The following is a 71,596-nucleotide window of genomic DNA, read 5'->3' as shown; positions in this document are numbered from 1 at the left end:
ATAAATAAAATAATCCACACACCGCTTAGGCTGGCATATCAGCCCATTTCAGGCATTCATTGCACACCTTATTACAAATCCATGAGCAGGAGAGCGGGGCTGTTTCTGCTGGCCCTCATCCTGCCATCTGTGGCTCACTGTCCCTCTGAATGTTGGGAGGAAGATTTGAAGTGGGGAGCCTGCTCTGTGCCCCTATAATTCAGAAGACTGCACATGTGATATAGAACCCTATAGAGCAGGCTCTCTGCTTTTGAAGGTCAGGCAGTGGGGATGTCAGAGGATTAGAATGGAAGACACATGCAGCTTGTGGGCAGACATGGCAGGTATGATCCAGCTCCATTTTCCATGCATACATTACAGTCATACTGAAATATACTCAGAGTCACAAAGTGATTTCATGCTCTTTATTCAGCTCATAGTGGTGAGGAGGAATGAATGAATGTCCCCTCACAGTATCTGCTTTATATACATTATTTACACAATGGGCTGCACATGATTGGCTAATTCCGGAATTCTACTGTAAGCCAATCAGGTTGTGGATTCACTTCTATCTGGAGCAGGATTGGGTGGTTCCTGCCAACCAATCATACTGCTGCATTGTTCTAGGACCAATCAGACTGCTGCATTCTGAATCCTATTGTTCTAGGACCAATCAGACTGCTGCATTTTGGATCCTATTGTTCTAGGACCAATCAGACTGCTGCAGTTTGGATCCTATTCAACTCAGTACATAACACATACCTTGGGTTGAATGTGCTTCGGATGAGCGCATTCAAGTTGCGCTCCGTGGCAACCCGGAAGTAACAGAGTGTGTTACTTCCGGGTTTCGCCGCTTGCGCATGCGCAGACGTTCAAAATAACATCACGTGCATGCGCAGAAGCGGCGAAAAGCGACGTGTGCGTGCGCAGACGTGCCATTGCTGGTTACGTTTGCTTCTAGATGCGAACGGGGCTCCGGAATGGATCCCATTCGCATCTAGAGGTACCACTGTATATGCCTGGAGAACCAGCATGTATATATAGCTCTTGTGAGTCCATTTTTTAAATATTATACATGTTTTCATCCTCATATCTTAAACTCTAAAACTTCATCCAAAATCTGTATAGGAGAGAGAGAAACAGGCTTTCTTTCAGTTGGAACTTTCCGGAACTCAGTTCCGGCACCTCTCAGGTAGGCGCCATTGCCATTCTAAGAGAATGAGGGAGGTTTTCATGGTGATTTCCAGCATCTCTCTTTTTTTAAAAAAATAGCACAGGACAGAACATATCCATCAAGCGGTGTGAAGGTAAATTCTCAAGTGCAGACTTTTTTCATTGCAATGCAACCACAACCCTCCTAGATAACGCAACAAAGGCTTCATCATGTGCTATTTTGTGACATTTTGGTGGTCGTCATAAATACATTTTGCCATTTTTTTCAGAATAAAAGTGGTAGTTTTTAACCCTTAGCCATGTGTGGTAATGTAATTTCTCTCTCCCTCTTGGCGAGATTCTGAGAGAAGCTTATTTATCTGGCATGCAGAGGATTTGCAAACAGCACCCCAGGAGATGACATCATCACCCCTGCTGTGAAATAAGTAGTGTTGCTTCAGCCCTGCCCATCCTCGCCACTGGGTGAACCACATCATCTTGTGTATGCCCTTTAGTGAGGCCTGACAAATTTTAAGATGGTATGGTACAGGCTTCTTGGTATGATAATTTTCTCCTGGTTCTCACATGTATGTTTAGTAGGCCACATGTCTGCTAAAGGAAAAGTCAAATCACCTTTAAGGGAACAGCCAGCTATTACCGACTCCAACTTGACTACTCTCTCTGACACAGTTAAGCCCAAGCACTTTCCAAAGTGTAAAGAATTTGGATAAGTGAATGTGACAAGCACTATCAGGTAGCTAGGGTGAACTGCAATGTGAGAACTTCTTGGTCACTTACTTGAAACCTATTTTTCTAATGTCCAAAGCCGCTTTAAGATATTCTTGAAAGTTTATTTATGAGTCTGATCAGCAAAGTGTTCTCACCCTTCCTTAAATGTAATGCATTTAGTATTTTGGAGTAGCATGTTTTTCAGTGTGGGAGTTGTCATGAGGAAAGCAAATGTTTTATGTACGCTAGTTTTGTGGTTGTGCCACTGTGGGACTGTGGTTTCAGTGGTGATTACTAGTTCTCTTCACTGCCTGGCAAGCCTCCTTTACCACTTAAACAAGCAAGCTGATGTTGTGGTAGGGCTAGCAGCCAAAGGATAACGAGTCAAGTCCAATCAATATACAGAAAGCAATTCTGTGTAATTTCTTCTTACCATATTGAGCTATAATTAGTCAGTACACTGGTGAAAGGGATACCTTGCAAAAAAAAATTATGACAACAAGGACAGTACATTTACATGAATATCCTCATTTAACAGCAATAACTCCAGCTTTTATTTATCTTGTTCATTTTCAGTTGACTCAGGTATTTTATCGTTCCAATTTCTTCTTTTTTGTTACTCTCTCTTCTTTGTATGTATATTTACAATGGTGGTCAGTGATGTATATTTATTCCCCCCCCCCCCCGTACTAATTGATTTGTTTCAGCTTTGGTCAGTTGGATAGACATGAATATAACATCGGCTACACAATGAGACCAAAAACCTATGTCCAAGGTACCTGAGGGAGGGCTTGAACCCTTATATTCCAGCTTGATGGACATGGGATGAATAAGTGAACGTCAGGAATTTCTGTCTACATTTCTGTTTCCATCAGCATTCTCAGACATCCCTACCCTCAGCCACTTTCAATGATAACCCTCAAAACCATCACCCACCAAAATTCTTAGGAAAAGTGCCCTCAGATCAAGGCAGAAAAATGGAAGCCTCTTTCTCAGGAGAAGAAAACTTGCAACTAATTGGAAGACGGATTCTGGCATAGCTCTTTCCAACATTAAAACTCTGGAACTTATTTTGACACGATAGTTTGATTTTCCTGGTTCACACACCTTCACCTTTTCTTCTGCTACCTGCTCGTTGGATTAACATCATTTGCTTCATGCAGTTTTATTAGGCACCTTTTGACTACAGGCTGGAAGAAACTGCTTTTCTAGCATTTTAAAGTGAAATGGGGAAAGTATGAAACATCTGGAATTAATGCATTCTGCTGCATTTTAAAAGACCCCCCCCTCCTCACAGATTTGAGAAGGGGAGGGGGAAATGTCAGACACTTTCATCCAGATTACTAAAATATATATTATGTCTTGCTGACAGGTCATTTTTGGAGAACGTTATCATCCCAAGTCAGTGGGTGGGTGGTCCCTTCAGGATTTGAAGGGAGGAAGCACATAGCATTCATAGATTTGTACAGTATAAAGTGGGTTACCACACAGTTCCTGTGGGTACATGGCATGCTAGCTTTTACTGTGTTTGTAACATTTAATAATCCACTCAACATGCACTACATGGCAAAACCAAGGAGGCATTAGTAATTCATCAACTATTCCCTCCCCTCCCCATGTTATACTTCTGTGTAGCAGGGAGCTTTATCAGGGATGGTGATAATGGTCCAAGTAGAACTGCAGAACAGATAAAAATGCACTACAGATAAAAATGCACTACAGCCGCAGAGCCAATCAGGTGCTTGTATTAATACTTTGCACGACAGCAATCTCCCCACCACCTCCCTCCTCACCCTGGGAAGCCACAGTAGCCCCCCCACCCCGCCATGAAGTGAGTGTTGCAGCTCCGCCCCACTTGATGAACTTCTTCTGACCACAGATTATTCCTTAGAAGGTCAACTAGAGCCCTATTCAGGGATGAGCATGCTGGCTTTCTTCTCTGCCACTGTCCCTGTAGCCCTCAAGGATATGGAAGCAGAATTTTCGGAAGTGCAGAGCTCTTTCTAGTCAGGCAGGCTCCCTGTGCAATTTTGAGTTCTAAATTGTTCACGGAGCTGCAGATGTTTGCTTCCACCTCATGAAGGGTGAGAAGAACAGTGTTGGGGGAAGGAGAGCTAGCGTGTTCTTTCCTCCTCTCCCACCATTGATTCTAAGCGCATGGGTGACTGGAATGCCTGTGCAGGACTTGTGTTCTGCATCTATAGTGGCTTCGTTTAGGATGTCGTCATTCCTTTTGAACAAGGCACTTAAACTAGTGGAACAGCATCTTTGATTATCTGCAAACAGTGGGCACATGATGGCCAGAGTTAAGCAGTGTTGAATCCTTCAGATTTGAATGGGATAAAGTGCACCTTTAATTTTCCCTGGATTATGCCATGTCATTTTTAATACAGTGCATTTTATTAACTGACCACATTCTCCTGAGCATGATGTTTGCGTAAATTATGCCTATTTAACATTTGAGCCGCTATTGGGTAATGTGGTGCATTACTGAGAAGCCTGGTTCAGCTGCAACCCTGTGTATGCCCCAGGACTAAAGGTGGATGCAACCATTAAGGTCCCGTCTGTCCCATTTCTGAACAGGGAATTTTAAAAATCCATGCTTGAAACCTAGCAAGCTCTCACTCTGACCTAGAGCAGACCAGCCACTAAAGGAACTCATGCTTAGGCTTTGCTAAAGTCTAGGTATACTCTGCACTCCCAGGCTACTGTGAATCTCAGGGAACCATATCCTTCCTTTCCATTTTCTAAATGTCTTTCTACACATGTATTGTCCAAACCCCAGTCATTGCTACTTCCAGTATCTTAGTGCATGCCCCACTCCAAATATGATGAGTCTGGCAAGCAAAACCTCTTGGCTGATAGAATGATAATACTGCGATGTTGAAATACACCCTTTATCTGCAATTATCTGCATTTAATCTGCGTCTGCTTGAAATTTATTTGTTTTTGATAATTCCCCCAACTGTATATTGGCATTGATGAATTCCAAGTAATACAGTTATACAGTGCAGTGACTGAAAACCATGCTTCTGTGAATACACATGTATGTGTTCACTTGTATGTGTAACGAGAAACATAGGCAAGCCTGGTAACATGGTGCAGTATATCAAATGGTATGTTTGGCCCGTAATTGATTTGCATGTATTCCACAATGCCCTGCATAGACAACCATAGCTTATATATGTTGTGGAGGTTATTGTGCTGTCGTCATCTGCAAAATGTTAGCTATGACATGGTCCTACTGAAAGCAACGGGATGTAGATGGGCCTGTTCCTCTGGTTTCAGTGGACAATTACTCATGACTAATTTTTGCTCAGTTGTGTCCCAAGCAATGGAAAAGGCGAAAAGGAAATATACTTCCTACCATAAGACCATCAATTCATCAGCCCACCATAGATCCAGAACATGGTCTATCACAAGTACAGATAAGGTGCCCTGCGAAGTAGATACGTTTGCTCTGCCAATGCTACTTGTAACTCAATACTTGTCTTATTATTCACATAATGATTCTTCAGAGAATCCGTAAAAAGTCAGAAATGGAGGGGGGAACCTGGCCTAACATTATAAAGCAATTTGCCCAGTACAAGGAAACACTGTTTAGCCAGGTTAGCACTCTTGCCCGTAAGCTGAATTGCAAATGACTAGCAAATAAGATATTAATTAAAATGGAAATTGAATCCATCTTATGGGATTTACGGGAGAAATCTGATTTTCATGAGGTCTCTTCTGAGTGCTCCTTGAGTATAGCTGGAAACAGTGCTTTAATCTTTATATAATCCAACTCAATAATTAAAATATTTTTTCCATAAACTTTAAAATATTAATAAAAACTTAACAAGTCTAGCCAAACTGCTGCTGGGCAATACTAAGGAGCTACTAATGATCATACATAATATATGCTTGCATTTTTGGCTCACTGGCCATTGCAATTTTTTATTCACAACTGCATACAATTACTGAAATTGAGCAATATTCACATGGCATTTCCCATCATTTTGTTAAATGCAATCTGCTGGTTGTGAGAATTTAAATGAGACTTTGAGGGACATTCGAAAGGAATGTGAATAGCATGCTAGCAAATAGGCAAGGAGCTGGGCAATAGATGTTGAATCCAATAGCCAGTATGGTAAGAAGCCTTGGGTGCCAGAGTTCCAATCACTGGGTGCATGAAATCCTTGAATGGGAACACAGTCTCCTTGGGGGCAAGGGTTCCTGATTATACCATTCCGCCTCCAATCCATGCCAATCAATGGAGCAAAAATCCTTCCCTGCCTTTCTTCATGAGTATGGAAATGAAGCTGCAATATATATGGGAAAATATTTGGGGTGGAACATCCTATTCCTTGTAGCGTAGCATAGAACAAGATGTGGAGGTGCTTGTGTATTACTTTCTCCTAGCTCAGAAAGATTGCTTGAATTAGGTCTTGTTCTAAGCCTACCCCACTGTCCTCACAGGGCCATGAGGTACATTGCCTTGAAGAAGCCATGGCTGCTTGAAAGAGGGCAGTTCTATGAATACAAGATTCTAGACGGTGGAGTAATGGCCTATTTTCCTGGTTGCCAAGGATCCTTATCTGAGATTTTGTTGCCCCAGACTTTCAAACTATTCTGTGCATTGAGGGTTTCCTAGATTATTGGAAAAGAACTATGCTACTCATAAGGTGTGCTACTCATAGGCTGCCTTCTCTCCTAGAGGTGTCCAAGTGGGATCCATAAGCTGCTGCCTCTTTCTGCAATAGCTTAGTACAACCATAGCACAGTCTTCTTGGATGTTGGAAACGGGCAATGGGCCTGACCCACTATGCAGCGGGGTGAAGCAACCTGGTTCAAAGGGATGGGCTATATGATGGTCGGAAATGATGCCTTAAGGATGCAGCAAGACTTTACAAAATATTGACCCTAGAAATTATGTGTGTGGAAGGGAACCTTTGGGCTCCTATTCAAGTAGCGAAATGTCTTGGGCCAGCACCAATAGTTAACAGTCCCCATCGTCACACACAAAAGCCAATTGAGTGTTTATAGGTCAAGGAACTGGTGGGGAAGTGAGCCATGGTGTTGTGCCCTGACTCTGACCTACACACATCCAGACTGTGCGCATTTATGCACTTAAGACTGTATGGATCTTAAGATACAGGGGCCGCAATAAATCTGCACAGTCTGCACACATAGAGTTTGCATGCACATAGACTGTTCACACAATTTACTTAAGATACATTGATTGGAGGCAGAGCCATCAAGATCCTGCTTCGTCCCTCCATGCTCACATGAATCCATCAGGGATGAGGAACCATCCAGATGTTTTTGGACTCCAATTCCCTTAGTCTGTGAACACTGGTAATTCCATAATTTTACTATGTGTTGTATGAAGAAGTACTTATTTTTAATTTTGTTTTGCTTTTAACTTGTCCCCTCCTCTTTTTATTGTGTTATTGTTTGGTTTTCAGTTTTTTACATTAATGTAAACCACTGTGATGTATTTTTAAATGATACATCAGGATATAAATATTTTTATAAATAAAATAAAAATCTTCTGAGATTCAACTTCATTGGATGTCCATTAATTTGAGTGTTATGGAGGACGGAGAAAAACTTTTTTCTGTCCATTTTCTCCATGTCATGCATAATTTTATAAATGCCTATCATGTCACATATAACTAACCTTTACTCCAAATGGAAAAAGTCCCCAATGCCGCAAGTTTTCCTCCACCCACTTTATAATTTTGGTTGCCCTTTTCTGAAGTTGCTAGTGAGTGAGGCGTGCTGTCCTTGCATGGGTAACTGAAAGAACAAATCCATAATCTGTGAGAGAAGTCTTGAGACCTGTATAAAATAGTGTCTTCTTACAATGTTAAGTGACGCTGGCTATTATTGGTTACCTTATAGAAGGCTAGGCAGATTGTCAGCATCAGTTCACCACAAGGTCTGACTGCATTCTTGTCACCAGTTTGGCTAGGGCATTTTTTTCTGATTGCAGTTCATCTATATGATGTAAGCTGATGAAGCAGGAAAGTGGTCTGATTAATCGCTCTTCTGTAGAACCACAGAGCAATGAAGGGCATCTGCCCTTTCTATCTGAACATCCTCACATACAAAATCCCCCTGGAATTCATTTGTGAAAGAGTGTGACAGCAGTGTGGTCCTTCCCAGTCATATAATTATGCTAAACCATGATTGCAGAAAAATGTGCTGGTTACCCACAATGCTATATTTCATGTTATTCTCTTAGGCCACCATTGCCACCAGTACGGAAAAAGAAATCAGCTGAGAATAGCTTAGGAAAAAACAAAATCATTCTGGCGGCAAAACCAAATCCTCTGAAGAAGTGGTTGTGAGCTCATCCAGTCCATCTCCATCTAAAGTCAAGTGTTTGTCAGAAGGTCTCAGTATTTGGGCTTTGGACTGATCACCAATGTTTCTTACCATCAAGGATGAGTTGTCACATTTCCACTCTGTCTGTTTTTGTAATGTGGAGAGATGGACTGCCTATGGCCCTCCAGATGTTGTTGGATATAACTTGCATCAACCAGAGCCAGCTTGACCAATACTCAGGGATGATGCCCAGCATCATCTAGAGGGCCACAGGTCCCCCCCCCACTAGTTTTAAGAATATGTGTGTGCTCACAAATTTATAGTAAACATATTCATGGAAACCACAGACTTGTAGCATGTATTCATGAAAGACTTTCATATGAATGCTCTTCAAATATTCTTCACGCTGCAGCTAACCTGCAGCGTAGACAGTAGGCCCCATTTTGTTGTGATCTGTGAAGTGGTCCTAAGCATAACATGTAAATCCGTACAATAACAACTCCCTCTTCTTTGTCACCTGAAATTCACAAGAAGGTTTTTACTTCAAACATCTAAAGTCTTAAGCAATACATGTAAGTGGGGTTGGTTTTTTTTTGGGGGGGGGAGCATTTTAATATCTGTCAGGATAAGAGTTTTACCCAATAAATAAAGGGTGTGTGTGTGTGGTTTTTTTTTTCTTAATAAGATCAGTTGCAAACTTACTAGTTAGAGATAATCTAATGCAAAGTAAATTCTTATCTACCTTCCATGTAAGTAATTCACTTTGAATCTAATGTCTGTATGGAGACTGATTCTAGCCTCGGTCAAACCCACATTTGTCAAGGTTGCAAAAATGTTATGTTCCCACAAATCAAACAAATGCAGTCAGAGCACAGTCATAAAGTTTAAGTGCTTATTTACTTTCTGATAATTTAACAGCCCAAACTGAAATTGTAATCATCTTAAGATCTATCGTTTCTGTTATATTTTCCTGAACATAAAAACTGCAATAAATTTTTAAGAGCAGATACAAAATCAGTATATCAGATCATAAGAAGAGCCTGGCTGGATCAGACCACAGTAAAGTGAAATAATCTTTTTCATTTAAATTCTGACGGTGTAGGTGTATGCAAGGTTGCATGTCAGCCCAAGCAGACATCATTGAAACACAAACACAACATTTTTGGCTACAGGTTACTGTAGCAAAAAAAAGATTAGAAACAGTGAACTAGATAATATTGATGGAAGTTGTTCTGGAGATTCTGAGGCTTAATCAGAAGTTGACTTTGCTGATGGCACTTCTGTTTTTCTTTTATATTGTTGATGTTTGTTATGTTGTTATTATGTTTGTATTAGGTATATTATAATGTAATTGTCATGGCACAATAAACTTACGAAATGAGAATAAGGTTACTCATGACCAGGTTATCCTAGTTATTGCTAGACTTTGATTTATATGATATGGCAAAGTGCCACTGAGTATCTCAAGATGGGAAAAGAAATGACCTCAGCTGATATGATGCTACACTCTACCACTGTTGTTTCTCTTGTTGTTTAGTCATTTAGTCATGTCCGACTCTTTGTGTCCCCATGGACCAGAGCACGCCAAGCACTCCTGTCTTCCACTGCCTCCCGCAGCTTGGTCAAACTCATGTTTGTAGTTTCGAGAACACAGTCCAACCATCTCGTCCTCTGTCGCCCCCTTCTTGTTTCTCTAGTACACCTCAACTGGACCACTGAAATATTTCTTTTGTATTCAAGTGCAGGGATGATTAGCAATGGGAGTTTTCATTGGCATCAACCTGGCTTCCTATGTCACAACCAAAACATGCTCAGTGGCACCAGCTTACACCACAAAGTGGTGTGACGTGACGTAAACATACATCAAATGTTACCTGTGTCACACCTGGCTGCCACTTTTCTGTGGCCTAATCAGCACCAAGGTGTGAACCATGTGGGCTGGATGGTGGCATGTTGGTCCTAACTACCAACAAGGATTCCTGCCTTTATTTCTAGGTGGATCTCCACTCTTTCCAGAGGGTAATCAGTTTATTTATTTCAGGTCAGGGGTGTCAACTTGAATAAAATATTGGGGGGGGCAGGGGCAGGTAAGCCCCATCCTACATAATCTATCACAAAACATGGCACACTCACTATTTGAATCAACTATGTGACACATCAACTGGGGGGACGGGGGCTCAGCCCCCTCGAATATTTTATAGGAGAGGCAAAGGCACCTTGCCCCCCAGGAGTTGGCTCCCATGTTTCAGGTGCAAAACTGTCTCTGCCTTGCACGGCTGGAGCTGAGCACACTTTTTAACCTTTTGAGTTCATCTAGGCGGGACGCGGGTGGCACTGTGGGTTAAACCACAGAGCCTAGGACTTGCTGATCAGAAGGTTGGTGGTTCGAATCCCTGTGACGGGGTGAGCTCCCGTTGCTCGGTCCCTGCTTCTGCCAACCTAGCAGTTTGAAAGCACGCCAGTGCAAGTAGATAAATAGGTGCCACTCCGGCGGGGAGGTAAACGGCGTTTCTGTGTGCTGCTCTGGTTCGCCAGAAGCGGCTTAGTCATGCTGGCCACGTGACCTGGAGGCTGTACGCTGGCTCCCTCGGCCAATAAAGTGGGATGAGCACCGCAACCCCAGAGTCATCCATGACTGGACCTAATAGTCAGGGTTCCCTTTACCTTTACCTTTAGGTGGGCTACAATTCTACCTCTTCCTGAAGGCTTCCCCCTCACTGCATCTCCATGGCAGAAGGCCCCAGTGGCTTCTCTTGAAGAGCAGGACAGGCCTCCCTATCCTGGAAATCTATGGGCCACTTTCAGGCCAGCCCGGCAACTCCGCGCCCCGCCCCTTTCCCACACGAGCTCGGCTAATTGTCCACTGACCCGCCCTCGAGCAGGTCTTTGAGTGACATCACGCTTAGCGTCTCACCGGAGCCCCTGACGTGGGCTGCTGCGGCATCCAGTCACCCAAAACGGGGTCAGGTCGGAGGTGGCTCTGGCCGGCAGGCGGGCGGGCCGGCGCGGTGAACGAGCAGGGCGGGCGCGTCCTGGTGGGTGTGGGCGCCCTCCGAGCTCGGGATAAAGGGCTGCTGGTGGCCAAGGAGGCGAAACAGAGCAGCGCCTCAGCTCCTCGGGCTCACCAGCGGCTGCCACTGAGAGGCGGGAGACCGTGCTCCATCCGTGCCGCTGAGGGGGGGAAAGGCGGGAGGCCCCCGCGTAGCCAGAGCGCGGGAGAAGTGGCCGCGCTGAGGGGATAAGAAAAAAAAGGAGGGGGCGAGAAACTTGGACGAGCCAAAGTTTGCAGCAGGCGCCTGCTGGCTTCTCACAGGCCCCGAACCCGCCTTTCACCTCCTCGGTGGGATAGGAGCTGAGGGGAGAAGGCGCGCTCGGCTCTCCCCTGAGCCGCGTATGCACAAGCGAGACCCCAGAGAGGCCCGAGGTAAGAGCTTTGCTTCACTCCGGCGAACTGCCGCGCTCTCTCTCGGCATGCCTGCCGGGAAATGAACTGCAGCTCTGCCGAAGCGCAACGGGGGGAGACGTGAAGGAACGAGCCGGCAACGCTTTTGCATCTCTCTCTCTCTCCTCTCTCAGTGCCTCCTCACTCCCGCCCTCCTCGATAGAGATCAAGTAGCCAGCGGAGAAGTCACGCTCGCAGGCAGGCAGGCGATCGAGTAGCGCGCGGGGCTGCTTGGCTCTCGGGAGACCAGGACGGACCGGGCAAAGGGAACTTTTTTTGGGGGGGGGGCGCTGTGCAAAGGGTGGACTTCCTCAAAGCTTATGGACCGTTGAACATCTCAAGGATGAAGACCAAACGTGGCATCTTGCAGGATTCCGAGCTGTGATTGTTTAGTATAAGGGCAACTAAAGTTTTCTTTTTAAAAGTTTCTGAGATAAAGCGCCCCCCCCCTCATGTGACAGAAACGCAGGAAGACCAGGGAGCCGGTCTGAATGGTTCGTAATGGGCAAAACCCCACACTGTTTAAGATGGCCATATGATGATAGGTGGGAGGTAGCAAATTACAGCCGGCACTGACATTTTCTTCAATAATAAACGCGCTCTGTTTCTTGCCCACCTCCCCCCGCCCCCGATCATTTGGTTCACAGCTTTGAATGCAGGGGATGCTGAAACGTTTATATGGTTGTGGCCCCTTTCCAAGCTAAGCAATCCTCTGTTGATATAAATTAAATGATGTGCGCTCCATTCATTTCTGTGAGAACTGCCCTCTCTGTTCAGGACATCTACTAGAATCATTTTTAAGAGTGTCAGCAATACTCCAAGGTGACTATTAATTGTAAGGTAGAGTAAACTTAGGCTGCAGTTTATAGATTTTGAAAACCTTATTATAATTTGTTGCTATGATGGGCGTTGAAAAGATTTTTAAAATGTTTGGCAAAGCCTTTTCACCAGACTTGCGGCATGATTGAGCCAACATTAAGTACTTTTACATTGTGGTGGGAGAGTTAAGCACATGGATTTCAGTGAGAATCAATGAGATATGCAGCACAGCCCTATGCACATTTACTCACAATCAAGTACTTCAGTATTTACTGGGGCTTCATCCCGAATAAGTGAATTTAGGACATTTGGCTAAATTGTGCCTTTAATTTTTATTTTTTAGAAAAATCTGACTCAGAAAGCTAGCTTTCGACATGATCTCTTGGATATCTTCTTACATTTATTTTAGGCTCATCATGCATCTTGAAGTTATAAAAATATTTTTAGATGAGCTTATGAGGGCAGAATTAATCTGCTAATTCTATGACTGCCTGTGCTTTCATGGAGAGAATGGGTTTCTTTCATGCAGGCTTGCAACTGTGCCTTCAAATATATTTGTACAGCATCCTTCAGTTCATGAGAATGAAGATAAATTATCATCTCATACATACAGTATAATTGTTGGGCGTCTGCATTAGTTGGCTTCTTAGACAGTCCCCTAGCTACCACACTAGAACCCTCCTCTTTAAAACACAGTTTCACTTTTGTTGTTCACCAAATTAATTCCTAACTGTACCTTAGCTTCAGAATAACCTCACTCTCTTTTGCTTTTGCAGCAAGTCAACTTGGAAGAAGCCTTTATCTTGGAGTTAACCCAGAGGAGTTTTTTAATCATTCATCATGAAGAGTGTAGTGGAAGACTGCTTCAGAGTAACTGCCTTGCTATTCATAGCTCAAGCAGTTTCTGCTATGGTACTCCCCAATGCAACACTATTTGAGGAGATGCTAGAAAAATACATGGACGAGGATGGCGAATGGTGGATCGCCAAGCAAAGAGGAAAAAGAGCTATCACTGACAGTGATATGCAAAGTATCTTGGATCTTCATAATAAATTACGGGGTCAGGTGTATCCACAAGCTTCCAATATGGAATATATGGTAAGGATGCATTGTTGCTGGTTTGTAGAAAGAAAGAAAGAAAGAATGTAATAGTTTGCATCACTGAACAACATAGAAATATTAACTACTTGGCATTTGTATGTTTTTCAAAACTTGCTTCCTATTTAACTGTTTGTTTGTGATGTTATGAGATTAATGAATTAGGGTTGTTGTTGTTTTTTGTAGACCCAACACTTTGTTCCAGAAAGATTGAAAGGCTTCATCAATTCCAATTTTTAAAACTATTTAAGTTATTTTAAAGGAATGTCTTAAACTAAGGGCATAACCCAGCACTTTTAAGTCATATTGAACTGAGTGGAGAAGACTTATAGCAGGAGGTTAACTCTCCCATTGAAATAACGGGGACCTTGAACTGCTTAATTTTGGCTGACACACATAATGTTGGACAGTTCCTGAAAATTGCTGTGGGAGCCATGTGTGCCATACCTAAGATCACTTTGCAGCCATGTGGAAAAGCAAGGGTTTGCAGCCATTTACTTTTCAGAATGGCTTTCCCCTCAGAAGGAAGCACTACTATTTTCAATGGGGCTTACTTCTGTTGTACTGTAGCCCCTAGCAATGGACATGTTTTCCCCAGGTCTTTTATAATGAGGTTAATTTTTCTGTGAGCCTTTTCTGTGAAAGCTTTAAAAACCATTCTACCAACATGAACACTTATTTTTCCTCAGGGTGGCTGGAGACAGGAATGAAACCTGATTCTCCCAATCATACCAAAAGACATACTGTTAGGATACATGGAAGTTGTCGTTTCCTATTCTACCCAACTCAGTTTATGGAACTGGTGAAACCAGTATGTAAGTGGTAACCCAAGAGCACCATTAATTTTCTGGTGAAAAGGTTTGGGTGCACAGGTGTGCTTTAAGGAAGCATCAAGGTATCATCAGAGCTCCAAGGAGAGACAATTCCATAGGAAGGGGACTGCCAGAGAGAAGGCCCTCCCACAGGTTGCCATTAACTGAGATAGGGGCACAACCAAGAGGGCCTCCAAAGCTGAGTTCAAAGCTTGGGCAAGGCAGTAGGGAGAGAGGTATCCTGGTTCCAAGTTCTTCAGAGCTCTATGTTAAAACAGTGTGGAACTTGGCCTGCTAGCCTACTGGCTGCCAGTAACCCTCATTCACCTTGGTAGAAAGTGCTGCTAGCCAACATAGCCACTTGGGCTTCCAAGAACAAAGATGAATTACTCCCCAGCTGAATACCTGTTCCTTTAGGGGGAGTACAATTTCATCCAGAAGTGGCACATTGCTGAACAACTTCCCTCTTGCCAGGGTTCTGTTTCAGTTTATTGGCCTTCATCCAACCTGTTACTGCATCTTGATTCTGGTTCAGTACCTACATGGCCTCATCTGATTCAAATGTAACAGAAATAAAGCTGACTGTCATCAGCATATTGTGCTTCAAACCTTTTAATGACCACTCTCAATGGTTTCTGATGATAAATAACATTGGAAGCAGGGAAACCCCCAGTGGCACCCTATAACACAAGGGTCAGGGGGCTGAGGTGCAGTCATCCAATGCGTTTAAAATACCAGTTCTTCAGATATGATTCAAACTACATTCAAACTCCCATCTCACAGAGTAGGTCCAGGAGGATAACATGGCCAAGGGTATTCAAAGTCACTGAGAGGTCCAGCAAGAGTAAGAAAATTGTACTGTCCCATCTCCTGGTAAAGAAGAACTACCAAGGTGACCAAGTGTGATTTAAGACCAGGATAAACCTGTGTTGAAATGGGTCTAGATAATCAATTTCTTCCAAGTACTCCTGAAGCTTTCCTGTCACCACCCTCTCAAGCCTAGGAAGGGAGAATCTGTGACCAGGCAGTAGTTATCAAAAACCTCAGGGTTCAAGGTGTGGGTTTTTTTGTTTTTGTTTTAATTCACATTAGCTGAATTATCTAGGCTATGATACTGCTGTGATATCAATAGTGGTGAGAACAGTTGGCACGATGAGCTCCCCTGCTGCCAAGCTAAGGCATGAGGGTGGCTGTTACAATTTTCATATCATTGACATTTGGAAGAGTCGTATGTTACTAGAGTGGCACGGAAGTGGTTTCCTTCTCTCCTAACCTCATGCTGCTCTGGGAAAGTGTGTGGCTTGGCTGAATGGGGGAAAAAGAAATTGCCTTGGTGTAGCCCACTGCTGTCTACTCTGACTGCCAGAGGAAAACTCTCCACAGTCTTGGGCAGAGGTCTCTCATATCATCTGCTACCTGATACTTCTTAACTGGGCATGCCTCGGATTGAATTTCCAGCAGAGCATCTTTCTTTAATTTCCATGCCAGCTTAAATATGATTGGCTTGGATTGAGTTGAGAAAGAGGAAGAGGTGGCTGATTGTGTGTAGTCAGGGCTCTTCTGAGGCTCTGTAATAGAATGCAGATTGAGACATTCAGCTAAAAATCCATAGATCAGGCACCAAGTGCTATCATGCAGCGGGGTTTTTTAGTGGGCATATACTGTATGAAACAATTTGAAAGGCACTTTAAATGTTTTAGGTATTCACATTTTAAGGGCATGCACACGCTTTGTGGTGAATGACTTAACATTATGTTTAAGTTTCAGAAACTGTTATTGCTTTTTTATAGTCAAGTTTAATGTATTGTTAATATATATTTGTTACCATTACCACACCAAATAAACAGAGGAAAGCATTATAAATGGAAGAAGACAGAGAGCTTCCAGACAATGTCTGTTTTCTTCAGTGATCATAGTGCTCTGCATGTGACTTGAATCCCGAAATGCTGGTTTGCTGTGTACTCTTGATATAGATGCTGAAAGTGCCACAAGTCATGCTGATTGTTGCTACTCAAAATATAATATTAGACAGCATAGGGAACAGCAGTTGTTGTGCGAAACAATGTCTCTTTCATAAGGTACTTCCTGATATTGTAAACCGCCCTGTGATCCTGAGATTGAAGGGCAGTATAAAAAATTAATAAATAATTACAATAATTTGCTTCTTTGTTGGGATTACCTTCATTGAAGAAGCTAACACTTGGAAGTACTCTGTTATTCAATCAGTATGATCAGCCATATTTGCTAATATTTGGTTGGGGTTCTATTATGCAGCCAAAGGTAGAGATGACACAAGTAGCAGAAAAGGGGAACTTGTAAAAGTGAACTCCCCTTGTCTGATCATTTGCAGTGAGTTGTAGATTGAGCAGCTATCAATAAGTGTCCCTTGATTTGCACATTGAGTGTTCACTTCAGCAGTTGTCACCTCCTTCTCTTACTTCGCAAAGAGTCATTTGAATGTATTTGAGGCAAAATAAGGGGTGCCACCTCCCAGCATCCCCAGTGACAATTTCTTCTTACAAAAGGTGATAGCAAGAAAGCATACTCTGTCGAGGAGCTGGAGCTGCCACTTTTTCTTCTGCCCCAGGTAAGATGGGACAGGAGAAGAAGGAGGCGGCAGAGGTGGGAACAATTCATGAGCACCCATGATTTGTGTGCCCCTCACTTGGAACATGCACAAAGGATTTAGCCCCTTCAGGGTTGAATGAAGGTACACTTATGCACCTATATTCAGTGGGTTAGAGGGTTACAGGTGCTGTCAAAAGATTCATATAAAGTCTACAAAAACATTTATTTTTGAATGAATGAGAAAATTATTACTGAACACTGAAATTTACACGATCACTTATAACATTGTAACTCACCAGCATTACATTTGTAAACAGGATCACAGTGCCATTGTTTTATGCAAGACAAGTAAAAAGTTCTGTAAGCAACAAACTTTAATTTGATTCAGATAGAGCCTTTCTAGCTACAGTGTTGCCAGGGATATGAGTGGAACTACAACTTGTTAAAATGTGACAATATGGCAGTGCTGAATTTATGAGCTTTTTCTCTAAGCTTGCTCCTTTCATGTATCTCTTAATTTGCAGAAAGTGGATGTACTTTCCAAAAGATAAATAGAATAAGTAGACTAATTACAGTCCCCACAAGATCGCCAGTTTATTAGAGTGCCACAATTCTACCTGTTCTGTTCAACATAAGTGCCATTGCTTTCTTGGTGCAACTAAGAATTCCCTGGCTCCTGGCCATGTGCTACTGAGCACAATGTTTTGCACACTGTTTACTGGAGGGCAACAATAACGCATGGTTTTTTTTACAAATTTCATAGTGATCTGGTTTTCTCTAGGATGAAGGAAGAGAAGCAATTGTAGCATCAAGTTACTTCCTTAAAAAGGCAGAAGTAAAAAGGTGAAGTAACTAAATCAAACAATTAAAAAAAGAATAGTTATTACACTTTTGACTTCAGTTGATATTTTATTGCAGTAAGGAAGTGAAAGGTCAAGTAGAAACATGGAGTCAAGGTGAATCTTATACAATGCAGCAAAGAAGGCATGAAAAGGACCTCAGAGAAGGATGAGACAGGTAACTGACAGAAGAAGGCACTGAAGAAACATGGAAGAAGACAAAGTAACAAAGATCAAGCAAGAAGAAAGTAGGTAGGATCAGCTGTGAGGATAGCAGAAATAAGGAGGAAAGGGAAGAATGTGGGGAAGCCACAGGGGCTTAAGGAAAAGAAACGGATGAAGATGTGGCTAGAGAGAAAGGAAGCAAGGAAAAGTGAAAGAAGGAGGAGAGCTGGAGAAAGCAAGAGGTCATTGGAGATAAGTAGGGTGGTCAAGTGTCCCATGAGTCTTCCATTTGAAGGGATGTCAAAGACAGTAATCTGCTTGAAAGACTTGTCCAGTCCAAGGACTCAGCTACATTTGTAAAGATAAAATGCTTTATATGTGTTATAACACTGTGACATCAGATGGAGCTGCGGAGACCCGTCTTTCGCCAACGGAATTTCTCTGTATGACATTTACAACACGTTTAACTGAATTGCTTCTTTGATGTGTCTAGATCAAGTCCCAAGACAGTCACAAGTTCAGTTCAGGAGAATGCTGATTTGGCCTCACATGATTCAGTAGGGAGTAATTACTAAATATTATAGTAATTATAAATTAGCATGGTCACCTTTTATGCAAATTTGTGTCCGTTCACCCTCTTTTTTGCTGACGTATTTCCTGTTTTTTGGTGATGTGTTAGTGACAAAAGCTACTGAGTAGGCAGGGGAAGTTGGTTCTAGCACTATTTATTTACTTAGTGATGCCTCATCTTTCTATACATATTTACATTACTTGTCACATATAATGAAGGTTTATAGCTGAGAGGAGTCAAAGGGAGAAAAACTAAAAAAAGGCCTGTTCTAAGGTTAACAATACAGTATTATACGAGTATACTTAGAAGTAAGTCCTATTGATTTGGATTTACTGCCAGGCAAACTGATATAGGATTGCAGTTTTAGTAATCCTATACTTACTTCTGAGTAGGCTTGTATAGGATTGAACTGGGAAAAAAAGGTTTCCAATATGTCTTCCTACTTATTTAAAGTACTTTTCATATTTTTCTGCTTTCTTTTCTTTTCTCTATATATTTATTTCATTTCATTTTTTATTTACAGTATCTGCTGTTCAGCCAGAGCAGCTAACATAAAATCAGTAGTTTCAGAGACACCTAATGAACACAATTCCCATTTTCAAGAACAGAGTACTATGGCCTGTGGGGCATTTTAAGTGGTTGGTTTTCATAAGTAGAGCACTTAACCAAGAACCTAGCTAGAGTTTTCAAAGTGAAAATGCTTCCTCTCTGGCTTTCCACTTTCCTGCTTTACTTCAAAGCTTGGCGGAAGTGCTCCAGATTCCATGCCTTCACCCAGAGGCTATTGACATGGCATCAAAGGGCTGAGCAATGTCAACTTATCCTCTTATTCTTATCTGGAACTTTTCATCAGTAGATTCTGCCTTGTGAAAGTGGTCAAGAGGGCATGTAGGTAAATCTCTGCTGTGATACCCAAGGATGTATAGTCTTGATGTAAAGTTTATCACAGTGACAACAACAATTTTAAAACACAGAAGCATTCTTTCATTTATCTTTCATTTTTGTGCATTTATTTTCTGTTAAATTCATTTTAGCAGTATTGAGGGCTGCAGGCTTTAAGTACATGTAATCAGTACACTAACCAAAATAAAAGATCAAATCAAATGCACACACATTTACATAGCTTAGCACAATCACCTGATGCATGTATACCAGATCAAATCAATGTTTCACCTCTATGGAACTTCAGTCAGAGGTTAATTAAGGTGACATTTTTAAACTGATGGCACTGAGATTGTGTTCTGGCCATTATAGTTACAAAATTAGACTTGAAAGTGTGTGAACCATGCCATGCTTGGTGATATTGCTGGAGGGGTGGAGTTTCAGTGCCCTCCCCATGATTTTAGTGGCATAAATTACACAAAATAGTCCAAAGTGCCTAGGATAGTGCTGGTGAAAGCTGACTTCCCTGCCCAGTCCTATGCCATATGTAACATGGGGGGAACTGATGAAAAAGGAGGAATCCCTGCAAGATGGATGGAGACAACTTCAGCTAGTAGAAACAGGAGCTTTGAATATTGTTTTTAAAAAGATCCCAACTATTGGCATTTAATTTGCAGCATTGTATGAGAAGTTCAGGCAATATATTTTTGAATAAGGAAGCTTCCCATTGTTTTTAAATAAAGTGAGAATGCCCCTGTATGTCAGTGATATGTACTCATGTCTGTATATACCTTTTCTAGCAAATGCACACAAAATTTAAGCCCATGACTCCAGGTTCAGCAAGAGATATTCATGGAGGACTGCTTCTCTACCTACATCTCTTTAGCTGGATCTGGGCAACTAATTAAAATGTGCTGCTTTGCTATGATATTTCCTATCCAGTTTTTGTATCCTTCTTTCACTTATTCATTGTGATTTGGCTTAAAGAATATAGTGGGTTTTATTTTAAAAGTAAAAAGCACCATACTGTACAGTGATATTTACTTTACGAGTCTATTCCTTATATTTAGAATGAATACTGCATTGAGGCTTTCTATCATGCCACAGTAAATGTTTACTTTTGTTGGTGCCAACTGTATGCATTACTGTCTTTACCAAGTCTGAATCTTAGCTCTTTTTAATTTACTTTACAGGTTTTCACATATTGCTTTGGAAAGGTTTTCTTTGTGTTCTGTATGCCACTCCAAAAGATTCTGTGATTCTTTGGCCCAGTTCAGATTTTACATTAAACCATGGATTAAAATAAACTATGGTTAAATCATGCAAATGCACAGCTCATTGCTCAAATGTTTCTGGGTTGCTCTTTCTCCACTTATACTACTGCTATGCTACAGATGACACAAGCTTGCCATTCCATGTGAACTGGGCTTGTGGTACGTCAGGGTTCATTTTAGCGAAAGAACCACTGAGCTTGGATTCTGATGATACAAAAAGCCACATTTTAACTGTTCTGTCTGTGAAGTGAGGGCGGAGTGTAATGGGAACTTTTGAGCAGTGTGCATTATTAGCATGCTGCTTGTTCACATTTAACCATAGTTTATTTTAAATTATGGTCTAATGCAATGTGCACACCAAGCCTTTGTCTGAGACTCAGGATACTGATTAGAAGTTGCTTGTAGAAGCATTTCGGAGTACAATTATGAAACCGAAATCAGTGACATTTCTGGTAAATTGTTTGAAGATTATTTTATAAGATAGTTGCATGTTTCTCAGGATGAGGCATCTGCCTTGGGGATTGGTCCTGAGGCAGCTGGAGATATCCTTTTTTCACATTTTAATTCATATTCAAATCTGATGTACATATTCAAATCTCTGTGCAACTTTGTGTCATACTGATTTTTGTGAAAATTAGTATAAATTCACAAACATTAAGTTGGTTGTATTTCCACATGTGAACTTTAGCAAACTGAACAGAGCTTGAGGGTTTAGTATGGAAACATGTATCTACTGATAACTATTAGTTATTGTACAATCATACTAATATAATTGCTTGGATATTTGTCTGAAATTAGGTATAATGGAGAACATCACTGATATATTAGAAACCTGTGCATTTCAGAATATTGTTTTGCAGCTAGTTCAATCTTTCCTTGCTACAGTGGAATAATTTAATCACTGTAAATGGATTACAAATTAATTTTAACTTTGTAACTGTGATTATTTCTACATCAACAACGACCCAGGTCATATCTTGTGTAGATAAAGATTCCCATTCCATATTATTTTAGATGCTATTTAATTGTATGGTTAATGTTAAGTGGTATTTAACTTCAAAGATTAAGAGGTCTGTATTTCCTTCCTTTTATAGAGAATACAGTCCCAAAATATTTGTGCCCACCTCAACATTAATTGAGGAGTTAGCTAGTGGAAATGCACTGAGCAACTGTGCATGGATCAGTACTCAGTGAACAAATACCTTATTTGCACCAAACTTGCATGCAATGCATACGTTTCAACTACAGTAATGTAGTTAAAGAAAATATACATTATTCTGCCTGCATTTAAACACACAAAAGTAAGGTGGATATTTTGCCATGTAGGCAATGTAGAAAACAGGATGTTATTGTAATTATTTTAAAAAGTATAAACCTTTCAGGATGACTTTGAATAATCGATCCAACCTCAACAGTACCTAAGGATGTATATGTTCATCTGTCATGAGTGAACACAAGAAATGAAATGCTTCATCAAAGGCAGCTTTTGCAGTGCTTTGGACAGTTGTACTTCATTATTCACTGCAGAAAATGGATTCCTGCTAAAAATCCCACTTGATCACAAGCATTGCCTTACTTGCTGGAATATACTATAGAAAGATTACCCAGTGGGATTCTCTATATATGTCCACTCAGAAGTATGCCCCATTAGGTCCAATGTGGCTTTCTGCCAGGTGGTTGCTATAGGATACCATTAATTATTACCAAAGTAGAAACATCTCCAAAAAAAGTGTGTAGAACAGTGAAGGGGGATCTGTAGGTCATCAGATGTTGATAGACTACAACTCCCGTCACTCCTGATAATGAATTGTCCTTGCTGGAACAGAAGGGAGTTGGAGTCCAGCAGTATCTGGAGGGTCACAGATTCAGAATCTCTGCTTTAGAACAGCATTGTACAATTTGTTGAAGCATCAAATTTCTTGAATTTGTAAAAATCACTAGTTTAAATTACAAAAAAACCTTATCATTTCACTGGGTCAAAGTCAGTCTCATTGTACAGATGGGAGTTATGAACAGATTCGATTTGACATGTGGACTGACTAATTATGAATTCTGGTGATACCACTAATTCCAGTTCAATCTGCTTCTCAGGTTAGCAAAGGGGGGGGGGAGCTAATGACAACAAATGTGGTATTAACAATTTAGAAGCTTGACAGTTGAAATAATCTTTATGATATAAGTAAACTAACCTTCTTGCAATTTGGAATCTGGCAACCAATTCATGAGTCCAAACACAGATTATTGTGAAAATATAGACTCTTCAGGGGATCCAAGACATATCTGGAAAAATGTATGAAGGATATCTTGTGGCTTTCTATTCAGGTGTCTCAGTTTAGGCCTTGATTAGAAGAATAAACTTTTCATTCCAAAGTCTTGCTTGTTTCCTACTTCTTTGTAAGATAAATACGATCAAGGACTCTTTTTTTTGAAAAAGAATGAACATTTTAAAAGAATGAACATTGTCTTGTTAAGCAAGGTCGGATGAAGGGGGCATGATTCAGACCAATCAGTCAAACAAAGACTTATGCCATAAGTATTGCCAAATGAAGTCCTATTTCACTGGGATAAGTGGCGTCATAGGTTGTTTGTTCATGTGCATCACAAAATGTCCCTTTTCATAAGCTTAAAACACTTTCAAACAATTGCATTTTTCCTTCTCTCCCTACCTCCTCAAATATAGACATGGGATGTAGAGCTGGAGAGATCAGCACAATCCTGGGCTGAGACATGTCTTTGGGAACATGGTCCTGCAAGTCTTCTTCCATCCATTGGACAGAATTTGGGAGCACACTGGGGAAGGTATAAATAATTGTATTTTACAAATGATTTCAAACAGTGTTTTAAAAAAAAAGGTTCTCCTTAAAAATGTCATATAAACATTTTCTCTGTTGATAACTGCAGTGGCTGTTTGAATTATTTTTGAGTTTTGCTGGTTCCTTTTTTGTAGATATAGACCTCTAACATTTCATGTCCAAGCATGGTATGATGAAGTGAGAGACTTCAGCTATCCTTATCCTCAAGAATGCAACCCTTATTGCCCTTATAGATGTTCTGGCCCTGTATGTACCCATTATACACAGGTAGGTATGCATTATTCTTCCCAATATCAGATATAACACCAAGCCAGGGATTGTGTTTCTTTTCTTCCACTCACATGGGCAAAGAAGGCAGAATTGGCCTATTCATGATAAACCATTAACTATGGTTTACCTTGACAGTTACCTTGACTGTCATGAATTCAGTGTAAAGAGACAAGTATAGAATTTAGTAATGAAACCGTCAGAATTCATTTTAAGCAAGTTTTGTTTAAAGTGACACTTAATACAACTGATTAACTATCTATCATCTATCTATCTATCTATCTATCTATCTATCATCTATCTATCTATCTATCTATCTATCTATCTATCTATCTATCTATCTATCTATATCTGTCTATCTATCTATCTATCTATCTATCTATCTATCTATCTATCTATCATCTATCTATCTATCTATCTATCTATCATCTATCATCTATCTATCATCTATCTATCTATCTATCTATCTATCATCTATCTATCTATCTATCTATCTATCTATCATCTATCATCTATCTATCTATCTATCTATCTATCTATCTATCTATCTATCTATCATTGCATTTTTATGCATGATCAAAGACCATAAATGTTTTATTTTATTGAGATCAACAGATGATGTAAATAAGTGGAATCCCGTCAGAATCTGGATTCCACTCATGCTAGCAAGAGATCTGCAGTATATGTACTTTCCTCAGCCATTCAGTGTGTTAAACTTTAACTATATTAATTTTTCTTCTCTCTCTATGACTGCAGTACTGCCTATATTTTTTTCTGGATAGTATTATAATATTCATTTGTTTTGATTTGAGTCAGGCATTTAACTGTCTTTCTTTCATTTTGTCCAATAGGTGGTATGGGCCACAAGTAGCAGAATAGGTTGTGCAGTTAATTTGTGCCATAACATGAATGTCTGGGGACAGATATGGCCAAAAGCCATTTACCTGGTGTGCAATTATTCTCCCAAGTAAGTATATATGACAGATTAAGAAGTTAGCTATGGTAAATTGGTACACAGAGATAGGTATAAAAGAACCCCAGTGCCATTTTTTAAAAAACAGAAAAGCTATTGGGAGAGTTACTTTGGGAGGTTTGGAACCCGTGGCCTACCAGATGTTCTTGGACCAGATGTTCAGCCCCAGATTTGCCCCAGCCAAAGGCCAAATGGTTAGGAATGATGGGCGTTATAATCTAACATCCGCAGGACCAAAGATTAGTAGTCATCCCTGGACTACAGAAATGGTGGGGGTGGGAGTGCTTTATTATTTCCCCACAATCTGCTTTTTAATCTCATAAGGTACACATGGGTTTATGACAATTTAACACCCTGCTCTCCCCAACATCATGTTTCTGTTCCATATTCCCAATCCCTAAGGTTTCTTTTCTTTTAGCGTGGGGGGCAGGTCTGTTACATTTATAAATATATCAGCCACTCCACATGTGGCTGGCTCCACATGTGACCAGCCACATGGAAGCTGGTCCCAGAAAATGTACCTGTTACACGTAATTAAACCTTGACACCTGTGTTTATTTCGAAATAGATAAATAAGAAACAACACAGCATAGTTATGGGATTAAAATTAGGTCACAACTTTATTAAATTTCAGATGTAGGAAACCTTGGCTTAGGCATTGGGCATGTATCCATCTCAGACCCCAGTTGTGGTCTGAGGCTAAGAAGGGACAGACAGGAATTATGGGGGACACTGCAAAACATGTGTTTATACAGCTGCCCCCCCACTCCTCCAGTTCTGGGAGTTTGACCATACACCGAGCACTCATGGTCAGTGACTCTCAGCATAAACCCCTCTAACAGGGCCGTGCTAACAATAATTTTCAAATAATTATCTTTCAACGAATAACATGCAGTAAATTTCAGGTCGCTTTTCCAAAGCTTCTCCCAGAGGTTAAGATCTATATTGTGTCCTATATCTATTGCCCAGTGTGTCATTGGAGCTTTACCTTGCTCGTCTTTTGTTTCCCATTCTAATTAAAAAATTATGCATTATGGACAGAAATTTATCCTTATTTTGTAAGAGTTCTTTTTCAAATTGTGAGCTTTGGTCCAGAAATCCATTCTTTCTATCTAATTTAAACATGTCATATACCTGGTGATATTGCAACCAATCTGTAACTTGGCTCCTTAAGTATTCCATTGATTTCAGTTTGGGTTCCCCCCCCTGTACAACCCAGCAGTTCCCTGTAAGTCACCCATTGTCTGTCCGCAGACAAAGGAACATTTAATCTATTAGGTAACAGAGAAAAATCAGACTGAATTTTCTGTTTTGAGTTTCTGTAATATGTTGCATTGTTTCTAGTGGAGCTTTGACCCAGTGCAATGGTAACACATTTTGAATTTTGCAAGCTCCAACCTAAATCTGTTTTAGTCCAAAATTACAACATTCCAAGCATTCTCGAAAATCTGCCAGCTCCATTTATATACACAATCTGCTCATTTTACAACAGATGATTAGAGGGGATTTGATTGGCAGCAGTTCACCTGCATTATGGTAATTTTGCATGGTGTTAAATAAGGCTGCACTCAGCTACATTCTTCCTTGGCTTTGGAACAGTATGGGCAGAGCAGACCTATACTCCAAATTTTTTGGGTTTGGGAGGGGAGGGAGATATGGCGCTACTGTGCTGGCAGAATGATAGTGGAGGGACAGCCATAAATTTCCCATAAGGAGAAAAACAGCAAACACCACTTCTCCCTCCCAGACAAAAATACCCCTCAGTTTGGCCAGTTATCAACCTCAGCCCTCATTTGTGAAATCAAGCAATTTATTCTGTACCTTTGGCTCTACCAGCAGGAAGGATAATCTTCTGAGCATGTTTCTGGGGATTAGCTATATATGTTGCAGCTATAGATCACGTTGTCCTACTTACCAAATGCATTAATTGTGCCTGTAGCTCAATAAAATACTATATCAAAAGCTTATTAAGGCCTGAGAATACATGTCTCTGCCCTCCCTGCCCCAGGCCATTTAGGGTAATGCTTTGGAAGCAAATCTACCATTCATGGCATGTCGCCATAGCTATAGCTGTGCCACTCTTACGGCACCATCTAGGAGGTATGACTTGTGCCCCCTAAAAAGCAGTCCAGGTGAACCAGCCACCCCAGTTGGGTGAGAGGAGGTTTCACAGTCACAAGTGCCTGTGTCCTTATTAGGTCAGTGATAGACCTTTTAAACTGTGCAAAACAAAATATTTATCATGAATATATTTCACTAAATAGCATTTCTCCCCTAGGGGTAATTGGTGGGGGCATGCGCCATACAAGCATGGTCGCCCATGTTCTGCATGTCCACCTAGTTTTGGAGGAGGCTGTAGAGAAAATCTTTGTTATAAAGGTGTGTATTCAGCAAATTGAATTGTATCTGCTGCCACTTTTCTTGGTATCTAAGGGAAAGGGAAGGGATCATTTGATTCCACGGGAATTCTATGTGTTGGTCAAAGGCTTATTCGCATTTTTTGCTCCACATGAAGTGACTTTGATGGTCAGAAAAACATAATGAATATTTGGCTTTAACAATTTGTACCAAAAAGCTTTTGGAAATCGACACCTATATCATTCCATCTTTTAAGAAAGACCAAAAATCACGCAATGAATTCATTAACAGTGCAATCATATATATGTCTATTCAGAAGTGAATCCTACTGGGCTTACTTTCAAGTCAGCAAACATTGAATTGCAGCCTAAATGCATTCTAATTCAGAACCTTCTGAACACAACAGAAGGCATTTTCACACTTTCTATCTGGGGATAAAATGTAGCATACAGCGGTACCTTGGTTTGCATACATCTTGGTTTGCATACCTTTTGGATTACAAACACGTCAAACCCGGAAGTGTGTGTTCCGGTTTGCAACCTTTTTTTGGATTACAACCCATTTCTTTTGGATTATGAACAAAAAAATTTTGGAGGCCCCATTGGCGAAAGTGCGCCTTAGGTTACAACCTGTTTTGGTTTACAAACGGACTTCTGGAACAGATTATGGTTGTAAACCAAGGTGCCACTGTACTTGGAGTGCTGACCAACATGTACTTATTAGAATATGAGTAAAGAACTTCCCTGCATAGAACTGTTCTTGAATAGAGTTTTCTCTGTGTAATCTAGAATGTTGCCTTTGCAAGCTTCCTGAGTCCATAGAGCAGGCACGGGGAAGCTATAGCTCTCCAGATGTATTTGGACAACAATTCCCATCATACCTGGCCATTGGCCGGGGTCAATGGAAGCTGGAGTCCAACAACATCTAAAGGGCCACAGGCTCTCTACCCCTCACTAATATAAACTGGCTCTCTACAGACATTATAATGAACCACGTGTATTGAGGAAAAGCCTGTACCTGTGATGCTGCCTCTTCAATGCATGTTCATTATCTTCAGATTGAAGAGGATAATCTCTCGTTGTGTCAGTAGCTTTGCATCCTAATACATTTACTTTTGTTTGTAACCTTCACTTAGTGATATGATAGTAAAAACAAGTATCACAAGCCGGCCAGTATTAAACATTTTTAAGTCCCATTAATTGTAGTGAGAGATATTTACTCCCAGCAGGGCTTGGAGGTTCTAAGGACTAAGCTGCATTTGTATGCACACAAGCTCCATACAGTGGGATTTACTTCCAAGTAGACCTCCATCAGATGGCTTTGGCTTCCTTGTGGCTAGTTACAAGACATACTTGCTATTCCATTTCTGATTCACAGGAATTGACTGTTGTTTTAAAAATGGCATTTGTTCCATTTGTTTGCTATAACAGAAGGTTCAGAAAGACGTTACTCTCCAGAGATGGAAACCAATGAGATTGAACGGCAGCAGTCACATGTTCAGGATTCATCACAAAATCGATTAAGGTCACACGCAGCATCTGATGATGGTGACAGAAATGAAGTCATAAGCAAACTACAAATGTGTAAGTCAATTTCATTTTTATCACCGGTTTCATTTTGTTGTTGGATTTTTCTAACACTGTGGGACACTGAAATAATAATGGCCACTTTCTCCCCCAGCTCAAATTGTTTCCTGTGAAGTACGGCTAAGGGACCAGTGCAAAGGAACAACTTGTAATAGGTAGGGCATCCTTCCAGTTTATCCAGAATCCATGGGATTACATGCATTTTAAAATTTCATTGTTTTTGCCATTATTCTCAGATCAAACTGTTTCCCCCCCTAGGTATGAATGTCCTGCTGGCTGTTTGGACAGCAGTGCCAAAGTTGTTGGAAGTGTACATTATGACATGGTAAAAATATTATAATTAACACTCACTGTAGCACTATTTGATTACATTGTTTTATCTAGGAGGTTAGCTAATGCACATTATCATTGACAAAACATTATGTAAACAGAACTGAGTAAAAAGTAAGCTAAAATTGATAGAAATATCTGAGGATAACTGTTTGGTAAGATTTTACTCAGTATCTTATTTTGAGTTGGAGATTTAGTTAGCACCTCACGTAGAGAATTCACAAGTATAGTCAGACATACTGGGCCGTATCCAGTGTCTTTCACATTCAGAATAGACATGTTGAAATTGATTGACCTGATTAACTCAGGTCCATTGATTTCAATAGGGCTATTCTGAGTAGAACTTAGTTGGACACAACCTAATATATCTGGTATCATTTGCTAACTCATCTTTGATAGCATAAAACTGAAAATGACTAATAGATGACTGACTTGCCGTATGCCAGAATATAATAAAAACACAAGAGTTTGCTTTGAAGTAGAGGTGCTCCTCCTTTTGGAAATGTCATGGGGAAAATAATTGTTCGGGTATGGATCTTAATTTCTGTTTCTGTGTTTTTCTATCGTAGCAATCAAGCATTTGCAGAGCTGCAATACATTATGGCATCCTAGATAACGATGGTGGCTGGGTTGATGTTACCAGGCAAGGAAGAAGAAATTATTTCATTAAATCCTATAGAAATGGAGTTCAGTCAATTGGGTGAGTAGAAATACAAATATTCAGCCACAAATGTTGTAGGTAGGTCTCAGGTTTTTAATACATTAGCCTATAAGCATATATGCTTATAGGGAGCCCTGACCATTAGGTCCAGTCGTGACTGACTCTGGGGTTGCGGCGCTCATCTTGCTTTATTGGCTGAGGGAGCCGGCGTTTGTCCGCAGACAGCTTCCGGGTCATGTGGCCAGCATGACTAAGCTGCTTCTGGCGAACCAGAGCAGCACACGGAAACACCGTTTACCTTCCTGAAGGAGCGGTACCTATTTATCTACTTGCACTTTGATGTGCTTTTGAACTGCTAGGTTGGCAGGAGCAGGGACTGAGCAACGGGAGCTCACCCCGTTGCGGGGATTCGAACTGCCGACCTTCTGATCGGCAAGTCCTAGGCTCTGTGGTTTAACCCACAGTGCCACCCGCGTCCCATTTTATATATATATATTTATATATATATATCAAAAGCAATGTAAATTCTGTTTTTCTGCCATATTTAGCTGCTTTTATAATCAAGCAATATATAAATGTTGTGAAATAAAAATATATATCTTGAGCAGAGATTTTGTTTTACCATATAATACTTGTCACTGTTTACTGTTATGTTCTAATATAACATAGTATCTATGAACCTTGAATAGTAATCAGAAAATTACTTCAGTAGTTATCTCAGTCTTTCTGAAAACCTCTGGTCTTTTGAAGTAACCTGGCTGTCACTACATTCATCTCCCCAAAATTTCTGCATTATAATTTTTGCCATCTCTTGTTCAGTCAGTGGAACTTTAGGCTGGAATCAACACAGTTAAGGATTCTCCAGCAGGTTTAAATCAATCACTTGACTTTGTGTTGGATGCTCTTAAATGTTTAGCACTTAAATACATATTTATGCAGCCTCATTGAATTTATTTATTTATTTAGAGACCTAAAGCTGCATTCTTATTCAAGCTTGGGAATGAGATGCATTGAAGTTAATGAAATCTACTTCAGAGAAGACATGTATAACACTACACTATAAGTTAGAAAGATGCTTGCAGAGTGGATTTCTACACAGTTGTAGAAGTATTCAAACAACATATTTTTGTTCCATTTTCCCATTAATTTGTGCTCCTTTTGCTCAGTTATTAAAAATGTTTGTGGCAATTGTTTTATGATTTCATTGTACATCACTTTGGAGAGCATACATAAAGCAAATATATGGATATTGGTAATAATAGCTATGTTTCTGTTTTTATTGTAGCAAATACCAGTCTGCGAATTCCTTCACAGTCTCTAAAGTGCCAGGTTAGCATTAATTTATATAATACAGCATTACTCATTCATTAATGTATATGTTATCTATTAACATTTATTTGAGTATGCTTTTTAAAATTTCAGTGCAAGCTATCACTTGTGAAACAACTGTGGAACAATTATGCCCATTTTACAAGCCAGCCACACATTGCCCAAGGTAAGCTATTTAATTTTGTCTGTTGTTTAATTGCCATTCCTATCACAATGCAGGGGAAAGGCTATTACAAACCATATGGTGATGTTGAACTAGAAATATTAGAGTCATTAGACTTCCTTATATATTGAACTTCAGGCTGCTGACATTATACTGGACCTTATGAATATAAGTTCATACCCTGAGGGTGCAGATGGGGGCCACTATGCCAATCCTGGAACAGGCATATTTATTTTCCTTCCCATTAAAACATTTTTTATGGGGAGAAATGGAAAGGGAAAAGGGGAAAAAAAGGAAAAGGAGCCTGGCAGGGCTTTGGATTTGGCCATTTGCTCACCACAACCACTCCTTATGTTGACTAAGTCAGATTGCTCTGTAGTTGATACATAGGTGGAACTCTCTGAGCCCCCATTCATAAAAATGAGCTTCTCTATTCACACAGCGAGTTCTGTGTGCACACTGAAGCATGTACAAGTACTATGAACTGAAGGCAAAGCCAGAATTGTTGGGAAATCCTCAAGCAGTCCATAGTGTAAAAAGCCCATATGACCAAGAGAACAGGAAATATAATAGAACAAAGCAATGCATGAACATAAAACTGTTCCATTATGTGTGCTTTTCATTGGATGAAATGATCAAAAATTTGTACTTTACATGTGAAAAAGTTATAATTGTCTATGTTTTTATTTTATTTTCTATTTTCAAGGCTCTATTGTCCTCACAATTGCATGCAGGCAAATCCACACTATGCTCGAGTGATAGGATCAAGAATTTATTCTGATGTAAGTAAGATAACATATTTCTAAATCTGGAGTGTAAAATAATTGCATTTATACAATTATTTATTATTTATTTATACTAGCTTAGCAGGTGGGAAATTGAATCATTAAAAATATGTGGCTTCATTTCCAGTTTAGATCCATTGATATACATTGATTCTCTGATTTAATTTTTTAGTTCAAACAGACACTATGTTTACAAAGCTGCTTGTTGTCTGTTTTATCCACTTGAACCAGTGGTACCTCAGGTTACATACACTTCAGGTTACATACGCTTCAGGTTACACACTCCGCTAACCCAGAAATAGTGCTTCAGGTTAAGAACTTTGCTTCAGGATGAGAACAGAAATCGTGCTCTGGCGGCGTGGCGGCAGCAGGAGGCCCCATTAGCTAAAATGGTGCTTCAGGTTAAGAACAGTTTCAGGTTAAGAACGGACCTCCGGAACGAATTAAGTTCTTAACCCGAAGTACCACTGTAGATACATACAGTTCAGATATATTCAGTTTCTTTCCAGTCACAGGATACTTTTACACATACCGTATCCATGTGGTAAACCCTAACAATTAAAACCTATTTCAGGATGCCACATGGCCGCAATACATATTTTGTGCTAGGAAAGATCTGAAATTGTCAAGAGGAATGTTGAACTGCAAACAGAACGTAGACCACACAACACAAGCGGACTAAGAAAAGCCAAAGCAGGAAAGGTTTCACTGACTGGCTGTTCTCCTCAGCTGACTGTGGCTCCATTCATACACTTACATGTCTCAGTTGCTGTTGGCATCCGTCTCCCTCGGGAGACAATGGGGGAGTGCGCCTTTGGGGGTAGAGCCAAACTATTGGAAGGTTACACCACCTGCTGTGGCTCTAGAGACAGAAGTGGAAGAGACATGTTTTGCTGCAGCCAGGGCAGATGAAGGTGTCCAGTTGTGCTGCTGCAGATGCACCATGGGGTTTCTTCTCTCTGCACTCCTCCTAGCCATCATTTCTGACCTTTAAAGCCCTAAGTGGCCTTGGTCCAGTTTACCTGAAGAAGCATCTCCACCTCCATCGTTCTGCCCAGACACTGAGGTCCAGAGCCGAGGGCCTTCTGGTAGTTCCCTCGCTGCAAGAAGCCAAGTTACAGGGAACCAGGCAGAGGGCCTTCTCTGTAGTGGCACCCTGTAGAACACCCTCCCACTAGATGTCAAAGAAAAAAACAACTACCAGACTTTTAGAAGACATCTGAAGGCAGCCCTGTTTATGGAAGCTTTTAATGTTTAATATTTGTAGTTTAATATTTTGTTGGAAGCCAGATGGGTGGGGTATAAATAAATAAATTAATAATAATAATAATAATAATAATAATAATAATAATAATAATAATTCTACTCTGGTCATTGCTATGGATACACGACTTAACTGTCTGTCTCCAGGCACTGCAGTTGCCTGCAAGGGATTCGCACATGGTGGGGTTGATGTTACATGTCATGTTTGCAGACATCTTTGAACATAGAGTTGTCCTGGTGCCGTAAGCCAGCTCCCCGTAGAGAACGTCCTTGGGAAACTTCCCGTCTTCCATTCTGTGGACATGACCAAGCCAGCATAGATGTCACTGGAACAGGAGTCTCAGTAGTGACTGGCTATATCACTACGCAGTACCCTCCAGATGTTTTGGATTACAGCTTCCATCAGCTCCAGCCAATATGATAGAAGTTGTAGACCAAACTATGCTGAGGGCATCATGTTGGGGAAGGAATGAGGCACAACTAGCAGTCTTATAAGCTAGAAATGGTTGCTGCCAAATTCATGTTTCCGTGGCTCACTTTTATTGCTTTTACCATCACTTGTTTGTTAGAAAATACTGTGGCAATATTGGTTTATTCAGTACTTGTCAAGTAATGATGAAAGCCAGAATTGTGATCATGCCCTTCTGCTGGTGACTGCAGTCGTGTACGATTTCAACTATGCTGACAATCTGATTGCCATTTGAATTATATACACACATCTCTCCTCATATATTTGAGAGCACATTGATAACTTTCTACAGCAGAATAGGTAAAATTCCCAGGAATTCCATCTGTCATCAATAATAAATATCTATGTAAATAAAGGCTTGAAAGATCCTTTTATAAGTGTTTAACATGCCTTTGCAGACTGATTCTATGCTGTTGTAAGTATCTGGAATTTTGCTGAGTAGCGAAAGAAGGAAAATGATTAAGCAGCTCAGTATTCAGATTCTGTGACCTGTTAAATGCTGATGAATGCCAAAGGGTTCACAGCACAGCAATAAAACAAGGCCTTGTAATACTATATGAAATGTTCATGCTAACTTTTAAAGTACTTTAGACAGTCTTATTTATGCATGGGGCTGTACTGCAACCCAGTAAGACTATGGCCAATATATATATATTTGCTTAGTAAAGTGTGTTAAATGCAGACTATGAGTTACCCAGTACCTTTCATAGTTACCAATGCATGGTCATTTCGTCTTTATTAAAACTACATTTCCCCCAAAGAAAATGATGGTGAATACCCTGGTGCTACATAAACCACAAAAGAGAGAGAGAGATAAAAGTTCCGTCACTTGATTTGCAATTTTTCATTTTTTTAAAAAAAGCCTTCTATTTTAATTTTCTTAGGCATCTAGTATCTGCCGGACAGCTATACATGCTGGAGTGATTCGGAATGAAGGGGGCTTTGTTGACGTTATGCCAGTGGATAAAAGAAGGATGTATACTGCTTCATTTCAAAATGGGATTTTTTCAGAAAGGTACAGAGTGTGACTTTGAAGACCAGTGTTTACTATCTACATGCACACACCTGCCATTCTTTGCAATCCTACGTTAATCCTGGAATAGTTGTGTTCTACTTAATGCTAATTAACCAGACGTGAGTTGTATAACAATGGCAATTGCCAGGGAGAAGCAGCTGCCTGTTTCCCGTAAGCTCAAATCATAACCCTAAAAGCTGCTTATGAGTAAAAACAACTCTTTTGTTGTTGATCCAGTAGCAAATACCATAGTAGCTGATAAGAAAGTTGCATTGAGTTTCTTCAGGATTTTCAGGTTTGCTTCTGCCTAAGTATACATGTTTATATCCACAATTTATCATCAAAATCCTGTCAACATTAAGCATGTGCAATCTTGTTTAATTCAGTGATAGAGTTGGCATTTAAAAGCAGAAGTGTTTCACTTTGTATTGTGCCCTAATTATTTAGTGTAGGTAGCTAAGTTTTCTTACACAGGAGGATTTCAACCTCCACCTCCCCAAATAGCTGTGTACTGTAAATAATCACACTATATATATATATATATATATATATATATATATATATATATGAATGAGAGAGATATGCAAAGGTATAGAGAAGATATATTTGGTGGCATGGAGAAATAAACAACAAAATAAGTTTTACTAAATTTGAAAAATTGCAAAAGAGCATGATAGAACTATCCCAATTCCCTAGTGCAGGTGGTGGTGGTTAGGATAGTGTGCAATTGCCTATCCATTGGATTTCATTGCTGGAGAGGAATCTACTGGTGGGGAGGTTCCGGCTCTGTGGGCAGAAGCCATTGTGGTGTAGTGGTTAAGAGCGGTAGTCTCGTAATCTGGTGAACCAGGTTTGCATCCCTGCTCCTCCACATGCAACTGCTGAGTGACCTTGGGCTAGTCACACTTCTCTGAAGTCTCTCAGCCCTACTCACCTCACAGAGTGTTTGTCGTGGGGGAGGAAGGGAAAGGAGGTTGTTAGCTGCTTTGAGACTCCTTAAGGTAGTGATAAAGCAGGATATCAAATCCAAACTCCTCCTCCTGTAGGAAGCCCCTAAATGAGCTGGACCAGTGCCTTGTGGATTTCCCAAGGGATCCAATCTTTCTTTTCTCTGCTATGCCAGCCTTGTTTGGTAAATAGTAAATATAATGACAAAATCTGTAACCCCACCTTCTGCCCGGGCTGGCATGAGCTAGCTGGGCTCAGGATATGGCAAAGATCCATCCCTGGTGGCTTTCCAACCTGAGGACATTAGGCCTACTCTGCCCATGTCATAAAATGTGTGTCAGGATTTCTGATCCTAGTAGTTGTTTTGATAGCGCTAAGCTATTGAATTGTATCATAATTTTACATGCTGTCAGGCATGGGTCTGTAATAACCTTGAACACAAGATTGACCTGGTGTGTGTGTGTGTGTGTGTGTGTGTGTGTGTTTTGCTGGAAGGGTTGCACTTATTGAGAACTAGATGTTTTACTTCAGCAGACAGTATTGAGCATTTGGAAGTACAGATGGAAGTACAGATAGAAATTTCTAAATGTCTATTTGCACATCTGATGGTGGGAGGACCAGGGCTTCTGCAGATGGCTTAAATGTATGGGTAGATTTATCTCTAGAATAAGTGCTTGGTAAGATTGGGATCTTAAAACACAAACTAAGCTATATGAAATGTTACTACTTTTTCCCTTCTGTAGTTTACAGAATCCTTCAGGAGGCAAGGCATTCAGAGTGTTTGCTGTGGTTTGAAGGTAACAAGTAAACTGTAAAAACAAAAGCTAAATACAGTGCTTGGAAGAAGAGAAAGAAAATGCCATCTAATTTCCTTCCTCAAGTTTGTATAAAGATGTAATATTGCTGTACAGAATATATTTACTGTTTTCTGACTGAAAAGCGGTTTAACTGCATGTAAATCTTAATGGGGGAAAATCTGTAAAGTTAAACATGGGAAAATGCATATGAAAAACTATGATGATAAATAACTTGTTTTGAATCCTGTGTTAAATATTGCTATATTTTCTTAGCATTTATTCCTATGCAATTCGTTTGAAGCTCATAAATGTTCCACAATTTAAAAACAAAACAAAACTGAATACATTATTATTATTATTATGGTGTTTATTATTATTATGGTGTTTTATGTATGCCACTAACATTAAGTGTAAAGGTATATCTATGATAGATCTTATATCCACTGTATATATCATTTTTCATTGCTTAAAATTGGAAAAAATAACTAATTCCCTAAAGCAAGCAGTGAACATATATTATTGCAAAAACACACAAAGTCAAAAGAATGAGATATTTTGCCATTTTTACACTTTTCTGTTTTGATCCAACTTTTTAAAATGCCAGTTAAAACGAATCCTGGTTGAGAGCAGTATATTTTTAAAAATATAATAACTGTCTTGTTTTTGTATCATGTTGGTAATTCTTTTTTTTTTTTAAAAAAAGCAGGATCAGATGCCACCAGCTTGGTACAAGCAATTGTTTACATAATGATATGTAAAAGTAGGGTAGCAGCAACATCAGGTCTGCATGAGTACACTGGCAGAATCAATTGAGCACTCTCACAGGTGCACACAAGGACCTTTCACCTCTCTGTCACCCTCTCCCAGCCCCATAAGCATTGCCCCACGACTCCTGTTAAAAACTAAGAGTTTTAAATCCTACAATCATGTCAAGCATTAGTGAGACTGACATTTGAGTAAACCCTTAGAACTGGGTTTAAGACAGACTATATACGGTACTTTTCCGTGTATAGGACGCCCCCATGTAAAAGGCATTCGCTTTTTGGGGGGACTCCATATAGAGAAAATGGGGGGAGATTGCCCACAGTTGCTGAGCTTTTTTCGGTGGGGATTGCCCAGATTTGTAGAGCTTTTGTGGGGGTGAGGGTTTGCCGAAATTTGCTCACCTGCAGGAACGCAACAGCCAATCGCATGCACATCAAGGACGCCACCAATCGTCTGCACAATCACTGAAAGCAAGCACCAATTGCCAGTCCAATTACCGCAGCAGCCAATAGCCAGCAGACCTTGCAGCACCCACCAATCACCTGCAAAAATGCAGCAGACATTATCCTGCTTGCGGCAGCCACCAATCGCCCGTCACACCTCTCCACTATCCGTGTATTAGATGACCCCAAGTTTTTAGCATAATATTTTAATAAAATAACCTAGTCTTATACACGGAAAAATACCGTAGTTCATTTGGGCTCCAGTAAATCAGTTCCCAGAAATACAATAGACATAGAATCACAGAACCAAAAAGCTCTAAGGAAACACGTGTCACCCTTCTTGCAACCCCCTGCAATGCAGGAATCTTTTCACCCAACTTAGAGCTTTTTACCCAACCCTGAGATTAAGATGCTCTACCAAACTGAGCTCTCACTATGCACAAGCTTGTTTGTAAGACTGACACCCCATACTACATAAACTGTCCTGTATAGTACTGGTAAATGGTGAAACTGCAGAATAACGGAATTTGTAACATAGGCTCTAATACCTTTAATTTCTTCATCTGATGCATATTCCTGCAGGGCGGGACACAGTGCCAAAGATTACTATCACATTATTTCACCATTTCATTTGATCTCATTTATGGTAGATAGCCCTGTGCATTACATCTGCCCTATTGTGGTATACTAGAGAAATTATATAATGGTGACATTATCAAGCTTTCTATGAAAAGTGTATTGTGTAAGACTGTAAAACTGATAAATAGTTGTTTTCCTGTTATTTTTTTATCTTTATAGTTGTGGACTTTCTTTCGAAATGCCATTGGTAGCGATATTCTTCATACATGCATCACAGTATTATTTTGTTCAGCTACATGTACTACCTCATGTAGTTAGGCAAACGTTTTTTGAATAAAAAGTCTACTAAATGAAATGACAGTAAAATTGTAGTTCTTTTATAATGCTAAAGAAATATGTTTTTGGCATATCACATTTGCTCATTATAGAGATTAAAGCAGACCTAGGGTCTTTGAAAGAGTCCTCCATTTGACGATCACCCTGTCAGAGTCTTCCTCGCTATGCTGAAATTATAGCGTTTCCATTTAGTTTAGAGTAAATATTTCTAAATCAGTACATATAAATTAGCACATGCAAATGTTTTTTTGTGATGCATTTACCCTTTTTGCCTGATGCATATGTGACCACACCAAACAGTGCATATACTATGAATACAGGAAGTCTCAGATTCAGTCTTTAGTACCTCCAGTTAGAAGATCATGAGTAGGAAATACCTTGGAACCTGAAACTCTGGGGTGCTCCTGCTATTCCAGGCAGACATTACCTGGCTGAACACAATAACACTGACTATAGAAGGTAGCTGTTCTTTCTTTTTTCCCCTTTTTACTTATTTGTAATAGGAATTAAAAATAAGCAAATCACTGGCCCCAAATACCATTCAGCCAAGAGCACACATGTGAAATTGCAAACATAATGCCAGCGGTGGAGGAAACCGATCAGGCACCTGGGGCGGCATGCCCAGGACTGGGAAGGGTGGGGCAAGGGCAGGGTGAGCCGCCCATGGGGTGGAGTGCACCACGGGGCCTCTGGAGTCTTCCTGCCTCCTCCCACTCAGCCGCCCTACAGCTGGGGGGGGGGGAGGCAGCGGGCATACCATTTGGGCAGCATAGAGCCTGCACACACCCAAGCCACTGTCTCTCTCCCTGGAGAGACATGTGGCTTGGGAACACTGCAGGCCCCGCGGTGAGTGCCACCCGGCATTTTGTCATCCCCCTCAGTGGTGACACCCAGGGCGGACCGCACCCACCGCACCCCCTTTCTTACGCCCCTGCATATTGCAGCCACTGAGGTCCTGTAAACACTTCGCTGAGCCATCTGTGAGGAAACATCAAATGCATTGCTCTCCCTAGCAACCCTGGAGATGCATTTGGGAGGGCCTTCCCCATCCTTATGGGGTGCGTGGTAGGGGTGTGGGTGTTAGGTTGTGGCGAACATATCAGGCCACACAGCAATTCTTCAAACAGCGCTCCTTTATTCTGAGGCCAGAAATGAACTGAACTGAACTGAAGGGCTCAGTCAGCCTGCTTATATAGAGCTCCAGTACCTTGTTACTGTAACAACTTTCTAAAACTATCCAATCACTGAACGTCACTTTCGATCCTTCATTTGCTTAACTATCTACAGTATCCCCCTGCTGGCCCAGGGTGAGAACTTCAGTACATAACAGTGGGGAAGATTTTGCCCTCAGTTCAACAATGTCACAAAGCACAGCACTTTCCTTTCTCCATAGGACAAATGGCAACCACTTATTTACAGGAGAAAAAGTAAAAGGATGCACTCAGAAATGCATTGGGGTAGAGCTGAAACCTGCTTCCTGACTGCTTATCCCAGCCATTGAAAAAGAAGCTTCTTTTGAATTATGACTCCGCTCTGTTTCACAGTAGTGTAGGATAGGATATTGACAAGTCATGAGAGGAGTGGCCAGCGTGGTGCTGAATGCAGCATGTCTGAATGCAGCTCCCATTGTCCCTGACCATTGACTATACTGTTGGGACTGGTGGCAACTGTTAACGACATCTGTTGGCTATGCCTGATCTAGAACGATTATCACAGAGCAATTCAGAGAAGAGCAGTGCTTTGAACTCTGGCTTATCAAATTCCATTCTAGCACACCACTAGAGTCCACAGTCTATTATCGTGTCTAAAAAATACAGTCTATCTGAGAATGAGATTGGTCAATTCCACTAAATAAAACTTGCCTCTTAGACTGCAGAGTCTTTGTTCCTTCTTTGTCAAAATCCATCTGTTTCTTGTTTTATTTTTATTTGTTCTGGAAGCCTTTGCCTTCTGAATAAGCAATTCTATTCTTGTTTCAGGGCAGCTCCAAAACCTTTTGGGCAACAGGCAGTATTAAGTACAGAAACAGAGAGGCGATTTATTATTTATTTATATGTAATAAATTTGCATAAAAGCTTAGGGGTTTCTTCTTCTTCTTCCATAAAAGCTTATTTTCCAATTCTGGATTAAAACCATTTGAAGCACACAAAGGACTGCATTGTGAGATCTGATTTAATACTTGCTGTGCTGGGGGTGATATGCCTACCCTGGCACAGCTATAACGGATCCAAGAGCTAAAGAAATGGCTTAGCAAAATACTCTGATCCTCTCTCATTCATCTAGAATGAATTATGGGCTAAATTAGATGCTCTGTGTATGTGTGTGTGGTTTAACGAAACACTTATTTTTGCAGTAGGGCTTGGCCTAAATATATCTTTAACCATTAGCATCAAGCTAATGGTTATCAAAGCGTGGTAACACAGGAAACTGTTTTATAGAAGGTGAGATTATTTGTCCATCTAGCCCAGTATTATCTCCTATTATAATGTCTCTCCAGAGTTTCAGGGAGAGAGGGTCTTCCCCAGCCATTTAATCTGAAATGCCAGGATTGAACATGGGACCTTCTGTGCAACAGCACTAAGCTACAGCACTTGCCCCAAAATTTAACTACTGCAAACAGAACTGCATTCTGACCTCCAGTGTGGAAGCTATCCAGTTAGAATTAATTATAAGCATCATTGTTAAATCGATTTAAAGTCAAAGTTTCTTATTGGTGCATCTGCTAATGCCCAACAGTCAGAATGGTAATTAAGCCTGAAGGGATTTCCATTTGGAACACAAAAAAGCCCCTGATGATGTAGCATTTAAGAATCATAAAACAGACAGACACGTTAATTGATGTACGAAGCCAATTTACCTCACATAGTCTTTATCAGACTGAGCCCACAGAGGTCTGAACTCCTTGGAGGAAGAAGAACATAAACAAAATAATCAAGTAAACCAACCCTTTTGGATGAGATGTGCCAGCCTTTTTGTGATTGTATGGCATACTGTCACAACTTTCTTTGCTGTTCATGGCAGCCATTTTGTGCTGGCACTCACAGCACTTTTATCAAGATATGAATATCAGCATCTCTCTCTCTCTCTCTCTCTCTCTAAAATACACACACACCATAAGTGTATTTTTTGCTAGATGACTACTGGCACATGAGTGATGAAAAAGAATCGAAGGGTAAAGAATTTAGCTGAGTGGCAATGAGACACCAGGGGAAAGTGGACTGAAAACATTGGGAATGCTGAATTGGGCATAAGATAAACCTAACGTAGCATCATTTTATGTAGAAAGGGTGGGTTGTTCCTTGGATTATGGAACAAAGCTAAAACCTGCACCAGCATCAATGAATAAATCAAAGCACTGCTTCCATCTTTTCCAGTTGTTTGCAGCCTATTTGGAGAGATCCAATGTGGGGGAATCTACAGACATATAACACCATTCTGAAAATGTTTTTCTTTTTTAAAAAAAGCTTTTTAAAAAATACATTGAATTTTCCATGAGGCTCACCATTTAGAGTCACTTTGCGTATTGCACCTAAAACTCACTTAAAACGTTTTATTTGCAGCTGTATAGCTGAGTTCTGTGTCCAGGACTCCAAGCACTTCTATACTTCCTTCTCCCTCTTTCAGTTTCACAATCAACCTGTATTGAATCCCACTTCAATAGTACCATGTGTTTTTCTCTGAATTACAGGACAAATCTAGAATGAAGAACTAACAGTATGTGTGACTTAATACAAGAGACCTCCATCATGTTTACCCTCTCAGTTTGTTGTAGTTCACTTTCCGTCTTCACTCCTTGTTCCTTCCAGCCCATTTCTTAAGGAAGCCTCACCCTCACAAAGGGAACCCAGTGAACACATTTTAATCAAGGAATTCTGCTTTGCCTTTGAGAGTTTCCTCCTTGTGTGTTCTCTTCTCTAGGCTCCATTTTTCACCAGCAAAATACTGTATCCTTAATCTCTGCCATCTCTCCTGTTGCTTCTGTATCCTTAATGGATGGCTGCCAAAAATCACAAAGCATCAGTGGCCTGACATCCAAAGAAGTAAATTCATCAGGATGCAGAGAATTTTGCATAACTATTCAGAAACAAAATGCTGCTTCTCTATAAAAAGCAAACAAAAGTACCCTACTGAAAAGAGGAGAAGCATTTGGGAGAGAGGGGAGTCATGGTTATTGTTTTTCATGGAAAGGTTTCTTGATGCCCTTGATCAAAAAAAGCTTTCATTCCCTCTTGGAACCAGTTCCATGAATGGCATATGAAACACCTTCATCCCATTTAAGGCTTAGTTTAAATTGTCACCCTTTTCTTTCTATCCCCCAAGGCACTGCTTCATTTTTATTTTACTTATACATGTAAGCAACCCAATTTACCTTAGATATTGGCTCTTTGGCAATCACGGGGAAAATATCATCTAACTACACACACTTTGTGTAAACAGCAAAAATAGCTTTCTTAATGTGCGTAGTAAAAGTAAATAAGTATCTTCCAACATAAGCAAACCAGTTTGCCAGCAAAGCCAGATAACTCCCCAATAAGGTTTCTTAAGGGGGGAAAAAGAGTTGCCTTTATAATAAACTGTATAAAAGCTGAAGTCTTTTGCAGATTTTAAAAATAAGTCTGATGTTACAGTAAAAACAGTATGGGTTGTTAGAATTAAAATGTCTTATGCAAGCAAAAGAATTGGACATGTCCTGACTTTACTCCTTAGTAAAGTGAAAAATGTTAGCAGATTAGTGATATATATATATATATATATATATATATATATATATATATATATATATATGTTTTCGTAGATTTTCACGGGTACAGGAATGCAGGTTTTGGTGTCCTCGGGTGTCTTCCCGTGTAAAAGTTGGGGTGTCTAGGCGACGTTTCGACGAGGTCTCACTCGTCATCTTCAGGCTGGTGCTTTCGGCTTCTTGTTACTGGAACAGAGCGGGATCTCAGTGTTTGAGTTCCTATAAATACTGTAGAGGGGTGTGGTGTATTGCCTCAAAAGTTCTGGGCAGAGGGGAAGTTCCCAGGCTAGTGTTCTTTTCTTCTTTTGTTCCTTAATTACTTGAGGGATATCTTGAGTGATTTCTTGAGTGATATTCTGAGTACCACTTAGGTGGGTCATTAGGTGTGGATTAGTTGCTAAAGCCTTCGTGTCTTGACCTCTTGAATTTGTGAAGAGTTTTTCTGGGAAGATGGCTGTACTGCACTTAGTTGTGCTTTGGCTTGCATAAACACAATATCAAAACAGCCTTTTGCACCAACCAAAAAATAGCCAATATCCTCAGAAACCCCAAAGATAAAATCCAGTTGGAAAACCAAGGGGTCTATGAAATACCCTGCAAAGTCTGCCCAGCCACGTACATTGGACAAACAAACAGACGAATAAATGCACGTATCGCAGAACACAAGAATGCCGTCAAAAAAGAAGAAAAATCTTCCTCTCTTTTCCAACACATGAAAGAAACAGGACACGAAATTAATTTTGCAGATTCCAAATTGCTCTTTAACATGGAACATCACCACAAGAGAATAATCATGGAAGCCATCGAGATAGAGAAACACCCTCACAACATGAACAAGCGTGACGACACGTCCCGCCTACCAGACATCTGGAAATTAGCCCTCCCCACAAAAACCGACACCAGATCCAGAGGCACACAGAACGCCACCACCAATCAACCACACCAGACCCAAACCCAGACCCTCTCCACAGATAAATTACAGACACCATCCAGTAACCAAACCATAGTGGCACCTCCGGATGCTGCACCCCCCTGCAATCCCTACACAGATCTGGCTGGCACAGGGCACAAAACCACAGCTCGCCCCTATACACGAAGCCAAGCCAAAGCACAACTAAGTGCAGTACAGCCATCTTCCCAGAAAAACTCTTCACAAATTCAAGAGGTCAAGACACGAAGGCTTTAGCAACTAATCCACACCTAATGACCCACCTAAGTGGTACTCAGAATATCACTCAAGAAATCACTCAAGATATCCCTCAAGTAATTAAGGAACAAAAGAAGAAAAGAACACTAGCCTGGGAACTTCCCCTCTGCCCAGAACTTTTGAGGCAATACACCACACCCCTCTACAGTATTTATAGGAACTCAAACACTGAGATCCCGCTCTGTTCCAGTAACAAGAAGCCGAAAGCACCAGCCTGAAGATGACGAGTGAGACCTCGTCGAAACGTCGCCTAGACACCCCAACTTTTACACGGGAAGACACCCGAGGACACCAAAACCTGCATATATATATATATATATATATATATATATAATTTAAAAATCATAGCACTTTGTTTTTTAAACAAATTGATTGCTGTGTTAAAATTTTGAGGCAAATAATGTTAAAATAAGAACTGCTGCAAAACTGTCCTGTTGATGACCCTAGGAAATGAAGAAGGTGGAGATGAGAACATGAAGTGGCATAAAAGATTGAACCAAAGATACATCTAGATATACTACTATCTGTCCTTAGGTACAGGGATTCAGAACTGTACAGCTTTTGAAAATGGATACTACAGTATCAGCCATCACCCAAAGTTTAATTAAATTCCTTCTTTCTTTTGTTACTAGAAAGTCAAGACATTCAGTGAAGTTGACTTGCATTAGTTGACCACAGACAAAATGGTGCCCTTGTACCCATGGATGGACTTTTGACCCAGCCAATGCATCTGCTAGTGGGAAGGAAGGGAAAGTAATTTTTACTAATTTCCCTTCTCTTCTGCAGTTCCCAGCACTCCCCAGATTGTGGCTCCAGAGAGTTGGGGGAGGGTGAAAGATGGCGAGGGGCACAATAGGGGTGATCAGCAAAAATTGCATTTCCTTCTCTTCCATTAACAGGGGTTTCCAAAGGACCAAAAGTCATTTCACAAACACCAGGTACCTCTTGGATTCCACCCAATAAGTTATTCACACATAGTAAAAGTATGGACTTTGGTTCCACTATTGCTCAGTCTGCATGGCAACAGTAAACTTTTCAGATTGTGCAGTATTGGTAGACTGTGACAGAAATGCTTCAAGTGTCCTATAACACTTTACTGGGAGCAAATCCCATTAAACTCCATGGGTCTTCTTTAATGAGGGATTCCATCAGCAACTTATAAACCATGTTGATATTATGGTCTTTTCGTATGTTATTCTTTTATAATTATTCTAGTAAATGTGAGGAACAATCATTACATCAGCCCAGTTTGCACACAACACTAAACCATACATTTTTTGTGAATACATGAGCATGCAGGCTACTAGAAAGGAGATTGTAGCCACTTTGCTCCTCTCCTGGTCTTGCTGCTATTGTGCTGCTGTGAGCTAAGCCATGGTTTGGCTTAGCATGCCATGGTTTGCTTCCTCCGGACAAACTACAAGGGATAAGTCAAAGAACAAACTTATGGAAAGCTAAAGTTATTGAATGCTGGCACACAGAACACATATTTAAGCCCCTTCCCAAAGGATTATGGGACCCATAGTTGATTAAATGTGCTGAGAACTGTAGCTGAAGGAGCGTCTCCACCCCCATCGTTCTGCTCTGACGCTGAGGTCCAGCGCCGAGGGCCTTCTGGCGGTTCCCTCATTGTGAGAAGCAAAGCTACAGGGAACCAGGCAGAGGGCCTTCTCGGTAGTGGCGCCCGCCCTGTGGAACGCCCTCCCATCAGATGTCAAAGTGATAAACAACTACCTGACATTCAGAAAATATCTTAAGGCAGCCCTGTTCAGGGAAGATTTTTAATGTGTGACATTTTAGTGTATTTTTGGTCTCTGTGGAAGCCGCCCTGAGTGGCTGGGGAAACCCAGCAAGATGGGCGGGGTACAAATAATAAATTCTTCTTCTTCTTCTTCTTCTTCTTCTTCTTCTTCTTCTTCTTCTTCTTCTTCTTCTTCTAGCTCAGTGAGGGGATAAACTAGAGTGCTTTAAATGGATGGTGTGTACGCAATTTTAGTGTGCACAGAAGTCAGGTACAATAATCAAGTAGTATGAATCAAAATATTGCCAGGTTAATTCTTCCAGATACCTGGATAATGTCAGCGCAAAGGTGTTGGAGCTGAGTTACGTTATAGGAAGTGGTTGTTGCTTGTGCCCTACACTAAACTACTGACAGAAGGAGGACATTTCTCTAGCACCCAGAGAGGCCACCAGGAAGCTCTATGAGCTCAAGTCACATTGCAGGAATGATGCTGATAACTCTTCACAACATCTACTTCCCACCGGTAACCCCTTTAGCCAACAATTTTATACGCTCGAAAGCACCATTCAACTCTTTCTTACAAGGTAAAGTCACAGTAAGTAAGGTTTAAGCTGCTACAGTATACAACTTTTAGCAGGATTAGATTCCTCCCCCCAACTAGCTCCCTGTATTTATGAATTCATGAGCTCTGGAGATGATCCAGCTTTATTTTCCAACTTGTGACATGGTGCCTGGTCTCTGATCTGTACAGAAATGGGATCAAGGTGCAGGCATGCTGATTTGTTTACATTCCAATGAGAGTAAAAGGGCCCAGACTGAGACAGCACTAACTCTCTCTAAGTATGTTTTAATAAGGGTTTATTTCATATTAACTCTGGTCATTGACCTTAGCAGTGGAAAATATAGGTGTAATTAGGTGCTCAAGCATCATTCAGGAAAAAGAGAGCGAGCAAGCAAGCATCTGATTTAAACAGTGGCCTTCCCTTTCATACTTTAATGTATCTGGGATGAAATTTGGGTTAAGGGAATACATTAAAGAAATTGTGCTTTCAGAGGACTTTTTCTTTCCTACCTTCTCTCTCTGGTCTTTTAAACTGCTAGGGTAATTCCCCTTGGATTCTTTGCAGGAGCACAAATTGTGCTCAGATGACAGCACACCTGAGGTTCCACGTTCTTCAAGGATACTTTTATTTATTTAACTTTATAAAAAGCATTTTTATACCTCCCTTTCACCATAACAAGGATCCCCCAAGGTGGTTTGCAAGAAGATGACCCCCTGTCACTTTAACAAGAACAGAATTACAGTATCAAAAATCAAGACGAGCAGAGCTGAAACCTTCGACCTCAAATTATGAACCTTTAAAAGCCAATAAAAATATTTCTGCTGCCCACATAAAAGTCATCATGGATGAGGCCACTCTAACCTCCCAAGGGAGGGATTTCCATAGCATGGTGCTGTCACAGAAAAGGCCCTGCCCCCCATTCCCACTAGCTGAATCCCTTTTAAGTGATGAGATATACAACAGGGCTTTGGGAAATGATCTCAGTTTAAAGCCATGTTCATAGGAGGATGGGGTCTTTCCAATATTCTGGATTTAAATTGTTTAGGGCAGGGGTGGAGATGTTCCAGCACGCAGGTGAAAATTGGCCCATCATGTCTCCTCATTTGGCCTGTAAGGTTATTTTCAGGAAGCCACACTTACCTGTTTTATACCTGATGTCAGGTGTGGGGCGGGGATTGTTCAAAGGAACAATCAGGATGTTAATGTGGGCTCCCTATTGCTCCTCTGCTCCAACCCACCCATCTTCTGGAAGCCACTTCTCCCTCCCATCAGTGTTCTGAAGCCCCAATTATTAGGAGTAGCACAAAGCTTTTAAGCAACCACCCAGATGCTCCTTCAAATGAGTTTTGTCCTCTTTTGTGATGGTGCATAAGGACATACCTTGACTTGGGTGCTGAACTCTTTTGTTCTCACCAAACCTTTAGTCCCTAACTCCCAGCTCTAGTGGATAATGGCTTATGCCTAAACTTGAGATCATGTAATTGACCTTGTTTCCTGCTACTTCTGGTTGTTGTGGGAAGGCTTTTTTAAAAACAAAGAAAGTATGGACGTGCCTGCAAGCCATAGGGGTCTCTTCTGTTTTTGACTATTGGTATCAACCAGATCCATATCTGGGATACCCACTTTAGTAATAAAGGGAGAGTTGACATGAAAACCCATTTAATGATCAGATTGACAATCGTGAAGAAAATATATTCAGTATTTGGGCCTATTCCTTGTTGGGCCTCAGTTATTATACTGTCCTGTGCAGCTGTTCTTGTACATTACAAATCATGTATTAGATGCTCTTGAGAAAAATATCCCAAATTTTCCTTTTAATTTGGCTAAGGGGCATGTTTCTGTATGAGACACGATTGGTTCAAAGTTCATTAGCTCTAACCTCCCTCAAGCAGTTGCTTATTCATCTAGTTTGGCTTATTCATCTAGCTGGAGAAAATGAAGCACATGAAGGAACATATTTACACAAAGCCTGATTTGGTAGAAATAATAATAATAATTTAGGCCCTAGGTGTTCAATAAAAGCCAAGTCCTACAAACATTAAGTGAATATTTAGATTTCAAGTTTCCGTAGTATAGTGTGGATCCCTTACAATTATGGCTGGAAAGGAACCACCTTTTCACTGGTTTCAAAATCCAACGTTCTACTTAAAAGTCTGGAAAATAAATAGAACTATATGGAAAGCAGCTTGAGTAGTCAAAAATGAAAAAAGAGGGGTGTTGTTCTCCTTTAGAAATATCATCATAGTCACTGAATGCCAGGACCAGGACCCAATGGCAGTAGATCCAGTGCAGAGGCAAACATGGTTACTTGATTCACACCCTCCTGAGACCTCAAATAGGCAGTGAACTTGTCACACTGCTGCAATCATCTCTATGTATGTATCTTTTGTTCATTATGCAAAATATACAAGGTCTAACTCTCTAATGTTACAGAGGATGAAATTGTTAATTCAGCCCTTGGACTGCTTGCTTGCTGAACATTTATAGACTGCTTAATAATAATAATAATAATAATAATAATTCCATAAGTGTTTGACAAAAAAAAAATAGAAGAAAACACTGATTAAATCAACAAACTTTAAAGACAGAAAGACATAACAGAATTATTGAAATATTGATAAGACCAGCCCCAAAACGGCTTAGTTTATTTATTTATTGTCATTTTCAATATATATATATTTAAATAACTCCATAACATATATTTACAGAACATAAAAAACCATAAAATACAATCAACACAATTTTAAGAAGGCAGTCCCTGAATGATTTGGGCCCTAGGTACCTGATGGCGTTACTTTCCCTGTATAAACTCGTCCAGGATCTCAGATTGACAGAAGTGGCTCTTCTTGATGTCCCACTGGCAAATGTTTTTGGGGGTAGGTCCTTCTTGGTAATTACACCCCAACTGTAAAACTCTCTTCCCTTGGAGACATGGATGACTACATCACTGTTGAGCTCCAATCACTTAATTAAAACATATCTGTTCTCACAGGCTTTCATTGTAAATGCTGTGTTACTTTGTTTAGCATTGGAAACTGCTTTTAACCACATCTGTGATAAAAAGTGGCCTACAAATTTTACAATAAACTAACAGAACAAGACAGGACAGGCTAAGCAACGAAAATATTATGCTTATGTTTATATCCTGTTTCTTGAAAATTAATAAAAGGGGAAAAAGAAGATGCCCAGACAAAATTTTAACTTGGAGCCAAAAAGATGACAAATTGGCAATAATTGCACAGGACTCCGTTGCGACCATGACAAGGGAGGCTTTCATCCTCTTTGCATAGGAGACAACTCCAGGGGGCTGTGGGTGCTTGGGCACCCAGAAGAATATAATTGTAGGGAGCCTGGTACCCACAAAGTCAATGAGCAAAGCCAGACAGAAGCAGCCAGCCAGCCTCTGAGGCACAGCCTCTGAGAAACAGGCAGTTCAGCTCTGCCCTCCACAGCCATCCAGCAAGTCACCCTTTTCCAGGGGATGGGGGCTCAGACACAGAGGCAGAATCTCTCTGCCTCCATGTCTGAGCCTCTTCCCGCAGAAGAAGGTGCCTCGCTGGCTGTGGAGAGGAGGAGGAGGAAGAGGATCTGCCACTGCCGATCACTGCACTGTGGACATGTGACATCACCTGCGTCCACGTTTTGGAGGAGCCCCCCTCCCAAAATGTGATATGATGTTGCACGTTGTGTGTGTGACATCAAGTGCACTACATGCAGGCCTGCGCGTTGACATCGCACATCCACATGACAGTGGCAGGCACCCACAATCCTGAGGGTCAGATGGCGCCCCTGCCTCTTTGATATATAATGCGTAGAAGTTACTTCAAGAAGTATTCCCCAACCCAAAAAAGAGATTTTATTAGAAGTCTGCTTAGTGAACTGAGGCTTGAACAGATTATATCCTTTGAGACTAGACTACTCTCCATTAGGCATGAATATGTGGGTTGGAATTATTTCATCTTTATAATCCAAATCCACACACAGACCTTTTAATCTAGAAACTTTTCCAACTTTCCTGGAAGAGCAGGCACCAAAAGATAGAAAAAGTGTCACTTTTGGAATGCATTTTTGTTTTGGATAACTGAGAGTTCATCCAGACAGGTGTTTTATTGCAGGTGTAATCTGTAACATTTTCTTGACATGTTGTTGTTGTTGTTGTTGTTGTTGTTGTTGTTGTTGTTGTTGTTTTTGTTATTAAATTTGTACACTACCCTTCACCCACAGATCTCAGGGCAGTTATCAACATAAAATTTAAATATAAAACCCACAAACCACTAAAATAGTACATTAATAGTGGATTTATCCTGCTCTTTTAATCTGTGGTGCTTCTGCAATGCTATCCCATTAATGCTGTCCAGAGGGACTACCATGCCACAAAAGTAAGACAAAAAACTCCAGAGCACCTATACTAGGGAAAGTTATAGGATTTCAGCTGGAAGTTACAGGATGTGCACTAATTGGAAATGAAGCACTATGACTACCCCAAAACATTTGCAAGCACAAACAGTATTGAAACTGGGATAACGTACAATCAGTCTAATAATATAATGAGCACAAACCATCATGAATGTGTATTCAAAGGGCCAGCCCAAGACATTTTGACACCTGAGGCGTACCCCCAAATGGCGCCCCCTTCCTGCCAGGGAAAAATGTACATCAGGTGTACATCAGGTGAAGATGTACATCAGGAACAAGGGGGAATAAAGATCTACCTCAGGATCTGCTGCCCCTGTGGATCCTGCTGCCTAAGACAGTTGCCTCACCTTGCCGGCCTTGTCCTGAAACATCTAAGCATGTCAAAGGAAGTTTCTATACAAGCTTTCTACTGCACTCTGAAGGTGAATAGTGATGGCTTCTTTCAGAACTAAACATATACACCTGCCACATACAGGAGTACAATCTCCTCTGGTGGCCTATGGCTCTCCATGGTCTCAAAGAAAGATTTTGTCGCTCAGTTCTGCTACTTGAGATCCTCTCGACTGGAAATGACCGGGGACTGAACCCAGGGTCATTTGCATGCAAAGCCTATATTGTACTGCTTAAATGCCTCCACAGAGAGGCATCTATACATGCCTAACTTAAATGCCTTTACAGAGAGGCATCTATCCCTATAATAATCTACTCTGCTGAATACTGTGCCTTACTAATGTAAGGTGAACTACCTGATTGACATAAATAGAAGTGACATGTCACCACACGCTGCGTCACTGTGGCACATAGGAACAGATGTGCTGTTCAGAGGCCTGCGGTTAAAATATCTGTAATGTGTGATTAAAGCAATATTTGTTTTTCAAATGCAATAGATTTTCTACCCACATAAAATATGCCAGACTAGTTAAGGACCTTGCTGCTCAGTTACAAGGCTTCACGCTTTCAACAATACTGCCACTATGGCATTGTATGCTATTTACAGAACAGCGCTATGAAAGTCTACTCACATGTACAATATGTCCAGTTTGGCTCAGTGGGGTTTACTGCTATGTAAGGGACGCGCTGTGGGTAAAACCTCAGTGCCTAGGACTTGCCGATCGCATGGTCGGCGGTTCGAATCCTCGCGGTGGGGTGAGCTCCCATCTTTCGGTCCTAGCTCCTGCCCACCTAACAGTTCGAAAGCACTCTTAAATGCAAGTAGATAAATAGGTACCGCTTTATAGCGGGAAGGTAAACGGCGTTTCTGTGTGCTACACTGGTGCTGGCTCACCAGAGCAGCTTCATCACGCTGGCCACGTGACCCGGAAGTGTCTCCGGACAGCGCTGGCCCCCGGCCTCTTAAGTGAGATGGGCACACAACCCTAGAGTCGGACACGACTGGCCCGTACGGGCAGGGGTACCTTTACCTTTAAGGGGGCAAAAGATCCCTCCTTTTCTTTGCCTCCAAGTACCACTGTTCAAGGCCTATGCATTTTTGCTCAGAAGTCCTGTTAGAGTAATCATGTGCTTAGGAGTTCAGGCATGGTCCCCCTCTGTAAAAATAATTTCCTACTTTCTATCAAAGCTGTTGTTAATTCTCCTCTTTGAGGAGAAAAGGGACAGAAAATCTAAACAACTGCTTCTGCTGTAGTCAAAAACATCTGGATATGGCCAAGGTTTCATACGTATTAGATATAAATAGTAAAATTAGTGCAATTATAGCCAGTTAACCCTCTCCCCCTTTCAAAATAACTATGCTGCGCTTAGGGCAGTATGTAGTTCGTAATTTTTTGTTTTAAAGCAAATTTTCCTTAGATTTCTCTCTCTCTGTGTGTGCTTATGTGTCTTCAGTGGGATATTAAATGGCTCAGCCAAAGTTTAAAGCGCACCACAAAAGCACCTTTGCACTGTGCTTTCTTAATCCCACAAAGCTTTTTAACTTCTTTCATTCACTTTGACATTCCAAAAATGCAACATGGGCTCCTTGCCAAGAGAGAAAATTTTGTACTGAAATCTAATTTAGCGCAAGGAGAGTGACTGCCATGTGTTTTATAAATATAGAAGCTTATGTTTATTGAAAACGTATGTGATCCTCATGCATTTTCTTTATGTTGCTGGGAAATAGAATGATAGTATAATTGTACGATGCACTGTGAGACCAATCTAACTCTGGTTTCTTTTGGAACAAGAGAAATCCACAAATTGGGAAGGTTGGAAATCAGGCTCTCAGTTTTCTGAGACAATTCACTACATACCATACAAAGCTCTGAATGGATGATTTGAAAATGCATCATAATCCTCTTCCATCACAGTACTTGTTGCATATGTCCGCCTTATGCACTGTATGTTCGAGATGGTTTGAAACCCTCCATCTTAATTGAGAAGATACTTAGAAGTTTGTATCTTAGCAGTTTGGGGGACAGGGGGCGGGTGGGTGGGGAGGACTTCCTGGTTCTGAATGGGGTAACTGTGCCTCTGAAGGACCAGGTGCGCAGCCTGGGAGTCATTTTGGACTCACAGCTGCCCATGGAGGCGCAGGTCAATTCTGTGTCCAGGGCAGCTGTTTACCAGCTCCATCTGGTAGGCAGGCTGAGACCCTACCTGCCCGTGGACTGTCTTGCCAGAGTGGTGCATGCTCTGGTTATCTCTCACTTCGACTACTGCAGTGCGCTCTATGTGGGGCTACCTTTGAAAGTGACCCGGAAACTACAACTAATCCAGAATGTGGCAGCTAGAATGGTGACTAGAAGAAGCTGCTGAGACCACATAACACCGGTCCTGAAAGACCTACATTGGGTCCCAGTAAGTTTCCAAGCAGAATTCAAAGTGCTGGTGCTGACCTTCGAAGCCCTAAATGGCCTCGGTCCAGTATACCTGAAGGAACGTCTCCACCCCCATTGTTCAGCCCGGACACTGAGGTCCAGCACCGAAGGCCTTCTGGTGGTTCCCTCACTGCGAGAAGCCAGGTTACAGGGAACCAGGCAGAGGGCCTTTTCAGTAGTGACACCCGCCCTGTGGAACGCCCTCCCATCAGATGTCAAAGAAATAAACAACTATTGGACTTTTAGAAGACATCTGAAGGCAGCCCTGTTTAGGGAAGTTTTTAATATTTGATGAATTATTGTATTTTAATATTTTGTTGGAAACTGCCCAGAGTGGGTGTGGTATAAATAAAAATTATAATTATTATTATTATTATTTCTGGAGGATACTTATATATTTTTCCATTGTTTATACCTACTATGCCAAAATCTCAAAGAGACTCAAAATATATTTAAAATGCAATAAAACAGATAATCTCAATGTCCTTCTCAGGATGTGGCCTCCCCACCTGGATTGATGCCTCATGTGCCTCCTGGCTCCTGGAATGAAACACAAGGAGACCCTGGGGAAGGCAAAATCAAAGGTCTTTACAAGCATCTCCCCAGTCCTGAGATAATTTGGTTTTACTTGATCAATTCCAAACTGGAATGGGGAAAGTTCACACCATCCATTTAAAATCAACAATCTGAAAGCTTTCAAAATCCAAACCCATGGGAAAACATCTAATATTACTGCATTTTTGACAATACAGGCTCCAGCCCATTGTGGTAGGGCCTGTGAACTTGCTAAGACTTGGCTTCCCTTAGTTCATGTCACCTTTTGGTCCAATACTTCAGGCTCATGTTAGTGCAGTATTTGGTGTGCAGTCCCTCAAAACTGCTGGTGGGCGTGTGTACGGTACGAGGACACCAGAAAGGAGTGGGGACATCTTCCAAACATCTTCCTATTGCAGGGAGCATTTATTTATTGCAAACAGAACAATTAAACAATATGCCCTAATATTAAAACCACATAGTTTGAAAACACTGCCCACAAATTACCCCATACAGCAGCATTTATTATGGAAAGACAGCAGTTGGATGGAAAATACTCAAACCTATTAACTGTGGCTGAATTTACAAACGTTTTCTTGTCATCCAGTTTGGCAGCTTATCTGTAATGGTGAGACTAGCAGGAGCCAGTGTGATCCAGTGGTTAGAAGAGGGTTACATCTAGGTTCAAACCAGCTCAGTTATGTACTAGATTATCTTGGGATTTGAACCAGGATGTTCAGGTGATGGGCATGGCCAGAAGTGCGTTGGCTCAACTGTGGACCAGTTATCCATATTCCTTAAAGAAATCAGAGATCTGACCATGCTGACATGTGCTGTACTTGCATCACAATTAGACTGCAATGCCCTTTCCATGAAACTCCCTTTGAAAAGTCTCCAGAAACTTCAGTGGATTCTGAAGACTGATGCCAAGCAGTTGACAGGAGTTCTCTATTGAGAGCAAATGCATTTGTAAGACTGTACCTTCTTTCTTATAAGTAAAGCTGGACTAAGCTGCTGTTGACCACAGACAGAAACACCTCTGAAAATTGTTCCACTTCCTGTACCAGATCACCATGGAATCAATGCTATATAGCATCATTTTCATAGGAATCTGACTGGCATAGATTGGTGGGTCGCAAAGTGGTTAAGGTGGAAGAAGCAAAGAATTGGAATAAATGGACAGTCCTCCAAATGTAGTCTCCCAAGGATCATTTTTGGGACCTGTGATTTTTAACTTGTTCATAAAAGATCTAGAATTAGGACTGAGCAGCAAGGTGGCCAAGTTTTCTGGTGGGTCAGGGTTGTTAAAACAAAAAGAGATTGCACTCCAAAAAATACATCTCCAAACTGAGTGAATGGGTGACAAAATGGCAAAAGCAATTCAATAATAATAATAATAATAATAAATTATTTATACCCCACCCATCTGGCTGGGTTTCCCCAGCCACTCTGGGTGGTTTCCAACGAAAGATTAAAATACAATAATTCATCAAATATTAAAACAGGGCTAAACAGGACTGCCTTCAGATGTCTTCTAAAAGTCAGATAGTTGTTTATTTCTTTGACATCTGGTGGGAGGGCATTCCACAGGGCGGGTGCCACTACCGAGAAGGCCCTCTGCCTGGTTCCCTGTAACTTGGCTTCTTGCAATGAGGGAACTGCCAGAAGGCCCTCGGCACTGGACCTCAGCGTCCGGGCAGAACGATGGGGGTGGAGATGCTCCTTCGGGTATACTGGGCCGAGGCAGTTTTGGGGTTTAAAGGTCAGCACCAACACTTTGAATTGTGCTCGGAAATGTTACATTGACGGAAACTTCAATGTAAACAAGTGTAAAAAAAATGCATGTGGGGGCAATTCTTTTTCTTTCTCAGTTTCACATATATGCTCCCATGGTCTGAACTAGTGGTAAAGGCGATATCAAAGATGGGTATAAAATGATGCATGGCGTGAAGTAAGAGGATACAGAAAAGTTGTTCTCCTTCTGTCATCACTCTAGAACTCATGGATCCCCAATGAAACTGAATGTTAGAAGATTCAGGCCAAATAAAAGTAAGGACTTCTTTGTGCAGCACGTAGTTAAACTATGGGACTCACTCCCACAGCAGGAGGCAGTGGCCACCAACCTTGATGGCTTCAAAAGAGGATTGGACAAATTCATGGAGGAGACAGCTAGCAATGGCTCCTAGCCCTGAAGACTATGCTTTGCCTTCATAATTGGAGGCAGCAGTACTTCTGAATATCAGTTGCCTGAAACCACAGGAGGGAAATGTGCTTTTGTTCTCAAATTCTGCTTGTGGGTTTTTCACAGGCATCTGGTTGGCCACTGTGAGAACAGGATGGTGGACTAGATGGACCATTGGCCTGATCCAGCAGACTCTTCTTAAGTTCTTAGCCAGTGCTATTTTTTTTTAATAGAAAAAGAGGTGCTGGAACTCACCACGAACATCTGGAAACTGTCCCAGATGTTGGTGGACTACACATCTACCCTGACCATTGGATATGATGGCCATGGATGATTGGGGGGGTGATAGTCCCAACAGCATCTGGAGACCAAAGGGGTGGCTGTGCTAAATGATACCAGGATAGCTTAAGGACTGCCTTCTCTCGTGTGAGCTTGCTCTCCCACTTACATAGGCATTTCCCCATTTATATTGCACCAATCTCTGAGCTATATTTGCTTGAGATGCAGGAGCTGACCTTCAGTGTAGAAGTTCCTGCCAAGAGTGGCTTCTTGCTGCTCTCTGATGGCCTTCTGCTCCTGTGCAAATATATTTGCTTTATAGCAGCCATTCTGCCTGCCAAGCCGTTCAATTTATCTCCATTTTTGTCAGTTGAAATTAATTTTAAAAAAACAATTACTGTAGCCCCTTCCCACTTATTTATTTTGTATTTTCTTGACCTGTTGATCAAATTATAAACCAGATCAAAAACATTTCTTTTTATGGAAAGGGTGTGTATGTGTGTGTATAGTGAAATTACCGTATTAGCCTGAATATAAGCCTCACTTTCCCCCAAAATTCCGACCATGAAAAGTTAAAGTGCGGCTTAAATTTGTGACCTTACAAAAATTGGCTTTTGTGATATCACTGCTGAAACAGACATACGGTAAACCGGAACGGGTGTGAGTGCCTGTGGAATTTTAAGGGAGCAGCTTATATTTGGGAATTGCCTTTTTTCCCTCTCCCCCCCTTGAATTTTAAAGGTGCGGCTTATATTCAGGAGCAGCTTATATTTGGGCCAATACGGTATGTGCTAAGTTGTTTTTGTTTTTGTTGTTTTAAACTGAGTATATTTTAAGGATGCAGCTATGATATCTGCCAGCTCCCACTGGGATTTCTGGTTATCCATCTTGGAGGTGGAGGGAATCACTGGGAATTTCCACTCACTCAGAGCACAGTTTGCATTTGCAGTACTTTTTAGTGGACTAGAGAATCTGATTTGTGAAATTAAAAGAGCTATCAAGTAATACAGTGTGTGAGCACACATGCAGATGAACACCCTTTTCGCTTACATCACATCCACGTGTAGTGCAAGTAAATACAAAATTTCCATAGCATTGAATTTTGCTGCTTTCCTGGACTAATAACATAGGTAATCTAATGTATAGCTTTTTCATTCTAAATGATCTTTTATCATCAAAATGTATTTTCTAAAAAAAGGTTTGCCAGGAATTAGTTTAGATGGACATCGTTTGGTGTCTCTACTTTAATGGGGTGCAAATATACCCTAAAATTAAAGCCTAGTGCTCTGTTTATCCCTGCTGTTTGGGAAACCGTCAATAAACTGCCAACAACATCATCTCTCTAGTAAGCTTCCAATGTCAGCTGTTCCTGTGGCCAACTTTAACCTACTGTGAATGGATTTCATTTAGTTCCCCCATCTTCCACGTACAGTAGGCTGACTATCCAGGAACCATATTTTATTTTCAGCTTCCTTTCCACTGCAAACAACAACAAAAACTGATTCATATCCCTGGGTTTGCACTGTTCTCAATCTTTGGGATGTATGTAGATGTGTGTGCATGTGCGTATGTGTACCTACCATCTCAAAGACATTGATGTGATCCAGTTTAAAGAGCTCTATAAACTGTGCAGGCCCTCCTGAGCTAATCAATAAGAAGCCAGTCTGAGGTTCATGTATCAGCCCCACAGATATAACTAGGGATCAAGCACACACACACACCTACATACACACCTCAGATTCAGTTTGGATCCCAGTCAGTGATTCAGATTCAGGGCCCTGAATCAAGATTATGAAATCTGAATCTCCAGTCTTACCATGAACTTGTGCTAAGAAATCAAAATGGCCATAACTTTTTTTGGTTTTTTTCACATACTAATGAAATCTGGAGACCTGGTGCTCCTAGAGAGGAGATTAATGTTGACAAATTTCGGAAAGGTAGAGCCAGGTACTTTTTTTGTACTAGCCACCTTTAAAGTTTACTTTCCCCCCAAAATAAAATAATTGTAAACAACAACAACCTTTTCTGCTTATGCTCTGACTGTATACCATGTATTTAACTATGTATAATGTACTCACACGGCTTACACACACACACACACACACACACACACACACACATCAAAGTTCTAATAAAGTCAGACCCTGATAGCACTGCTGTAAAGAAAGTGTAAACCTAACCTTAAAAAAACTAGGGCCAAAACTGGAGGGAGGGATAAGAGAAGTGATGCTGTTTAAGTAATTAGTAAGGCTAAGGGTTAATCTAGACTTCCTTTTGTGTTGTGTTTCTAGGTACAGATCTGAGCATTGTCTCCTGCTCTTTCCCCACAAAAACCTGCTCTTTACCGCTGAAAAGGTTCTGAAGAAAAGCCAAATTGCTCTTGGACATGGACCAAGAAAGCTAAGTGTAAATATGACCCAAGACAAAAACGTAACAAATTGTGTGGGTATGATCAGTTCTAATTAGGGAGAGAGAGAAGACCTTCTGAAACCTTTGGACCCAACCAACAGTTGCTCATTGATGGAAAATCAGATCTGACCATCAATAAGAGGTCAGGTACAAAGGATGGCCAGTCTGCAACAGGAATACCAGTATCTGGATTCAAGAACGTATAGACCTGTGGTAGTCCCTGTGCAAAACCTGCTGTGCAAACCAGCACTAATCCCCAGAGAGTTCAAGGGTTGTGCTCTCAAGTAAACATGCAAGAGGGCTGTAGCCTAAACCCAAGCATTTGCATTTGCTGATATCAGCCTCAACTAACAGAACTCCTCTGAATGGTCTCAGTGATAGAGAGAGGATATAAGAGCTTGGACTGTCCTTAAGGTATCCTGGGTCTAAGTTGTTCAGGGCTTTGTATATCAAAAAGTATACTGATACTTACGGCATAATCCTATGCATGTCTACTCAGAAGTAAGTCTCACTGAGTTCAAAGAGGCTCTGAATTAAGTGTACATACACATTCTGCCCTAGTAGTTTTCTACGGTATGTACCTTCCTAAATGAATCCTTATGCTGGTGTGGGATTTGAAACTGGATTTATTACATTTTTCAAGCTTTCCTGGGGAGAAGTTCCCAATCATTGTGGTTTTGTAAAATAAATCCCTCCCACACTTTGATATACTTTCCTTTCAGTTTATTCACTTTTACTATCCATCCTTATATACTTTTCCCCTAAACTAAATATGAAAAAGAAAAAAGTTAAGAACTGAGCGGTTTACCAGAATGGTTAGTATTATAACAACACATAAAAAAGCTGAACTGTATTTTATTTTATATTATGTATATATATTGCTTTTTGGACCTCCAGGCAGTTCTGGCCCTCAGAACTCTTTACATGCTATGAAAATTTAATAATAATAATAATAATAATAATAATAATAATAATAGGGACATGCTTCTACACAAGTGGGAAAGGCTAGCAGTGGAGCCTGGCAACTTAATGGTGAAACTTGGTGAAAAGTGGTGAGTTAACACGATCCACACTCAGCTATTTCACAAGTAAAAAGTGGGGGAAAGGGGTGCTTCCAGACAAGTGTACAATATGATCACATTTTGTGTGCAATTAACTTGCGTGATATCAACTTTATTCAGTTGAAAGCCAGCTGACTGAAATCCTGCAAATTTAATGCACACAAGGTGGGAAGCTTAAAAGTTCCCTTTGTGCTGGGTTTTCTCTTGTGGTCTCTGGGATGTTCTCGCAAGATCTTCTGGGAACTTGGACAGCCCTGCAAGATCTCATGAGAGCATCCCAGAACCTAGCAAGTAAGACGGACAGCTTAAAAGTTCCCCGCCTTGCTTGGAAGGTAAGGACAGTCACACCTGTTTCCAATGTGCCATTTGTGATATATCAACAATCCATTTGCAACACTAAGCCTCTGTCTGGAAGCACTGAATAAGGTAAAGGTAAAGGGACCCATGACCATTAGGTCCAGTCGTGACTGACTCTGGGGTTGCGGCGCTCATCTCGCTTTATTGGCCAAGGGAGCCGGCGCACAGCTGGTCATGTGGCCAGCATGACTAAGCCGCTTCTGGTGAAACCAGAGCAGCGCACGGAAACGCCGTTTACCTTCCCGCTGGAGCAGTACCTATTTATCTACTTGTATTTTGATGTGCTTTCGAACTGCTAGGTTGGCAGGAGCAGGGACTGAGCAATGGGAGCTCACACCGTCGCGGGGATTTGAACCGCCGACCTTCTGATCGGCAAGCCCTAGGCTCTGTGGTTTAACCCACAGCGCCACCCACGTCTCACTGAATATGTAGCAGCAAATGGTTCACCCACTGAATATGTAGCAGCCAATGGTTGCAAGACCATCAGAAGGTGGGCTTTTCACTAGAAGGGAGCTCAGAAAAATATTGCTGAAAAAGGACAGCTAGAGAGTAGAAAGACATAGTAAAATACTTCCATCGATCAACATTTCAGTATTGCTCCTTCATTTCTTTTGATATTTATAGCCTGCCTTTCTACATCTGCATCCATAGACCTGTCCGTCAGTACATTAGATGGCCTAGTTCAGACTCTGTAAATTAAATGGTCATTTACAAAATGTCAGTGTAGGTTGGAAAGATTGATTGATTTATTTTTCTTTTTTCCTTTTCTTTGTAAGTGTTTTTACTTTTTTATTCTGTATTTTTCTTGTATTTTTATTTTTGTCTTTTATTTTTGTATTTCTTGTTTTTATGTAATTCTTTTTTCTGAGACTTTAATAAATATTATTAAAAAAGCAACAACAAAATGTCAGTGTAGAGCAGGCTTCCTCAACCTTGGCCCTCCAGATGTTTTGAAACTACAATTCCCATCATCCCTGACCACTGGTCCTGCTAGCTAGGGATCATGGGAGTTGTAGGCCAAAAACAACTGGAGGGCCAAGGATAAGGAAGCCTGGTGTAGAGTGAATCCTTGAGCTTGGTTATATGACTACTGTAACAAATGCAAATAAGAAGCGGTGAGTAAATATGGAATTTTACAGTGGCACTCCTCACGAACTTCCAAGGGTAGATCTACAGTTTAATTAAGAGTAGGTGGGGATTTTTATTTTTTTTATTTAAAAACAAGTCTTAGGCCTCAGATGGCACTGGTACAGTTTTAACAGGTCGGTGCAACACAAGTCATTGCTTCCCAAAGCTGAGAAAGTACCTGCTCAATTCAACAGCTTGAATGTAATGTTCCTTGTGTTTGGGGAAAAAGTTTATTTATATATGGGCAAAGAGGACAGTGAGGAGTCATATAAAATATTGAATGGAAACTTTGTAACAGCTTCTGCTGTATACCTTGGCATATTGGTATAAGGCTGGTTTTTGCTTATTATGATTGGCTCACCATGTGGATTGGCAAACTGGTCTACCAGGCTTGGTGTAACATTAGCTGTTCGCCTCATCAAATATTGAATTTTGGTGCATTTAGCTTTCATCACTTAATTTGCCTGTACAATAAGATGTTTTGGAGCTTTCAGAATTGTTGACATCTAGAACGTAGATCCTGTTCATAAACTGATGGGGAACTCATGCTAAGTTATTTTGAGGGAATATGGGGCAAAGAAGAAAATGCAGCATATTTGCATGCAAAGATGCAAACAATTTGGGGGCAGACTCTCATGTTCCCACCTTTGTTAACAAGGTGTGTCAAAGCAGATCAGAGAATCTTCAAACTTCTCTCCATTTTTCAAAAGAAAGTTACATTCGCAACCTGGGGAATTGTCCAGAACTTGAGTAAGAAAGTGGTGGGAACATCTGTTTTGATGGAAAGGTCCAGCTTTTAATCACAGTGCCTAATTTTTCCAGTGCATTCCAATCAAGGTGATTACTAGGACGGATGGTGAAGTGAATAAGCTAAACAGAGTTGTTGTTCCTGTGTGTTGTCATTCATCCCTGAGTTTTGATTGTGCGATTTCTCCCCTTACCATTCACCACTGTCTTCCCCTAGCTTTTGTAGGACCATTCATGGCCACAGAAACAGCCATATTTCTCCCTCAAGAATACATCTGAGAAAGATGCCACATCATGATGTAGCATAACTCCTAGTGTAATTCTGTCTCAGGAAGGCACCTAAGATGCTTAAAGCAGCTTAAAGCAGCCAAGCCTTTGCTTGAAGCACCAGCAAGGCTCTTCCTTGTGGTTGAAAGGGGAAGGAGAAGAAGAAAGAAGATATCTTATTTAAATACCTCCTATTTAAAGGCAAGATTTGAAAATCATCACCCCTCCCCAGAGTAATCCAGTCTTCAGAAATCGCTTTTTCATGCACATACCCAAATTGGAGAAAATCATTGCTTCTGCTCAGAATAAGACAATAAGGCTGAGGTATACCACATAGAGAAGAATGCGTGAGGACTTCCTAAATATTAAATGCCCAGATTGTATCTTACACTTTTGGGACGTAGGATGTTATGTTGATTATGAACAAATTTTGATCACTTTTGGTTACCATCCCAAAATCTGCTCCGGAGGATTGGGGGAACCCCCAGAACAAATTTAGGAGCTGTGTGAGGGCAGAGAGGGGAACACCACTCTGGTGTGCCAGGAACATCATTTGTCTCTGGCACCCACTTATATTTATTCTCTCAAAAGCAAATAGATCAGAAGGAATATTTGTCTTTGCCTTCCAGTTACTTTACATCTCTGTAGCACTGTAGAGGTTCTCCAGTGACTACATTTTGCAGGACTATGTGATTTTTTTTCTGTAATAATGTCCCAGTGCATTTACTGCACACGGCTGTATAAAAGGTAGGAGATGTGCTACAGTACAAAAACATGTTTTATTAGCTTTCTGGGAGGCCACCCATGCTGAGATTGGCATAGACAGTGTAGAAAAGAAAGCCTTCCTGTGCCTCACTTAACCTACACCAAATTTGAGCCATAAATCCATCTGAGGCTATTAAAAAATGGCATCACCTTTACCAGTGTTTCCCTTTCAAAACTACTCACATCTTCCCCAGATCTTCTATTCACTCTGGACATTTAAAGCTATTTTAAAACAGAGCAGCTGCCTGTAAACAGCATCTTAAAAGTACTTACAGCACGTTTGAGTGCTCAGATTGTGACAACAGTGCTGTAAAGTAGGTCAGTATATTATGATTGTCTGCACATTACAGATGTGGAGCTGAGGCTTAGAGGATGACACCTTGCCTAAGATTACTTAGCAGGCTGTAGGGTTTGATCCAAGTGCTTCTGGTTTCCGACGTAGTTCTTAGCTTCTACACTGCTATACTATTCTCCTGGCAAGGCCTACAGCTCCTCAGTAAATAAGATCTGAAAGAAATAGTTAATAATGTGCTGTCTTAAAAGCCAGTTATATAGCTGTTTATACACATACATAGCTCATAGGTGGGGGAGAGGGAGAAACAGAGCTTTACTAACATTTGTCTGGCTTCAGACTGAAGCAGAAATTCTGTAGCAGCATGAAGGACAGCTGTGCCCAGCAACAAGCTGTGCTATGATACAACAAAGGAAGGGGCATGACTAGTGCCCCAAGTTAGTCCAGGAATGGGTAGAGCATTTTCCTTCACAGCCAAAAAAGCCACCACATTTATGCATTGCTCTGCAGAATCACTGGTGCAGAGCCTGGAGCATGAGGATGTCGCAACTGGCATGGCCAACCATCTGAGTGCCTCAGTGGTTTCCCTGTCCCATTGGAAGACCTGGATGCTCTCTAGGCTCAATAGAGAGTGGAAGAGTGACCTAGCATCTTTTTTTGCCGATAACAGCTTTGTTGGCTCAGGATATGGACAGAGGGGAGGGCTTACATGTAGTAAGTCCCAGTGGAAAGAAAAAGAGACCCACTGGTGTGACCTGTTGCAAACTACTGTGCCCCTCTGTGACTGCACCAGATAGAACATGTGTCCCAGGTCCACAAGTAGTTCAACTGTTCCTTTTGAGTCTTGCCATTAGTCCCTGGAGTGCTGGACAAGTCCTTCTTTTAGTAGGGTGCTGTAGAAGATGGGGCATGGAGAAAGTATTTCTTTTCTTTTTTCAAAAATAAGATTTTAGTAAAGCTTTTTTTCATAATACAATAAGAGAAATGATCTACATAAAACAAAAAACAGTGAAAGAAAAAAGAAAACTCCAAAGGAAAGCCAATAAATAGAAGAAAGAGAAAAGAAGAAGAAAAATAAAAAGGACTTCCGATTTTCTGTCTGTCGGTTACATAATATAAATTATTTTAAATATTCACTCTAGAATGACAACCACCTGGTCTACTTTCTGTTAGGCAACATTTTCCCAGTCTTCCAACCCAAATGTTTCAGATTAATTCAATTTTCCTTTTTACACAAAAAAGTCCTTCTTTAGACTGCTCTCATTATTGTTATTAATAAATTTCAGCAACAGAAGGATGTGGTTTGGTGACATGCTTTGCTTGCTTCCCGAGGAAATAGGTGGTGGGCAGAGCAATGTGGAGATGCAAGGCTTAGCCACAAACACACTGTTCAGATGGTTCCAGGACACCATGAAGTTCCCTCCTGAAGACCATGGAGCCATCTTGAGGGCAAGCAGAGTGCCCCAAAGTAGTGTGCCAAAGAGAAGGCACTCTTGTATCAGCTAGTGTTGTTTGATCATTAAACAATTTGCTTCCATTGAGGTGAGGGCTCCCGCAGAGGAGGCAGGAGAAAGTGGCATGTGAGTTCAGCTCAGAGGATCAGCATCCTTGGCTTCCACCAGTGCATGGCAGATTTGATCAATGGTGCTGACAGGGAACAATTCTGGGAACTGGTTACCTCTGGTGTGCCATTCAGGGATGTTTTTGACAGAGCCTTGAACTCAAATGAGTATCTCCTTGGCCCCATTGTGCCATACAAGACATTGTGTGGCATAGGAACAGGTACCTCTACTGATGGGCCTCTTATTATGTATTGTGGGTGGCATGGCCATTCATGCTGGAAGCTGTGTCCAGATTGGCTGTGTTGTGCAAGAATGCCATGGATATCATGGACATGTCTGGTCTCCTGCTGCTGCAATTATTTTCTTTTTCCTGGCAATGGCCCTCCAACCCATCACCAAAGGGGTTTGGATGTAGTGGAGTTTGTGCAGGCCGATTGCCAGTGAATATCTGTCCCCTGGTAGATTTCTCCACTTTGGGTTGCTCTGCTGCTCAAATTAAAATAGAAGAAGGAAAGGTTGCTTACGTTGCAATTTCAGAGGGCAATACCACACTATGTGGGGTTTTGTTATTGATGTTATAAGACTCAGGAAGAGTTCTTCAAAGGGGGTTGTTCTATTATGTTTTATAACACATAATAGCTGGATTTCCCGGTATTCAGATAATTTAAACCCCAGTCCTTTCTGATAATTGGACAAATTACAAACTATGTTAAGGTCACAAAATTCTCTTAGTGCCAGAGATATTAATGTGTTTGTGTATGGGGGGTGGGAAGTATCTGAGTTGTTAAATATTTGAAACCTTAGTCTATAACCACACGTATAAAAGTGGAATAAATAACCTTGCCTTGCTTGATAATTTTAATGCCACACGTGAACATTTATTTTTCTTGCCATCAATTATTGCTTAGCACAGTAAACTCAGCATTTCTTTAAAATACTAATTTCCTGATTTGGTTCATTGTTATTTTATTGGATGAAATTCAGATGCTTAATGGAATCTTAATTACATACCAGACGGCAGCTCCCTGGTGTTCAAATTTTCACAGAGTTCCAGTCAACACTAATTTGTGAAACCTCTGTCTGTTTCTACCACTTGTTTAAAGAAAAACAGCACCTTCCTGTGCAGATAACATTTTTCCCATTCCCCTTCTAATCAGTAGTAGGGCTCCAAGAAATGCCAGAACATATGCTTTACCTGTATGTGAATGAATGTTTCACCACAAATGAATTACTGTAATTGCAAATAGATAAAACTGGAAGAACAATTAAAAGGTACTTTCCCGTTAAAAATGTATGAAAAGGTGGTCAGTTAGTATGGTAAGAATTCAGTGGCTCTGATTCACAGCAAGGGCGTTTATCTCCTATAGCAGAGGGGGCCATCCAATTTATAAGTTATATAAATACTAAAACTGCACAGGGATTCAGGGCAGGCAGAGTTTGATTGTATTCCGTCACCATGAGTGATGCCATGGATACCAGTTGTACTGGAATATATCATTGCTCTTGGGGAAATATTTTTGCAAAAAAAAAATTTGGTGATCAATTACCTCTTTAAGCTCTATGACAATCTAAAAGAAAAACCCTGCTTTTCCACCGGTGCACATTTAGGAAGAGGAAGATTCAGAGTCCTTCCAAACATCTAAAAAGCCTAGGTATAACCATTATGACAGACAGTATCATATTGATACTAGGAATATGTGTTCAAAATGCCTACTGCAAGACTGAGCAGCTTCCATGGACAGATTTCTAGATATTTATTTAATTTTTTAAAAGGTTAGTTTTCTGTTTCCAGTGTATACTTCTGCCATTCCTATCCAGGAATGCATATAAGAATCACTGGGGTGTATCTGGCTAGATTCATTATGTTTTCTTTCTTGAACACTAGGACAATTATATTCTAATGTTTTCTGGGGGAAATGCCACTTAGGATAATATTATTAAATTCCTTTTTTAAAAAAAGAAAGAAGAAGACTGGATCCTACATGTCAGCAAGTTCTCTTAAAAAATTCTGGTGGGTGGAGTGTTCCAGATTGTATGCCCTTGTACAAGGAGCTACCCATGTTCCGGAAACTAGATAAAATTTTAATCAAGGCTATGAATTGTACAATAATACATTTGCATCCTAGATCTTCACAAGTTTATTCTTAAAGCATTGCTCGCATGTTATAAAGAACATGTGCTTTTTGGATAACATTTCTCATTATTTTTGAAGCAGCTTTCTCATTCCAAAATTGTATCCTACTATTTCCTGTTCCTGATGAGTACAGACAACTTGTCAAGGCCTCCTGGTATGGTTCTTTCATTTCCTATATGCGACTGTAAACTAAGCTTTAAATAAGTAACTTGTTTTAGAAATGCTTGGGGGGGTTTTGGGGGGGAGGAGTTACATCTCTTGAATTTTTGGTCTCATCTTTCCAGGCCATTACATGTCAACTTAAGCATTTCTTATTGAAAGCAAAGAAACTTTAAAACATGCTTCGTTTCAGCTGCATCATGCCTACATTTTCCATTATAATTGCTCAGACCAGTGACCAAGTCTGATCAGGAAGCTTTTATAGTAGGGATAACCTGCTACTCTCCAGATGTCCTTGGACTGCAACTCTCATCAGCCTCAGGCAGGATGATCAATGGTCAGGAAAAATGGAAACTGTTGTTCTGCCTCTAGATGGCCACACGTTCCCCATTCCCATCTTATCAAGATTAAGTACTAACACCTAACTAGATCTGACCAGCTGGCTTCTTTGATTGGTCTGACCTCCATACTACAATCAGTGTGAAGTGGTGCTGCAGACCATAGATCCTAACTGGCATCCTTCAAGTGAGCCCCCACTTCAAGACCCACTGTGGGCCATTTTAGGAGTGAGTCATTAGGAGTGGGTCATTTTCAAGGTGGGGAAATACTTCATCAAAACAGAATGACAAAACAACTTTTTTGGACTACGGGGGGGGGGTACCCCACTCCTCTCTAGATCTTGAAAAATTTGATGACCTTCTTAAACAACTGTAAGCTGGAATTCTAATATATAGCAGGCAAAGTAAAATATGTTACATCAGGATTAGGTAATGTCATGCTTCTCTAGGTATGGCATTACCTAACAGAAGAAAACACAAAGTTTTTCCAGATGAATTTCAAGCACTAAAAACATACTGTGGTTACTTACTTGTTGCATAGAATCTAGACATCTTCCTTCAAAGAAGTGCTTGTTTCTATGGTTTCTGCATTTTCCACTATGCAACTCAAATTTATTATTACTGTGAACATTTATGCAGGTGGGAGAGCCATTGTGATCTGAAGTACTGAATGAGCCCTTATTTCAGCCTGGTGCCCTCCAGATGTTTTTAACTGAATCTCCCATCAGCACAGCTTGGATAGGGCAATGGTATCGCTTGTTGTCAGCAGCACGATACCCATCCTTTCCATAAGCCTGGGCTTTGCTAGAATCCTGACACCAGACTCGGGACACCAAAAGGCGACATCTGAAACTGACTAATCTCAAGGCAACCTAGCCCCTTGCCATCCTCAGCAACCAATCTTCAAGGCTTTACCATGATGCTATAGACCAGAAGGCTGATCGCTGAAGAATTGATGCTTTTGAATTATGGTGCTGGAGGAGACTCTTGAGAGTCCAAGAACTTCAAGAAGATCAAACCTATCCATTCTTAAGGAAATCAGCCCTGAGTATTCACTGGAAGGACAAATCCTGAAGCTGAGGCTCCAATACTTTGGCCACCTCATGAGAAGACAAGACTCCCAGGAAAAGACCCTGATATTGGGAAAGATGGAGGGCACAAGGAGAAGGGGACGACAGAGGATGAAATGGTTGGACAGTGTTCTCAAAGCTACGAACATGAGTTTGACCAAACTGCAGGAGGCCGTGGAAGACAGGAGTGCCTGGCGTGCTCTGGTCCATGGGGTCACGAAGAGTCAGACACGACTAAATGACTAAACAACAGGCCAGAAGCGGCTAATTGCTTTTTCTTTGTCTTTTCCTCAAGGATCAAAATTACTGTCAAAACGAAAATACGGATATTCATTTTCAATCACATGGCAAAACTTTATTTCACATATTAATGATAACCATCCCTCCAGTGAAATATGCTACAATTTGTAGTTCTTAGAAACTATTCAGCTTTAAGTGAGAATACCATGAAACCTCAAGGACATTATCCTGGCATTTATAAATAAAATAAATATTTGAAAGGTCACTATATCACCTTTCCAAAGACACAGTGACTCAAAGATCAAGGCTGCAGATAATATTCTGAAAACTTTGGGTCTTAGGCTATCTTAGACGCACAACTCTGACAAGGGTTTAGGGAAGGGGTGATGTGATTTGTTTATTACCGGTTGAGAATCTTCACTCAAATGATTCTATGGTGAGTTTGGCTCTCAAGAACACAAATGCTAGTAAGGTTGGTAGAGGAAGAAACCTGAGGGTCTCAATAATGTTCAGCTCTACTCTATCAACTTTTCCCAGATAGCATTGGGTAACTCAAGTCATTTCATGGATAGATACCAATATCATATACTATTACGATCCAACACTATTGGTATTTTTATCTACAGGCCTTATATATTCCAGTCCTTCCAATTTCTAGAAAATGTTCAGTACAAGCAAAAAAATCTGCTAATTCATGTAGCTGGAACACAGTTACTATATCTGAAGGAAACATAAGCCTGGGCATTTTTGCAAACTAGTAAAGAATTGTTGAAGTAAAAATATTTTCTTTGGGAAAAATTATACTTTCAGTAGAGCTAACCTGGAAATTATCTTGACTAACAAAGCTCAATGCTGTAGTAAAAGGTACTATTTTCATTTTTATTAACCCATTCAAAATTGGTGTTTTGCTTTAGTGATTTTTTTTAAAAAAATGAGAAACAAAATGTTTTAAATATAAGTTTTAAATCAATTCCCTACTTCAATTGGTGCATCTTTTTAAAGTCATAGAACTTCCATAGAAGGAGATAATCCACCCCATTAATTTTAGTATGAGTATCTGTAAGGATATCGGGGGGTTACTTGAGAGCAATCAGGCAAATGCCTCCCTGGACGGCTGTTAAAGCCTCGTTATTGGTGCCAAAAACCCTTCACCATGCAGAGCACCACTATTCTATGGCTCACTCATTCACTGGCAGAATCTGTGAGTGGGTGGTCCTTAAACCTTCCCCAGCAGAGTAGTTTCTTGACACCCAATCTGTGCCTCCCCTCTCAGCGTGGAAGCCTACTGCGCAGGGAGGGCGTGGGTAACGAAGGACCTCTCTCCTTCCCGCTTTGCTCAGGCAAGGTGTCCTGGCACCGCCTCGTCTCCTCCGAGCCCTGATGCTCCTCTCCACTGGAGGCGTGGTTACTTTCCTCCGCTGAGGAGGTGCTGCTTCCCACGATCTTTGGGGGCTCTCTGTAATCCATCCGGCTTTTCCTCTCTCGCCCCTGAGCCGATGGCAGTTCCCTGACAGTATCCCTTAAGAAGGAAATACTCCTATTATTAATGTTCCATTTATTTTATTAGGTTTTATTAATTGATTTTTCAAAAGCAAATTTAGCTTTAATCCATAGAGGGGGGAAATAAACAGATTTGTTTGCCTGAGATCACACACCTGAGGCATTCTGCAACTATCAGCTCCCTCCTATAGCTATGTCTTTGATTCAGAATAAACTGCCATTAATTATCAGGTTACCATGAAGAGTTTCACCGGCTGATTATCAGCTTGTACCATATTTGACCACTTCAATCTGTGGAACCTGCACTTTGGCAAGTGCCATATAATGTTTATTCTGCACTGTGGCATAGCATGGGTTGCCAGCACCCAGGGAGGGAGGGAGAAAATTGGACGGAGTACACCTGCACATTCATCTGCCTAACAGCATTTGCATCACCCAGGAGACTGCAGCCACTGATAAGAAAAGAAGAGTCATTCCTTTGTCTTGAGAATTCCAAGGCATTTAGGATCTTAAATCCAGTGTTCTGAATTGTACTCCAATATGGACCACACACACCCATGTAGTTG

General features: G+C 40.9%; 1 protein-coding gene across 3 annotated transcripts; it reads left to right on the top strand.

Annotated features, from left to right (window-relative positions):
• Positions 1-11,138: 11,138 nt before the first annotated feature.
• On the top strand, positions 11,139-38,541 carry CRISPLD1 (cysteine rich secretory protein LCCL domain containing 1). Of its 3 annotated transcripts, none has more exons than XM_083517336.1 (15): positions 11,139-11,596; positions 13,210-13,531; positions 23,323-23,441; positions 23,590-23,722; positions 24,574-24,689; positions 26,974-27,074; positions 28,484-28,636; positions 28,734-28,794; positions 28,898-28,964; positions 29,539-29,669; positions 30,916-30,959; positions 31,053-31,125; positions 31,829-31,904; positions 34,524-34,654; positions 36,346-38,541. In XM_083517336.1, exons 2-15 carry the CDS (start codon positions 13,274-13,276, stop codon positions 36,395-36,397), a joined length of 1,515 nt encoding a protein of 504 aa, XP_083373462.1. In that variant the 5' UTR covers positions 11,139-11,596; positions 13,210-13,273; the 3' UTR covers positions 36,398-38,541. The 3 variants fall into 3 exon arrangements, with proteins under 3 accessions (XP_083373462.1, XP_083373464.1, XP_083373463.1); XM_083517338.1 differs by lacking the exon at positions 11,139-11,596 and adding an exon at positions 12,080-12,108; XM_083517337.1 differs by lacking the exon at positions 11,139-11,596 and adding an exon at positions 12,375-12,436.
• Positions 38,542-71,596: the final 33,055 nt, after the last annotated feature.

The sequence above is a fragment of the Podarcis liolepis genome (assembly GCF_965112155.1).
Source record: "Podarcis liolepis genome assembly, chromosome: 8".
Lineage (NCBI taxonomy): Eukaryota > Metazoa > Chordata > Lepidosauria > Squamata > Lacertidae > Podarcis > Podarcis liolepis.
This window is presented reverse-complemented; position numbering and strand designations above follow the sequence as displayed.

Coding starts and splice junctions, on each gene's coding strand:
- CRISPLD1 (XM_083517336.1), top strand. CDS start 13,274: ATGAAGAGTGTAGTGGAAGACTGCTTCAGAGTAACTGCCTTGCTATTC. Junction 13,532..23,322: donor CTTCCAATATGGAATATATG/GTAAGGATGCAT, acceptor CCTCAAATATAG/ACATGGGATGTAGAGCTGGA. Junction 28,795..28,897: donor AAAGGAACAACTTGTAATAG/GTAGGGCATCCT, acceptor TTCCCCCCCTAG/GTATGAATGTCCTGCTGGCT.